Source organism: Gymnodraco acuticeps, unplaced genomic scaffold (genome assembly GCF_902827175.1).
Source record: "Gymnodraco acuticeps unplaced genomic scaffold, fGymAcu1.1, whole genome shotgun sequence".
Classification (NCBI taxonomy): Eukaryota; Metazoa; Chordata; class Actinopteri; order Perciformes; family Bathydraconidae; genus Gymnodraco; species Gymnodraco acuticeps.
Genome location: NW_022990674.1, coordinates 1 through 54,595, shown reverse-complemented (window position 1 = coordinate 54,595; position 54,595 = coordinate 1). Strand labels below are relative to the sequence as shown.

The 54,595-nt window shown below is 42.7% G+C and overlaps 1 protein-coding gene across 2 annotated transcripts; it reads left to right on the top strand.

The window, feature by feature from the left end:
• Positions 1-2,502: 2,502 nt before the first annotated feature.
• On the top strand, positions 2,503-20,841 carry tab1 (TGF-beta activated kinase 1/MAP3K7 binding protein 1; the record flags this gene model as incomplete). Of its 2 annotated transcripts, none has more annotated exon segments than XM_034230069.1 (6): positions 2,503-2,619; positions 5,130-5,241; positions 5,796-5,940; positions 7,644-7,857; positions 10,084-10,237; positions 18,806-20,841. In XM_034230069.1, coding segments are annotated over 6 exon segments (953 nt in total), but the record flags the coding sequence as incomplete, so codon positions are not given.
• Between the last annotated feature and the right edge of the window lie 33,754 nt (positions 20,842-54,595).

Sequence of the window (54,595 nt, the reverse complement as noted above, 5' to 3'; positions counted from 1 at the left end):
CTTCAGCAGCGTTTTCATCGTTTTAATGCCATTGAACACAACTTTTGATCAGAAGACAACAGATAAGGTAAAAAGCTTCCTCCGTGAAGCTACGTGTTGTGATGTCTGTTTTCGTTTCCCCTGTCGCGAGTTCGGATCGCTCAGTGATGATACTAATATTTCCCCGCCCGAGGGGGCATCGGGCTTAACAGGTTTTCATTAGGGATGCACCGAATATTCGGCCACCGAAAATTATCGGCCGAAAATGGTTAAAAAGGCCCTTTCGGCTTTCGGCCGAAAAAATATCACCGAATGTCAGAACAGGCTTACGTTGGTAACCTAACGTGTTGTTGTGATGACGTAATAAAGACGCGGCGACCATGCTCGCGGCTGGCTCACAGGGGGGGGGGGGGGCATTGACCTTTGTCATCGAGATTGCCCTGAGCCTTTAACAAATCGTATTAAATAATCTGATGACAGACTGTAAACAGAATAGCTGAAATTTTAACAAACTAAATAACTCAGTTACCTCTAATCATTAACCCATGTTTGTATCATGGAGTTAACTCCGTGTGTTGCTGCTAGCATACATAACACCTGACGTGGAAACGTTACTCGTGGATGGAGCTACAGAGCTGCTAGAAAGACGGTCGAACCCGGTACATTCCTCCGTCTGCATGCGGTGCACTTTTGCTAAATGTTTAGACAAATTGCTCGTGCGCCCTTACATGCTAAACTCTTATTGCACTTATGGTAACAAGTATTCTCCACATCGAGACGGGTAAAGTTTAACCACACCTCGGAGCGCGTTCTCTCCGCCATCTCCGCAGTGTGCTCCGCTGCATGTAGCAGCTGCGTGTGTGTAAACTGCCCCGCCCCCTCGCACACAGACGGGGGAGAGAGATCTGGTCTGATCGAAAATACATCATAGACGCATTTGTTGTCTTTGCATATTAGAAACGAGTTGGCGACACTAAGACTGCGATATAATGTTTTTTAGCAATAATACATGACATATATAAATGTACTGTATGCATTCAAAAGTGCTGAATAAATGTTTATGGACCCATAATAGTGATTATTATTTAAGTGAAGTTTTGCCATAATCATGTCTATTTCCATAATCAGGTAGCTGAACAACATTGGTAAAAAATGTATACATTATATATATATATTTCTATTAATCATTTTCGGCCTTTCGGCATTCGGTTTTCGGCCAACTGTTTCCTATTTTCGGTATCGGTTTCGGCCAAGAATTTCCCATTCGGTGCACCCCTAGTTTTCATGGGTCACACGCACATTATAAATAATACAAATCAATACAAGGAAGACACCACAAGTAGCAGTATTATACAAAACAAGTGGAACATGTAGAGATAGATAGCGGACAGATAACAGTATTCAAAGTGTATATATATACTGAGTTTTATTTTACAGATGTACAGTATGTTACAATATTAAATAGTGCCAATAAGAAGCAGCAGACAGTAATAATAATCGTAATGAAGAACATCTGCGCAACAGTGGTGTCATTCAAGGTTACGTGGTGTGTGGTGTGTGTGTGTGTGTGTGTGTGTGTGTGTGTGTGTGTGTGTGTGTGTGTGTGTGTGTGTGTGTGTGTGTGTGTGTGTGTGTGTGTGTGTGTGTGTGTGTGTGTGGTGTGTGTGTGTGTGTGTGTGTGTGTGTGTGTGTGTGTGTGTGTGTGTGTGTGTGTGTGTGTGTGTGTGTGTGTGTGTGTGTGTGTGTGTGTGTGTGTGTGTGTGTGTGTGTGTGTGTGTGTGTGTGTGTGTGTGTGGGCAGATAGACAAAGGTATATGGACATACAACAGGCATGGATAGCGAGCATATACATGTGTGTTGCATGGGCACATAAGAACATGACGATTATTGCATTATCTAAGAATCAGAATTCGTGCCACATAAGAGGGGAAATTAGCATTTATTACAGCAAGAAAAGAGCCAACGACAGCTCACTATTAACCTAAGAGAGTTTACACTCTGTCGTCTGCAACACACACTACTCCGGCTATTTAAAGATCCTAAAATGTGTGTAGAGTTCAGGTTTGCCTCATCAGACGTCTGCTCGGTGGCCCCAGCGTTTGTTATATTACAGTTAAATTACTTTTGAATGGCAACGATTAGCATATTTACAGAAAAATCATATTTATTTTTGATCATTTTTGAGGCAGAACATTTATTTTTCAGCTTCTTATGTCTGGAGATTGCACACTTTTTAAAACTTTTTATATCAATTTAAAGTGTAAATCTTTGGGTTTGTACTGATGAGTAAAGAATTTGAAGACATGACTATTTATAGACGTTCCTCCCCTTATCTTAAAGGCCCTGACACACCAACCCGATTTTGGGAGTCGGGCATTCGCGGCGCCCTACTCAGGTTGGTGTGTCCCGTCGTCTCCCGCGGCCGATCCAACTTGTAGGAGTGGATTTTGCACAATAGGTGACCTTTAAAAGTCCTCCTCCCTCCTGTTTTGTGACCGTCTGCATGTGTCCCCGTGTCTTCAGGAACCAACCGGGCTCTTCTGTGTAAGTCGAGCAGCGACGGGCAGAACCAGGTTCTTCAGATCGGACGCCCGCACAACACGGAGAACGAGGAGGAGCTGCAGAGACTCGCTGCTCTGGGTGAGACCTCAGGAGCTACAGATCATATTGAGGGTTAATCGTGACCTTATATAACACCATATAGCTTCAGCCTCCATGCTGCACACACACCTGATCTGTAGCTTCAGCCTCCATGCTGCACACACACCTGATCTGTAGCTTCAGCCTCCATGCTGCACACACACACCTGATCTAATGTAGCTTCAGCCTCCATGCTGCACACACACCTGATCTAATGTAGCTTCAGCCTCCATGCTGCACACACACCTGATCTGTAGCTTCAGCCTCCATGCTGCACACACCTGATCTGTAGCTTCAGCCTCCATGCTGCACACACCTGATCTGTAGCTTCAGCCTCCATGCTGCACACACCTGATCTGTAGCTTCAGCCTCCATGCTGCACACACCTGATCTGTAGCTTCAGCCTCCATGCTGCACACACCTGATCTGTAGCTTCAGCCTCCATGCTGCACACACCTGATCTGTAGCTTCAGCCTCCATGCTGCACACACACCTGATCTGTAGCTTCAGCCTCCATGCTGCACACACACCTGATCTGTAGCTTCAGCCTCCATGCTGCACACACACCTGATCTGTAGCTTCAGCCTCCATGCTGCACACACACACCTGATCTGTAGCTTCAGCCTCGATGCTGCACACACACCTGATCTGTAGCTTCAGCCTCCATGCTGCACACACACCTGATCTGTAGCTTCAGCCTCGATGCTGCACACACACCTGATCTGTAGCTTCAGCCTCCATGCTGCACACACACCTGATCTGTAGCTTCAGCCTCGATGCTGCACACACACCTGATCTGTAGCTCAGCCTCCATGCTGCACACACCACCTGATCTTAGCTTCAGCCTCCATGCTGCACACACACCTGATCTGTAGCTTCAGCCTCCATGCTGCACACACACCTGATCTGTAGCTTCAGCCTCCATGCTGCACACACCTGATCTGTAGCTTCAGCCTCCATGCTGCACACACACCTGATCTGTAGCTTCAGCCTCCATGCTGCACACACACCTGATCTGTAGCTTCAGCCTCGATGCTGCACACACACCTGATCTGTAGCTTCAGCCTCCATGCTGCACACACACCTGATCTGTAGCTTCAGCCTCCATGCTGCACACACACCTGATCTGTAGCTTCAGCCTCCATGCTGCACACACCTGATCTGTAGCTTCAGCCTCCATGCTGCACACACCTGATCTGTAGCTTCAGCCTCCATGCTGCACACACACCTGATCTGTAGCTTCAGCCTCCATGCTGCACACACACCTGATCTGTAGCTTTAGCCTCCATGCTGCACACACACCTGATCTGTAGCTTCAGCCTCCATGCTGCACACACCTGATCTGTAGCTTCAGCCTCCATGCTGCACACACACCTGATCTGTAGCTTCAGCCTCCATGCTGCACACACACCTGATCTGTAGCTTTAGCCTCCATGCTGCACACACACCTGATCTGTAGCTTCAGCCTCCATGCTGCACACACACCTGATCTGTAGCTTCAGCCTCCATGCTGCACACACACCTGATCTGTAGCTTCAGCCTCCATGCTGCACACACCTGATCTGTAGCTTTAGCCTCCATGCTGCACACACACCTGATCTGTAGCTTCAGCCTCCATGCTGCACACACACCTGATCTGTAGCTTCAGCCTCCATGCTGCACACACCTGATCTGTAGCTTCAGCCTCCATGCTGCACACACACCTGATCTGTAGCTTCAGCCTCCATGCTGCACACACCTGATCTGTAGCTTCAGCCTCCATGCTGCACACACACCTGATCTGTAGCTTCAGCCTCCATGCTGCACACACACCTGATCTAATGTAGCTTCAGCCTCCATGCTGCACACACACCTGATCTAATGTAGCTTTAGCCTCCATGCTGCACACACACCTGATCTGTAGCTTCAGCCTCCATGCTGCACACACACACCTGATCTGTAGCTTCAGCCTCCATGCTGCACACACCTGATCTGTAGCTTCAGCCTCCATGCTGCACACACACCTGATCTGTAGCTTCAGCCTCCATGCTGCACACACACCTGATCTGTAGCTTCAGCCTCCATGCTGCACACACACCTGATCTAAATGAAATGGCAGTGACTCCATTATCATCTGAAGGTGACCTCTCTGATATATTCACTCCCATTTCCTTCCACTTATTGCGTTATCCTCCTCTTCTTCTGCTGTCACCCTCTGTTTGTCCTCACCTCCTCCTCCTCCTCTCTTTAATCTCTCCTTACCTTCTCTTCCTCTCTTCCTCCTCCCAAGGTTCCCGCGGGGCCTTAAAAAGTATTTCTTCTTTCATAACAATTTTCCTTCATGCTTTCCTGCCGTGAAATAGGTCTTAAATTCTATTCAAAGTGGTCTTAAAAAGTCTTACATTTGAGTTGGTGAAACCTGCAGGAACCCTGCCTCCTCCTCTCTTTAATGCCTCCTCCTCACCTCCTCCTCCTCCTCCTCCTCCTCCTCCTCCTCCTCCTCCTCCTCCTCCTCCTCCTGTCTGTTCCAGGTGTGGATTCGGCCCGTGTGAGGCAGACAGGTCTGATCTCAGGTCAGAGCAGCACCCGAAGACTTGGAGATTATCGAGTTAAATTCAACTACAACGATATCGACCTGCTCAGGTAACATTGCAAAGCTCAAACTAATATACATGCAGCAAATACCTAATCATACAAATCTACTGTATACATACATACATACATACATACGTACATACATACATACATACATACATACATACACATACATACATACATACATACATACACACATACATACACACATACACACATACTTATATACATCTGCCGCAGAGAGGCGATACCAATAGCAGATCGTACCATAGTGTGGAATGCATTTAAAAAACGTTCTTGCTCTATTGTATGAGCTTCATTTGTTGTTTCGTGTCTTTGTGTAGCTCTCACGTTGGTGTTTTGAGTTTTCAATATATTAGAAATCATCAGTCAAGTGTACGACCATCTTCCGGAGGGATTTGCTACAGTTTATATCATAAAATATCGATACTTGGCGTCCGTGTATCGATACAATAGCGCCACGCAAAGTATCGCGATACTCTGCTGTATCGATTATTTCCCCCACCCCTAGTAGCTATGCACACATGAAAATAAAAGCCTTGAATCTTGAATAAAGTTGAATTATTGATTTGTATCTTCAGTGTGGCGAAGGGTAAGCCGGTGATCTCGGAGCCGGAGATCCACGGCGTTCAGAGTCTGGAGAACGTGACGGGCTTCCTGCTGCTGATGTCTGAAGGACTCATCAACGCTCTGGAGTCTGCACACGGCCCCGAACAGGCCAACCAGGTGAGGGAATCCAACGCACCCTGAACACTCTCCCTCACCTGCTGCCTTTACATTCCTGCATTGATGTGTCTCCACTAACTACTTCAGAAACATCTCCTCCTATTTTCTTCTTCACATTGACGTCATCAGTCATCGTCAACTTTATTGTCAATCTCAAAATATCTTTGTACACACAGAAAGATCGAAATACTGTTTCCCACAGTCCCGAGGTATAAAAAAACTCACACATTAAAATACAAGAACATTCAATAATTACAAAAAAACACAAAATAACCGTTTACTTCAAGTCATCATGACATCGAGACACTTCTTGTACTAACCCATTTTTTTGGATGTCTTTCCTGGTACAGTATTCAAGTTCTGTATTAGAGCAGGGTCCGACAGATTATTTTAATGCCTTAAATAAAATACGTTTTTAAGAGAGGGGGGAGAGAGGGGACTCATAAAGTGACTCTACTTAACCTACTCTTTTTTTGGTTAATTTGTTTTATTAATTTCCCTTTTGTACTAAATCATCTTGCTTTCTCTTCAGCTTTTTAACAGTTTCCCTCCTGTGGTTTAATTTCTTATCATCCACGTCGTCTTAAGTTCTTTAGAGGTGTTTGTTCTCATCAAACTAAGAGAAACAAATAGACATGTGACTACAAAGCAAAGCCATGTTTGGTTTTAAACAAGCTGACTTTTTTTCCAAATTGAAACCCTACTTTACCAACTTAAAGGTCCCGTGGCCATTTCCACTGATCATAGTTCCATTGTTGAGCTCTACTAGAATAGATTCACATTGTGCAATGTTCCAAACTCACGTTGATTTCTCAAACAGCATCTCTGTAAAGTATGTGTATTCACTCTCTGTCCTAAACGGCTTGTTGGAGCTCCTGCCCCCCCCCCTGTGAGCCCAGTGGCTGTCTGCGAGACACAGCGAAACCTAGCCCGAACACACACACCCGCAGCCTGGCTTGGAGTTTGTGTGTGTGCCCAGGCTGAGTTCCGCGGTGTCTCGCCGACCCCACACCAGTGAGCCAGCTCACCGTCTCCGCTCCTCGCAGCGAGCCTCGCAACGTCCCGCCGAGTGTGTGTGTGTGTGAGGAAGTCCGCAGATTGGTCCAAACGTAACGGCTCCGCAGATTGGTCCATTTGGCCGTTACGTCACTATACCCGAAATACGTCACTATGCCCAAGAAGTAAACAATGGAAAAAGATAAATGTCCAACGAGGCGTTCTGGGGCAGCACAGACAGGTCTTCTCTGTGTTAGAGGTTTACTCGCTGCAGGGTGCACTTTGAGGGTTTGTGACTCTGTAGACCGTTTACATGCAGAGAAACCTTCATAACACAAGGGGACGGGTGATAACCGGAGAAGCATGACATGGGAGCTTTGACATGGTGTTTTTTGTAACTTTTCCGTTTTGTTTTCTTCACCAATTTAGTTTTCTTTCCCCTACTTTTTGTATTTATTTTCTGTATATCCTCCTCGTCTCCTTTAGTTCTCCTAACATCAGTCTTTCTATCTCTCTGCGTCTCTTGTCGTACTTGACCTTCTCTTGTTACAAAAATTGTTTTTTTTGTAACTTTTCCATCTTGATTTCTTCACCATTTTCGTTTTCTTTCCCCTACATGTTGTATTCATTCCTCTATATCCTCCTCCTCATGTTCTCCTTTAGTTCTCCTAACACCTCTCTTCCTCTCGGCGTCTCTTCTCTCTCAGGAGATCGTGGCGATGGTGGCTGCAGAGCTGGCGTTGCAGAACAGTTTGGAGGCGGTGGCTCAGTCCGTGGTGGAGCGAATCAAACGTCTCCATCACGACGTCTACGTGTCCGGACGACAGAGAGCGACTTTCTGCAGCCGACACGAAGACATGACGCTGCTGATCCGAACGCTCGACTACCCGCTGGCCGAGGGAGGAACCCCCACTAATCCGAGTAGGAAAATATACTAATTTAGTTTATTTGTTTATAGTGTCGTGGACAGTCCCCGTTAATCAACTGTCACAAAAAACAGTAAATGGAAAGCTTTAGCCAACATTGCTAATTTCCAGCTGTTGTCCAGATGATAATACACACCTTTTTAAAATCACAATATATCAACAAGAATGTACAGAAGGAGCTGAAACTCTGCAAGTCAGATATAATCACTAGTCCATCTTAAAGGTCTCCTATTATGCTATTTTTAGGCATATATTATGGGTCTCAGATATGTAAAAATTAGGGCTGTCAGTCGATTAAAATAGTTAATCACGATTAATCGCAAAATAATCGCACATTTTTTATCTGTTCTAAATGTACCTTAGAGGAATATTTTTCAAGTTTTTAATACTCTTATCAACATATGAGTGGACAAATATGCTTTATGCAAATGTTTATTATCATTTGAACAATGAGAAATATTCTCATGAATATTAAACACAACAACCTGGAAGCTCTCTCATACAATACTGTGTGTGTGTGTGTGTGTGTGTGTGTGTGTGTGTGTGTGTGTGTGTGTGTGTGTGTGTGGTGTGTGTGTGTGTGTGTGTGTGTGTGTGTGTGTGTGTGTGTGTGTGTGTGTGTGTGTGTGTGTGTGTGTGTGTGTGTGTGTGTGTGTGTGTGTGTGTGTGTGTGTGTGTGTGTGTGTGTGTGTGTGTGTGTGTGTGTGTGTGTGTGTGTGTGTGTGTGTGTGTGTGTGTGTGTGTGTGTGTGTGTGTGTGTGTGTGTGTGTGTGTGTGTGTGTGTGTGTGTGTGTGTGTGTGTGTGTGTGTGTGTGTGTGTGTGTGTTGCATCGTTGGAGCTATGTGCAACTCAAGGCATATGCTCGAACGGGAGCTGCCTGGACGCTGCAATCATGTTGCGCACTATCCGAGCTGAGTGTGCTGACTTTTCGTACAATGGCTTCCTGCATAAAGTCAAGGCGCAGTTGTGGCAAAATGTCGCTCCTCTGTTTTCATTTAAACAGCTCCTTATATCCGTTAGCGCAGCTAGCTAGCACCAGATGCTAACAACAACAATGCACGTAAGGTCTCTCTCTCACTCGCTCGCTCGGGCCACACATACACACACCCTCCCGGTCCTCCCAACAGCCAGTCGGTGCCTGCCGGTGAGCGTGGAAGTGTGGTCTGCCACAAGCGGGCGGCAGGAGCGGGGCTGTCAGCATCAGCTTGTAGATGGTATTATAAACTCGATGCGCTCTGAAACTACGAGGCGGCAGAGGAAAAAAAATACACATGCGTTAATCGTGTTAAAATAATTAGTGGCGTTAATTTTTTTTAACGCATTAACGAACACATTAACGATTTCCTGCTTTTTCACACATACTCTCTCCAGCAGTGTTTCCGCCAGACCAGGGCTGAGAGGGCGTCCACCCCGAGAGCGGGGGGGAGGGTCACGTCACGTCCTGTCACGTGACTTGAATTTTTAATTGCACCGTCCCTTATACTATCTCTTAACGTCTCCCTGCCGACAGGGACACCCCTCCTGGCATGGTCCTTGGAAGATGCAGCGGTGCTTTTTCTTTTTCGTCACAGGAACACGCTTTGCAGGCGGCGAAAAGAATCCCACCAGACTCCTTTGCCCCTCCAACAGAGGGATGTCCTTGTCCTTTTTCCTTTTCGTCATTTCAAGCGATAAAAACTCTCGATCTTCTCTCAGATTATAAAAAAATGTGGACGCCCTCGGCTCGAGTTCAGGGCGTTCCGAGCTGAATAAGAGCGTAAAATGACGGCAAGACTCCCCCCTGGCGGAAACGCTGCTCTCCAGTACAGGTTAGCTCTTAGTGTTAGCGATGCTAATGTAAACAAAGACCATATTATGTCCAAAACACGTCGCGCATTGTTTCTGATAGCAACGTTTCTGATAGGGTCCGATATTACTTCATATGGGACGCAAATCTGGATCAGCTCCGTTGTAGCCCCATTTTTAGAGATGTGGGTACGGAGGAAAAGAGAGAGGGTTGTATTTCTGACACTTTGTGAGTCTCCTGACACACCGGGGGGACACCGGGGAGACACCGGGGAGACAGCGGGGACACACCGGGGAGACAGCGGGGACACACCGGGGACACACCGGGGACACACCGGGGAGACAGCGGGGACACATGGTGATGTATAAAAGACATCACAAAGTGCATTTTGCATGATAGGAGACCTTTAATGATTCCACGTGTCCTCCTCTCAGGTGGCCGTATCTACCCGGTGTCGGTGCCGTACTCCAACAGTCTGAGCACCAGTAAGACCAGCGTCATGCTCTCACTCGTCATGCCATCCCAGAATACTCTCACCAACGGCACCAACACCGCCTCCACGCTGGAGGAGGGCACCCCCACCCCTGGGTAAGCTTGTTTTTCACTCCTGGTCCCATTTGTGCTGTTAAATAGCTTGATTTGTACTCCATTGCATGCTCTAGATCAGACACATTTTCACAGTCTTTTTTTCACTTGAACATAAGAACTTGATGTGTATCCCTGCCCTTGAATGCACCATTTTAGCATTTGTGTATACAAAATAGCAATAATAACGACACCTAATCTCCCCTAAGATACAGTAAATAACACAAACTGATCCAACTATGAATCTGCATTTTGCTCGTACTAGAATTTTACACAAAATACTCAATTAGCAGTAAAGGTTTTATCAATGCTAGCACCAGTGTTAGCCACAAACAGCTAATCAACTTCTGTGCACGCATGGGTCCCTAGTTTTAAACAGAAGCTAGTTTATAGAGAAGCACTAAATGATTACTGCAAAATAGTCTAAAGTCTAAAGAAGATTTTTCAATATCTTGGTCAAATTTGATCAGATCAAAAAGAATGACATCATCAAGGCATTGTCTATTTTATATTTCTTAAGCTATCTCAAATAACACGTCCCGTCAATAGACTGCTGCAAAACTGTAAAAATAAATGCAATTATTGATCAACGCTACATGGTGATTCTGACCACAAGAACTTCTCTCAGCTTGAAGCCACTGTACTTTACATTTGAAATACAAAAGGGTGTAGGGGGCGGTTTGGAATTGTTCCGACGACTCAAAAAGCTATTAAATCTACACAGATCTTTGTCTCCTTTTTGACCCTTTAGGCTCCTGTAGTTTAACTTTAAATCTTCCCTCCCTCTTCTCTGCTGTTGTGAGTTTAGTTCTTCCCCGTCTGTAGAGTTTATTCTGGCTCTATTTATGTTAGGTGAGTGTGTATTTATGCCTAGGCAGCGTTTTCACTCTCCCGTTGTGTTTCCTGCCGATCTACAGCTGATAGAATATTCTAACATCGTACTCCACACACTGTAATGTTAACATATGGCTTCAATTAAATCTGTATACCCCCCGGGGGCCATTTAACTCTGATTTGGGACCGGATCGTATCAGAAGCTGCTCACCGTGGCAATCATTAATGCTTATTCTTTCCGAACAGCAACATAATTCCCTTTTTATTGCGTCTAAAAAAGAATAATTTCCGAGTCAAAAGGACGAGGTTTTCTTACACACAATGTGAAGTGCAGTTTAAAGGGGCTCTGGATGTTTTTTGGAGGGTTTTTCTCCTCCCTGTAGTGTCTTTTTATAGGTGTTAGTGCATGTAAATGGTAACATCTCTCCAGAAAGGCATTTTTTTAAAGTGTTCATATTAAAATGTTGTTAGAACATGGGAAGAAGGATTTCATTCCTACATTTTTCTGACTTTGGTTTTTCGTGTAAATCTCAAAATATCAGTTTTAAGGCGAGACACGGCCGGCAATAACATGGTTTTTCATGAACTGTGAAATGTTGTGCTATTTTGATTCCATAACATGTTTTCTTTCAGGCCTTTGGAAGGAAAAATACACATTTAGGTGTTTATTTTACTATAGTTTGTCTATTTGCGTTCTAACGTAACATAAAGTACCGCGACCACTGTTTGCCCCATGTCATCAGAGGTATCGTTGGAAAGCTCAATGAGCTGCACAATCTCATCGGATCCAAATATGGTCATTTCCTTTGTATCAGCAACCAATCGTGAAAGTACAAAGGGGTCTTAAACCAAAAAACGCAAGCTGTCATCCAAAGAACAGGAGGGTTTAGGTAGCGCCACACAGCATTCTTTAAAGGTCCCATGTCATGCTTTTCCGGTTATTACCCGTCCCCTTGTGTTATGAAGGTTGTTCTGCATGTAAACGGTCTGCAGAGTCACAAACCCTCAAAGTGCACCCTGTAGCGAGTAAACCTCTAACACAGAGAAGACATTACATTACATTACATTACATTACATTGCATTTAGCTGACGCTTTTGTCCAAAGCGACTTACAATAAGTACATTCGACCAGGAAGACACAACCTTGAAGAAAACAGAATCATATAAGTATATCAGGTTTCATAGAGCCAAATATTTCAAGTGCTACTCAACTGGCTTTAGGTAATTCAGTCCTTTATTAGTATAAAAGTGCTTCGTTAATCGTTCTAACGCTCGAAGTGGAGTCGAAAGAGATGAGTTTTCAGTTTGCGCCGGAAGATGTGCAAGCTATCTGCCGTCCTGATGTCAATGGGGAGCTCATTCCACCATCTTGGAGCCAGGATAGCAAACCCACGTGTTTTCGCCGATGGGAACTTGGGTCCCCCTCGCAGCGAGGGCGCAACGAGTCGTTTGGCTGATGCAGAGCGTAGTGCACGCGCTGGGGTGTACGGTTTAACCATGTCCTGGATGTAGGAAGGGCCAGATCCATTCGCAGCATGGTACGCAAGTACCAGTGTCTTGAAGTGGATTCTAGCAGTTACCGGAAGCCAGTGAAGGGAGCGGAGAAGCGGAGTGGTGTGGGAGAATTTAGGAAGGTTGAAAACCAGACGAGCCGCTGCATTCTGGATGAGCTGCAGAGGTCGGATGGCACATGCAGGTAGACCAGCCAGGAGGGAGTTGCAGTAGTCTAGGCGTGAGATGACGAGAGCCTGGACCAGAACCTGAGTCGCTTTCTGAGTCAGCTGGGGACGTATCTTCCTGATGTTGTAAAGCGTGTATCTGCAGCAGCGGGTTGTAGCAGCGATGTTTGCAGTGAAGGACAGGTTGTTATCTAGGGTCACACCCAGATTCCTTGCAGTCTGAGTCGGGGAAACAACTGAGGTGCCGATGTTGATTGTTAGGTCAAGAGTGGGACAATCTTTTCCCGGGAGGAAGAGCAGCTCAGTCTTGTCAAGGTTGAGCTTGAGGTGGTGAGCAGACATCCACTGAGAGATGTCAGCCAGACAAGCAGAGATGCGCGCGACGACCTGGGTCTCTGAGCGGGGAAAGGACAGAATTAATTGGGTGTCGTCAGCGTAGCAGTGGTAAGAAAAACCATGCGGGCTAATGACTGATCCGAGCGAGTTTGTGTACAAGGAGAAGAGGAGGGGACCAAGAACAGAGCCCTGAGGGACCCCCGTAGTTAATTGACAAGGGTCGGACTCAGACCCTCTCCAAGTCACCCTGTAGGTACGGTCTTTCAGGTATGAGGTGAGGAGGGAAAGTGCAGAGCCAGAAACTCCAAGTTTTTGGAGAGTGCGAAGGAGGATCTGATGATTCACCGTGTCGAATGCAGCAGACAGGTCCAACAGGATGATGACAGAGGAGAGGGATGCAGTTTTGGCAGTGTGCAGTTCCTCCGTGACAGCAATGAGAGCAGTTTCTGTGGAGTGACCTGCCTTGAAACCAGACTGGTGCGGATCCAGAAGGTTGTTCTGATTGAGATAACAGGAGAGTTGTTTAAAGACAGCGCGTTCAAGTGATTTAGACAGGAACGGGAGGAGAGAGACAGGCCTGTAGTTTATAACATCATGACGGGTTGAGAGTGGGTTTCTTTAGGAGAGGGTTTACTCTTGCCTCCTTGAGACTGTTTGGAAAGTGACCAGAAGTTAGAGAAGTGTTGATGAAATGGGTGAGAAACGGTAGAATATCAGGAGCGATAGTCTGAAGGAGGTTTGAAGGGATAGGGTCCAGAGGACAGGTGGTAGGGCGGGCAGAGGTAATGAGGGTAAGAACCTCACTTGGAGAGAGAGGGGAAAAGGAGGTTAGTGTGTTGGTGGAAGGAGGGTCTGGTGACCCAGCGGTGAGTAGAGGTGAGTCAGAAAAAGAAGAGCGAATATCATTAACCTTTTTTCAAAGTGGGGTAACAAAGTCGCTTGACAGAAGTGAGGAGGGGGGAGGAGCTTTTGGAGGGTCCAAGAGGGTGGAGAAGATGGAAAATAGTTTTTTAGGATTGGAATAGGAAGATTGGATCTTATCTTGAAAGAAAGTGCTTTTTGCCTGAGAGATCTGAAGCAGAGAAAGAGGAGAGGAGAGCTTGATAGGTTAGGAGGTCGTCACGGTGTTTGGATTTCCACCATTTCCGCTCTGCTGCCCTAAGGACGGTTCTATTAGCACGCAGTGCATCATTTAGCCAGGGAGCCGGAGGGGACTGACGAGCCTGCCGAGATGTCAGAGGACAGAGCGAGTCCAGAGTGGATGAGAGAGTAGAGAGGAGAGTTTCTGCAGCAGAGTTTGGAGGCAGTAGTTGGAACGAATCAGAGGAAGGGAGGGCTGAGAGCACCGACGAGGCAAAGGTAGAGGGAGAGAGGGAGCGAAGGTTACGACGGACAAGTGTAGGATGGGAAGAGATTAGTTTGTTATATTTGGAAAGGGATAGAGAGAATGAAATGAAGAAGTGATCGGATGTGTGGAGCGGGTTTACAGAGAGGTTAGAAGTAGCGCAGTTCCTTGAGAATATGAGATCAAGGACATTGCCAGCTTTATGAGTCGGTGGGGACGGAGAGAGTGAGAAAGCAAAGGCGGTTAACAGAGATGTTAGTTCGTCTATCTTCCCCATCTGGAGGTTGAAGTCTCCGAGAAGTACAGCGGGAGGGCCGGTTTCAGGGATGTGTGAGAGGAGATTATCTAACTCCTCCAAGAAGACCCCCAAGGCGCCTGGTGGACGGTAGAGAACAACAATGGTTAACTGTATAGGATGGGTTACTGTGACGGCATGGAACTCAAAGGTGGAAGGAGTAAAGTTAGGTAGCTTGAAGAGGGAAAAGCTCCATTTGGGAGAGAGCAGGAGACCAGTGCCACCTCCTCTACCAGTGGGTCTGGGTGTATGGGAGAAGGAATATGCAGTGGAGAGAGCTGCTGGGGTGGATGTGTTGAATGGAGTAATCCAGGTCTCAGTGAGAGCAAGGAAATCCAGAGACTGCAGGGAGGTGTAGCCAGAGATGAAGTCAGCCTTAGGAACAGCTGACTGGCAGTTCCACAGGCCACCTGAAACTAGATGTTGGATCTCAGTGGAGCATGTGGGATAGACGAGAGCAGGCCGGTTATATCGATTACAAGATACACGGGGCCAGTGATAATTGCGAGAAGACACATGAACAGGAATGGAGAAAATACACATGATTATAGCATTAAGTGCTAAACAACTAAATTAAAAAATAAAAACACCAACGATACTTAGCTCAATCAAAGTAGGATTTGCCTCCTCTTTGCCTCCCTCGTGACTCCTGTAGGACTCTAATGTCTTTGTCAGTCTTACTCCTGTAGGACTCTAATGTCTTTGTCAGTCTTAGCCTGTCTGCCGCTGAAGCTGACGCTCCAGGAAAGAGCTACCCGAAATGGACGCCTGATTGCTCAGTTCTCACAGCTGAAGTTAATTAGTTAACTATCTACAGCTGATGGGCGACAATAGACTGGCCCTGCCTATGTTAATAATGCAGGCTTGAGTGCTGAGAGCTGTAAAGCAGGTTTCGCCTGAGCAGATCTGAGATTTAAAATCTCTCAAAAGCGATTTAGCCGTTTAAGCTACAGTAACAATTATACAGAGTCGAATAAATGAAACCGAGAAGTCTAATTAAACAAGAATATAACTTACAGTGGTTGCTGCGTCAATAGGTAATGTTGTCACCGGGTCCAGATGCACACTGACCTGTCTGTGCTGCCCCAGAACGCCTCGTTGGAGATTTCCCTTTTTCCATTGATTACTTCTTGGGTATAGTGACGTATTTCGGGTATAGTAACGTAACGGCTCCGCAGATTGGTCCAAATTGACCAATCCGGAGGGCCGTTACGTCCGGGGAGCCGTTACGTCCGCGGAGCCATTACGTTCGGACCAATTCGCGGACTTCCTCACACACACACACTCGGCGGGACGTTGCAAGGCTCTCTGCTGCGAGGAGCAGGACACTCTGAGCTGGTTCACCGGTGTGGGGTCGGCGAGATAGCGAGACACCGCAGAACTCAGCCTGGGCACACACACAAACTCCCAGCCAGGCTGCGGGTGTGTGTGTGTGTGTGTGTTTCGGGCTGGGTTTCGCTGTCTTGCAGACGGCCACTGGGCTCACAGGGAGGGGTAGGCAGGAGCTCCAACAAGCCGTGTAGGACAGAGAGTGAATACACTAAACAGAGATGCTGTTTGAGAAACCAATGAGAGTTTGGAAAATTGCACAATTGAAATATATTCTAGGAGACCTCAACAATGGAACTATGATCAGTAGAAATGGGCATGGGACCTTTTTAAGGGTCGTTTTCTCAAAATGAGTTTTTTCTCCTACCCTACTGGTATTTTTTCCGGGTTCGGCTCTGGGTAAAACAAAGATGATGCGGGTCGGGTCGCGGGTGTTGCATAATAAATATATTAAAAATAATAATAATTTAGTTTAATGTTTAAATCCTCAGACCTCTCCCCCGCGGGGCCGCGCATAATCATAACCTCTGCAGCGCATCAATCTGCTGCTGAGCGCCACATTCTAAATGGCTGAGGTGAAGCTCTCTAGCGGAGAATACAGCATTTTCAATAACACTTCCTCAAGAGCGAAATCCAACGTCTGGAGGCTTCTGGTTCCTAGATGGAGAAAATAACCAACATCCCACGCTTTTTGAGACAAATATGCAACTGCGTGTGTTAATAATTGCACGTTTTCACTGCTCATATATGGTTGCGGATCCTGTGCCGACGGGTCGGGTTGCAGAACTAATTGGCAATATGTGCGGGTAGCGGGGCGGGTTCGGTATTGCACGTCGCGGGAGCGGGTCTTGAAAATCAGACCCGTGCAGGACTCTGCTCTAAGCCCGAAATGTCCACCTCAGTAGCCCTTACATACACCAAACCTTCCAGTTATATTCCTATCCATATTCTGAAGGATATCTGAAAGATATCCAAAATCCCTTCTGTAAAAACTTTAGATTATAATATGACTACAAAATGAAACAAGAATGTTGATCCTAGCTTTATCCAATGTTCAGATATGTGTTCCTGAAATGTGTTAAAATATGATAGATTATGGCTAATTTGCATATTTAAACATGCTATTTCATTAAAGTTGTAATACAAAAAACAATTGTCTTAATGTAAGTAACTAACTGGAGAAATGTCTAGCTGATATCTTTAAGTTTAAAAAGTACCCTATTCACCTGGAGTGTCTCGCCTTAAACAGTGATTTACAGAATGACCCGCAAATCGCATAATTAACAGAATTACAAATCTAAACTAAATGAACAATAAGTGCACATGGCTCTCCGTCCACGATTAGCCGTCTGAAACAGGCGATGTGTATTCGTGCTTTTTTGGCAGGGTAATTAATGTGTTGTCTTTTGGTTTCTTTTGATTTTAAAACGTTTGTCTTTTGTTCCGAGTGGCATTCAAAGACCTTCATCAAGCTGCGGGAGCACCCTTTTGTTTTGCATTTTGCTCTTCGTCTGCACAGATCACTTCTCTTTCTCTCCGTCGTGTTTCTGTCCGACTCACATCGGTTTCTCTTGTTCCCGTTTTTCAATCCTCCGCGTCCTCTCCTCTCCGTTAACCTCTACCTCTTTGTTATTCTCTCCGGCGTCTTTTCTATTGTTCCTGTTTTCCTTTCCTTTCTCCTCTACCTTTTCCTTTCCTTTCTCCTCTACCTTTTCCTTTCCTTTCTCCTCTACCTTTTCCTTTCCTTTCTCCCCTACCTTTTCCTTTCCTTTCTACTCTACCTTTTCCTTTCCTTTCTCCTCTACCTTTTCCTTTCCTTTGTCCTCTACCTTTTCCTTTCCTTTCTACTCTACCTTTTCCTTTCCTTTCTCCTCTACCTTTTCCTTTCCTTTGTCCTCTACCTTTTCCTTTCCTTTCTACTCTACCTTTTCCTTTCCTTTCTCCTCTACCTTTTCCTTTCCTTTCTCCTCTACCTTTTCCTTTCCTTTCTCCTCTACCTTTTCCTTTCCTTTATCCTCTACCTTTTCCTTTCCTTTATCCTCTACCTTTTCCTTTCCTTTCTCCTCTACCTTTTCCTTTCCTTTCTACTCTACCTTTTCCTTTCCTTTATCCTCTACCTTTTCCTTTCCTTTATCCTCTATCTTTTCCTATGTTTTCCTTCTTGTTTTACTTTCTGTAATTCCCTTTTCCTCCACCGTTTCACCGTTTTCCTCTCTTTTGTTCTACTGTTTCTTTCCTGTTTCTCTCCTTACCATTTCCCAATTTCCACGACGTCTCCCTCCGTTGTTCTCTTGGTTTTATATCTTCTCCTCTGTACTTCCGTCCTCCTCTCTGTTTCCCCCTTTGACCTAACCATTTCCTCTCTGTTTATTTTTCTGTTTTCTTCTACATTTTCTGTTTTTACATGTTCTTGTTTTACTCTCTGTAATTCCCCTTTTCTTTCCTGTTTCTCTCACTTATTCCCTTCTCCTTACCGTTTCCCGTTGGCCACGACTTTCTCTCCCTTCGTTATTCTCCTGGTTTTCCTCCGTCTTCATGTCTTCTCCTCTTCCTCTCCGTCCTTCCTCCTCCAGCTCGTTTCCCCCCCCCACCCTTCACTCCTCTGTTGACATCCTGCAGCCTATAATTGAACTCCCTTTCTCCCCTGTCTTCTCTCCTCTCCCCATCTCCACCTCCATGTTCTCCTTCCCCACCTCCCCCCCTCCTCCTCTCCCTCTCCCCTCCTCTTCCTCCCTCCTCTTCCTCCCCAGCAGTCAGAGTCCCACAGCCACCCTCCAGTCCACCAACACTCAGACCCAGAGCTCCAGCTCCAGCTCGGGGGACGGCAGCCTCTTCCGGCAGAGAGGCAGTCAGGCGGCTCAGCCCGATGAGACGGGGAGGGTCCCTCCGTACGTCGACTTCACCCAGTTCTACCGGCTGTGGGGGAGCGACCACAGCGAGGGGGGGGGACTGGGACCCCAGTGAGGAGGAGGAGGAAGAGGAAGAAGAAGAGGGGAGATACAGACTGTTCTCTGGGACACGGATTGAAAAAAAAGACTAATATTTTAAACGGGGGTTGGGATCAGCGATTTTAAACGGGGGTTGGGATGACCGATGAATATGCTTTTAATGTTTTTCTTTTTATGTACGACATACGGAGGAACTCTCCCCGTCTCACAAATAAGTGTCCTGAGGAGGAAGGGGATGAAGATGAAGAGTAAGAGGTGGAAGAAGAGGGGAGATACAAAGAGACAGACTTCAGAGTTCTTGGGACACGGATTGAAAAAAATGACTAATATTTTAAAACGGGGGTTGGGATGAGCGATGAGACGCTTTTAATGTGTAACAAATAAGTGTCCTAACAGGGAGGAGGAGGAGGAGGAAGGGGAGATACAAAGAGACAGACTTCAGAGTTCTCGGGACACGGTTTGAAAAAAAGACTTTAAAACGGGGGTTGGGATGAGCGATGAGACGCTTTTAATGTGGAAAATAACTGTCGTAACGGGAAGGAGATGCAACAGAACATTTTTCATTCTCACTTCAGATTTTGTATTCATCACACTTAATAGAGAGGTGCAGGATGTGGTATTTCTTCGTCGTCTCATTTAGACACTCAGTTTTTTAAGACATTATTTGAGGCTTCTAACCAAAAACACATCCAGAAACCCATTGACTTTGTGATAAGCGAACCAAAATGCAAAGAAACTGACTAATTCCGAGGTTTTAGGAATCATTCCTGCACCTCTCTATCAGTCACCATGCATGGAAGAAACTCAAAGCAATTCAAGCCATTTCACTTGTACCGTTGAATAATATGTAAAATATCTCGGTTCGTGGAGCGTTAATTAGTTTCACCGTGAGGAGGACTCCAGAAGCAAAGAGACAGACTGTTCTCAGGGACACGGTTTGAAAAAAGACTTTAAAACGGGGGTTGGGATGAGCGACGAAACGCTTTTAATGTGTAAAAAATTACTTTCCTCTCGGGAAGGAGATGCAACAGAACATTTTTCATTCTCACTTCAGATTTTGTATTCATCACCCTTAATAGAGAGGTGCAGGGATGTGGTATTTCTTCGTCGTCCCGTTTTTAAGACATTATTTGAGGCTTTTAACCAAAAACACATCCAGAAACCCATTGACTTTGTGATAAGCGAACCAAAATGCAGACAAAATGACTAATTCCGAGGTTTTAGGACTCATTCCTGCACCTCTCTGTCAGTCACCATGCATGGAAGAAACTCAAAGCAATTTAAGCCATTTCCCCCTTTTTTTTAACCGTTTTAAAACATATTACGTTGAATATCGCGTGTGCGTGGAGCGTTAATTTGGTTTTACCGTGAGGAGGACTCGGAGGAAACAAGATGCAAAGAAACGGCTTCCTGGCACGTGGATTATAAAGGACTAAAGTGCACGAGGACACATGGAACCAGTGGGCCAATAACCACCATGAGACTGGGAGGAACTGGTGAATAAATATGTTTCTGTTTTAGATGCCGGTTATTAGTGATTGTGAAAACTCGAGATTGTAAACATGTATCTGCAAAAAGTAATCCGATGACACAATGTACTGCAAGGCCTTATAAGGACTCTATGGATGTGTTTCAAAAGTACTTTTTTATTTGTAATGAAAGTTTAACCCAAAAAGACTCGATAGCCTCGTTGTTACGATGAATCTGAGAACTTGTGAAAAATGCCAGTTTTATGTCTTGATTTTCACCAAATTGTCACATTTCTGTTTTAATAATAGTTTAGAGAAGTGTCTCTTTCATTGCACCGCATTAAAGAAGAGTCATGCCTGGAGCTTTTTTAATGAGCTTGTCTTATTTATAACAAGATATATGTATATAAACAATGCTCCGGAGTCATTTTCCAACACCAGTCTGATCCTCTTTCCAAAAATACATGTGCTTGACTTAAAACATTCCCTTTCTAATCTGATGGTAAAGAGGTGTTGAAGTGCAGATACCAGACAGTGACATGCATCCTCTTCACCTCCTTTGAAGCTTTAAAACGGTTTTCTTCTGGTCCGTTAGAGTTTAGGTTTTAATAGAGCTGTGGACGAAGCAACGAAGCATTAACGCTTCCAAATATTATGGAAACCCGAGAGAAATATGAATGCAAATTAATCACATTGCCACGTTTGCTTCCATAATACAAGCACAGTTATCACCAGACGAATGAAGCACAACTGCACTTAGTTTATAGAAAAGGCTCTGTGCATGAATACTACACACAAAAAGTAGAAGTACTCAGATCTTGTACTTGAGTAAAGTAGAAGTACTCAGGTCTTGTACTTGAGTAAAAGTAGAAGTACTCAGATCTTGCACTTGAGTAAAAGTAGAAGTACTCAGGGTCTTGTACTTGAGTAAAAGTAGAAGTACTCAGATCTTGCACTTGAGTTAAAGTAGAAGTACTCAGATCTTGCACTTGAGTTAAAGTAGAAGTACTCAGATCTTGTTCTTGAGTAAAAGTAGAAGTACTCAGGTCTTGTTCTTGAGTAAAGTAGAAGTACTCAGGTCTTGTTCTTGAGTAAAAGTAGAAGTACTCAGGTCTTGTACTTGAGTAAAAGTAGAAGTACTCAGGTCTTGTTCTTGAGTAAAAGTAGAAGTACTCAGATATTGTACTTGAGTAAAAGTAGAAGTACTCAGATCTTGTACTTGAGTAAAAGTAGAAGTACTCAGATTTTGTACTTGAGTAAAAGTAGAAGTACTCAGATATTGTACTTGAGTAAAAGTAGAAGTACTCAGATCTTGTACTTGAGTAAACCTACAGACTTACTTTACACCACTGTTTGTCATGCATTTCTTCATCACAGCACGGTGAGGTATTCCCTTTATCTCCAACGAAATATAAGTAAATACTAGCATTTTAAACTTGTGATGAAACATTATTCCTCTTTCTGAGACAGAGGAACCCGGCCCACGTGTTCTCTCCTCTGCCTTGTGTTGTTGTGTGTTTCAGTCCATCAGAGGGCAATGTGGAGCTATAGGAATCCATCAAAGAATATATCTTCCAACACCAACCGGTCTATTCATGTTCTCGCTCTATTTGACTTTTAGCAGCACAAACGGCTGATCCTGTAACCTGATGCGTGCAGGATTATTCACCATGACGACATGTTGTGCAACGCCATGCAAATCCTATCCTATCTCCTCCTGCAGAGTAATCACTTTCATATCAAAACAAGAAGGAAGCAAACTGTCGCTGGGTAAAATCGGACATCTTCCTTTATTATGATTCATTGGATCAGAGTTAAAGAGTAATCCTTGTTACCTCATTGAAAGCTTTCAAACTGATTTATATCCGTCTGTTAGACTTAAGGTTTTTAATATTTAGTATTAGAGTTCAACATGTAAGAAGTAGAAAGTACAGGTATTTGTGTTCAACATGTAAGAAGTAGAAAGTACAGGTATTTGGGTTCAACATGTAAGAAGTAGAAAGTACAGGTATTTGGGTTCAACATGTAAGAAGTAGAAAGTACAGGTATTTGGGTTCAACATGTAAGAAGTAGAAAGTACAGGTATTTGGGTTCAACATGTGAGAAGTAGAAAGTACAGGTATTTGTGTTCAACATGTGAGAAGTAGAAAGTACAGGTATTTGTGTTCAACATGTAAGAAGTAGAAAGTACAGGTATTTGTGTTCAACATGTAAGAGTAGAAAGTACAGGTATTTGTGTTCAACATGTAAGAAGTAGAAAGTACAGGTATTTGGGTTCAACATGTAGAAGTAGAAAGTACAGGTATTTGGGTTCAACATGTGAAGAAGTAGAAAGTACAGGTATTTGTGTTCAACATGTAAGAAGTAGAAAGTACAGGTATTTGTGTTCAACATGTAAGAAGTAGAAAGTACAGGTATTTGTGTTCAACATGTAAGAAGTAGAAAGTACAGGTATTTGAGTTCAACATGTAAGAAGTAGAAAGTACAGGTATTTGGGTTCAACATGTAAGAAGTAGAAAGTACAGGTATTTGGGTTCAACATGTAAGAAGTAGAAAGTACAGGTATTTGGGTTCAACAGGTAAGAAGTAGAAAGTACAGGTATTTGTGTTCAACATGTAAGAAGTAGAAAGTACAGGTATTTGTGTTCAACATGTAAGAAGTAGAAAGTACAGGTATTTGAGTTCAACATGTAAGAAGTAGAAAGTACAGGTATTTGGTTCAACATGTAAGAAGTCGAAGTACAGGTATTTGGGTTCCAAATGTACGAAGTAGAAAGTACAGGTATTTGGGTTCAACATGTGAGAAGTAGAAAGTACAGGTATTTGGGTTCAACATGTAAGAAGTAGAAAGTACAGGTATTTGTGTTCAAACATGTAAGAAGTAGAAAGTACAGGATTTGTGTTCAACATGTAAGAGTAGAAAGTACAGGTATTTGTGTTCAACATGTAAGAAGTAGAAAGTACAGGTATTTTGGGTTCAACATGTACGAAGTAGAAAGTACAGGTATTTGGGTTCAACATGTGAGAAGTAGAAAGAAAGTACAGGTATTTGTGTTCAACATGTAAGAAGTAGAACGTACAGGTATTGTGTTCAACATGTAAGAAGTAGAAAGTTAAAGGTAGTTGTGTTCCAACATGTGAAGAAGTAGAAAAGTACAGGTATTTGTGTTCAACATGTAAGAAGTAGAAAGTACAGGTATTTGATGTTCAACATGTAAGAAGTAGAAAGACAGGTATTTGGGTTCAACATGTAAGAAGTAGAAAGTGACAGGTTATTTGTGTTCAACATGTGAGAAGTAGAAAGTACAGGTATTTGGTTCAACATGTAAGAAGTAGAAAGTACAGGTATTTGTGTTCAACATGTAGAAGTAGAAAGTACAGGTATTTGGTTCAACATGTAAGAAGTAGAAAGTACAGGTATTTGTGTTCAACATGTAAGAAGTAGAAAGTACAGGTATTTGTGTTCAACATGTAAGAAGTAGAAAGTACAGGTATTTGTGTTCAACATGTAAGAAGTAGAAAGTACAGGTATTTGTGTTAAAAATGTAAGAAGTAGAAAGTACAGGTATTTGTGTTCAACATGTAAGAAGTAGAAAGTACAGGTATTTGTGTTCAACATGTAAGAAGTAGAAAGTACAGGTATTTGGGTTCAACATGTAAGAAGTAGAAAGTACAGGTATTTGTGTTCAACATGTAAGAAGTAGAAAGTACAGGTATTTGTGTTAAACATGTAAGAAGTAGAAAGTACAGGTATTTGTGTTAAAAATGTAGAGAAGTAGAAAGTACAGGTATTTGTGTTCAACATGTAAGAAGTAGAAAAGTACAGGTATTTGTAGTTTCAACATGTAAGAAGTAGAAAGTACAGGTATTTGGGTTCAAACATGTAAGAAGTAGAAAGTACAGGTATTTGTGTTCAACATGTAAGAAGTAGAAAGTACAGGTATTTGAGTTCAACATGTAAGAAGTAGAAAGTACAGGTATTTGTGTTCAACATGTAAGAAGTAGAAGTACAGGTATTTGTGTTCAACATGTAGACGAGAAAGTACAGGTATTTGTGTTCAACATGTAAGAAGTAGAAAGTACAGGTATTTGAGTTCAACATGTAAGAAGTAGAAAGTACAGGTATTTGGGTTCAACATGTGAGAAGTAGAAAGTACAGGTATTTGTGTTCAACATGTAAGAAGTAGAAAGTACAGGTATTTGTGTTAAAAATGTAAGAAGTAGAAAGTACAGGTATTTGTGTTAAAAATGTAAGAAGTAGAAAGTACAGGTATTTGAGTTCAACATGTAAGAAGTAGAAAGTACAGGTATTTGTGTTCAACATGTGAGAAGTAGAAAGTACAGGTATTTGAGTTCAACATGTAAGAAGTAGAAAGTACAGGTATTTGGGTTCAACATGTAAGAAGTAGAAAGTACAGGTATTTGGGTTCAACATGTAAGAAGTAGAAAGTACAGGTATTTGTGTTCAACATGTAAGAAGTAGAAAGTACAGGTATTTGTGTTCAACATGTAAGAAGTAGAAAGTACAGGTATTTGGGTTCAACATGTAAGAAGTAGAAAGTACAGGTATTTGTGTTCAACATGTGAGAAGTAGAAAGTACAGGTATTTGGGTTCAACATGTAAGAAGTAGAAAGTACAGGTATTTGTGTTCAACATGTAAGAAGTAGAAAGTACAGGTATTTGTGTTAAAAATGTAAGAAGTAGAAAGTACAGGTATTTGTGTTAAAAATGTAAGAAGTAGAAAGTACAGGTATTTGAGTTCAACATGTAAGAAGTAGAAAGTACAGGTATTTGTGTTCAACATGTAAGAAGTAGAAAGTACAGGTATTTGTGTTCAACATGTAAGAAGTAGAAAGTACAGGTATTTGTGTTCAACATGTAAGAAGTAGAAAGTACAGGTATTTGGGTTCAACATGTAAGAAGTAGAAAGTAAAGGTATTTGGGTTCAACATGTGAGAAGTAGAAAGTACAGGTATTTGTGTTCAACATGTAAGAAGTAGAAAGTACAGGTATTTGTGTTAAAAATGTAAGAAGTAGAAAGTACAGGTATTTGTGTTCAACATGTAAGAAGTAGAAAGTACAGGTATTTGTGTTCAACATGTAAGAAGTAGAAAGTACAGGTATTTGTGTTCAACATGTAAGAAGTAGAAAAGTACAGGTATTTGGGTTCAACATGTAAGAAGTAGAAAGTACAGGTATTTGAGTTCAACATGTAAGAAGTAGAAAGTACAGGTATTTGTGTTCAACATGTGAGAAGTAGAAAGTACAGGTATTTGTGTTCAACATGTAAGAAGTAGAAAGTACAGGTATTTGTGTTCAACATGTAAGAAGTAGAAAGTACAGGTATTTGTGTTCAACATGTAAGAAGTAGAAAGTACAGGTATTTGTGTTCAACATGTAAGAAGTAGAAAGTACAGGTATTTGAGTTCAACATGTAAGAAGTAGAAAGTACAGGTATTTGAGTTCAACATGTGAGAAGTAGAAAGTACAGGTATTTGGGTTCAACATGTAAGAAGTAGAAAGTACAGGTATTTGTGTTCAACATGTAAGAAGTAGAAAGTACAGGTATTTGTGTTCAACATGTAAGAAGTAGAAAGTACAGGTATTTGTGTTCAACATGTAAGAAGTAGAAAGTACAGGTATTTGTGTTAAAAATGTAAGAAGTAGAAAGTACAGGTATTTGTGTTCAACATGTAAGAAGTAGAAAGTACAGGTATTTGTGTTTAACATGTAAGAAGTAGAAAGTACAGGTATTTGAGTTCAACATGTAAGAAGTAGAAAGTACAGGTATTAGTGTTCAACATGTAAGAAGTAGAAAGTACAGGTATTTGTGTTCAACATGTAAGAAGTAGAAAGTACAGGTATTTGTGTTCAACATGTAAGAAGTAGAAAGTACAGGTATTTGTGTTTAACATGTAAGAAGTAGAAAGTACAGGTATTTGGGTTCAACATGTAAGAAGTAGAAAGTACAGGTATTTGTGTTCAACATGTAAGAAGTAGAAAGTACAGGTATTTGTGTTCAACATGTAAGAAGTAGAAAGTACAGGTATTTGTGTTAATGTGAGAAGTAGAAAGTACAGGTATTTGTGTTCAACATGTAAGAAGTAGAAAGTACAGGTATTTGTGTTCAACATGTAAGAAGTAGAAAGTACAGGTATTTGTGTTAAACATGGAAGAAGTCAAAGTAAAAAGTAGTGGAGTAAAGTACTGATACCTGAAAAATGAACTTAAGTATAGTATTTGTACTCCACTACTTCCCACCTCTGCTAATGATTAATTGGATCAGAGTTAAAGAGTAACCAATCTCAGCAAAAAAATATTCAGCCATGTACCCTCTGATCAGCACAAACACAATTTGTTAGGGAAAAAATGCCTATATAAAGAGGTACAGTACAGCGCTGCACCATCGGTGTCTGATTTATTAAAACAACAACCTTGTAACTGAGAAACACTTAAATGCTACACTTCAAATGTTTACAATCCATCACTAAATTCATGGCAAACCAATTTTAACATCATGCAATAACACTAAGACGACATTAGTTGCATTGAACTGATCTTTTTAATAAGTTGTACTTACAATGTAGTGAGACACATGGGCTTGTGCTTCACTGAGGATCTTTGTTATTCTCAGTGACAGGAAGGCCACTGCAGTTATTACACTTCGCGTTTTGAAATATGTGAAACTCTGTTAATATAAAACCCACACTGCTCAAACTTCGTTACATTTCCTAAAATTGGTATTTTTTTTTCTTTTCATTAACATAAAAATAAATCTCACGTACCCCCTGCAGTACTCCAACGTACCCCTAGGGGTCCGCGTACCCCCATTTGAGAACCACTGCTATAAAGGAACTACAGCACGGTCACATGACTTAATGTCCCCACCGCTAAGCTAAAGGTGGCTAATGTAGGGCTATAAAGGAACTACAGCACGGTCACATGACTTCACGTCACCACCGCTAAGCTAATGTTGAGCTCGCTGGCGTTTAGTCCAGGGCAGTGCTTCTCAAAGTGTGGTCCACGGAGCACTGGTGGCCAGTGAGCGCCCCCTAGTGGTCCGTGAGTATATTGGTAACATTTCACATTTGAAATAAATAAATACATTTAAGTTTTCCGCACTCTCGCGGGAATATTTCCGCAATGGAGCTAGGTTAAGTTTCACTTTCGATTGCATGATATAGACCAGCGCAACACCTTCATCACACATGTTGCCACTTGTTTGTACCATTTTCAGGCGATTTGTAATCTCCTGCAGCAGGAGGGTGTGTTCAGGTTCACACAGGTGAGTTTATGTTGTTTCAGCCCACACTCACCTGCTGCTTCTCACCTGGGAGGATCAGGGGAGAACATGAGACAGATTTAAAGGTAAGTTCACAAGTTATTATCACTTATGCTTGCGGAAAGAAATGTATGTGTCTGTGTCTGAGATTAAACTGGAAAGATTTGTTTGTTTAAGGAGCTGTAATGAGTAATTTCTCTTACGAAGAAGTCATTGTTTGTTTTTTTGTCCAGACATTTGTTCACCTGCAGCGTCCTTTTAACTTGAGCTAGCCGTTTTGTGGCGGTATTTATTGATAGCGTAATATTGGTCTTCTTATCTAACTGCAACTCAATCAAATGACCGCATTGGTCAGATGTTGGTTCAGGAGGATAATCTCCATTAACATCACTTTATGTTTTCTGAAGTAAAACGCTAACGTTAGGCTATAAAGGAACTACAGCACGGTCACATGACTTCACGTCACCACCGCTACGCTAAAGGCGGCTAATGTTGGGCTATAAAGGAACTACAGCACGCTCACATGACTTCACGTCACCACCGCTAAGCTAAAGGAGGCTAATGTTGGGCTATAAAGGAACTACAGCACGGTCACATGACTTCACGTCACTACCGCTAAGCTAAAGGCGGCTAATGTTGGGCTATAAAGGAACTACAACACGGTCACATGACTTCACGTCACCACCGCTAAGCTATAGGAGGCTAATGTTTGGGCTATAAAGGAACTACAGCACGGTCACATGACTTCACGTCACCACTGCTAAGCTAAAGGAGGCTAATGTTGGGCTATAAAGGAACTACAGCACGGTCACATGACTTCATGTCACCACCGCTAAGCTAAAGGCGGCTAATGTTGGGCTATAAAGGAGCTACAACACGGTCACATGACTTCACGTCACCACCGCTAAGCTAAAGGAGGCTAATGTTGGGCTATAAAGGAACTACAGCACGGTCACATGACTTCACGTCACCACCGCTAAGCTAAAGGAGGCTAATGTTGGGCTATAAAGGAACTACAGCACGGTCACATGACTTCACGTCACCACCGCTAAGCTAAAGGAGGCTAATGTTGGGCTATAAAGGAACTACAACACGGTCACATGACTTCACGTCACCACCGCTAAGCTAAAGGAGGCTAATGTTGGGCTATAAAGCAGTGATTCTCAAACTTTTTTCAATAATATAGGGTTAGGGTTATAATGTGATCAATAATAATTTAAAACAAACTACGTATAACTACCACATTATAACTGAGTGAATGTAAAATGTAAGTATACAGTCATGAAGACATATCTGACATTTCCACTGGGTGACTAATTTCAATTGATGTTCACACCATCTCACAACACTCCTAAAATAACATTACTTTCTGAAGCACAATTTAAAATGTATGCTGTTTAAAATCTCAAATTAGATCTATTGTCCATCTATATTTTGATTATTATTTAATGGAAACCTTCCATAATCACAGAGTCATTCGAAAGTCAATAAAATACTTATTTCACTTCAATAAAATACTTATTTCACATCCTTCTGTTTTTGTACAAGAATAAATAAAAAACTGTCAAATTATCAAAGACTTATTTCACTTCAGGGTGATAGCAGGAGACCCCATCTAGTGACTCGGAGAGAATCAGGACAATCTGATGTACAGTTTCAAAATAAAAGACCTTTGAAGTCTCATATATGAGCTATCGTCCTTCTGTTTGTATCCAACAGTTCAAATGTTCGAATTACATTAAACCAGAATTGTCCCCCTTTTTTCTTTAACAGTGAAGAAAATTGGATATGTTAATGATATATTGACCGCAACACTCAAAATGTCCCCGGTTTTAATTTTGAAAATCTGGTCACCTTAGTTTAGTCGTCTCATTTAGACTCTTGTTAGCAACCTAACTGAATAAGAAGTAATTTCTGACATTGTTGAAAGAAACACTAATGTGCTTACTTACTCTATGGTGTCATATATTCAGAATGTACAGGTCATTTCTTACCTGGAAGTCAAGCTTTTTAGGCTTCAAGCACTGAGCAACCTTCATAGTTAGGGGTTAGGGTAATGTTGTGAATCGAGTGGCCCATGGTGGTGGTGGGGTTATGGTATGGGCAGGCGTATGTTATGGACGACGAACACAGGCCACTCGATTCACAACATTACCCTAACCCTACCCCTCACACCAGATACTGACTGGTTTTCGGACCCCCCCAGACCCCCCCAATAAAGCAAAACTGCACGTTTCAGAGTGGCCTTTTATTGTGGCCAGCCTAAGGCACACCTGTGCAATAATCATGCTGTCTAATCAGCATCTTGATATGCCACACCTGTGAGGTGGGATGGATTATCTCGGCAAAGGAGAAGTGCTCACGATCACAATTTTTTTCAGATTTGTGAACAATATTTGAGAGAAATGGTTATTTTGTGTTTATAGAAAATGTTTTAGATCTTTGAGTTCATCTCGTGAAAAATGGGAGCAAAAACAAAAGTGTTGCGTTTATATTTTTGTTCAGTGTAATAATCGGGGCCCCGCCTCCAACGCTGTATCCAGTTCTCTTTTTGATCCATGGTTTGGTTTTGTCTCATATCCTCACAGCATCTCTTTAACCTTGCCTTGAGTCTGTCTCCACGTTTCTCTCCCGTCACTCTGGAATTTTATCTGAGGGAAGCTCGGTGGTCGTTGAGTTGAAATCTGACTCCGACAGCACCGGTTCAGATGGTCTGGACTCGGATAAAAGTCCTTCTTATCTCCAGTGTGATCAGAGAAGGCTCTTTAGCTGAATATTTTACATTCTCTGTGTGTGTGTGTGTGTGTGTATGTGTGTGTGTGTGTGTGTGTGTGTGGTGCACACTTCCTGGAAAATGAGATTCATGTTGAAAACTGGACGAATTTTCCATTTTCTTGTAGGCTTTTGAGGAGTTAGGGTTTCATACGTGGAGACAGAAGCTGGCGGTCTTCGATAATCGTTTAAAATTTGACCTTTTTTGTAGCATACAGGTTTCTCCCGTTGGTATTTACTCTTGCTTTGATGGGGGGGGGGGGGGGGGGGGGGGTTGTATTCAGGCTAAGAGATGATGATAATAATAGCTGATATAATGAAGTGAATACAACCTTAATTTGTCACTGAAACAGGTTTGGTTTATGAACTGCAGCTCTAAATGACCAACTTGAAGGGGACTCCAATTAGACATTTTGGACCCATTTTCAAAATGTTCTGACATAATTGAAAATGTGGTGTTACAGATCGCACATTGGGACACTACATACTGATATACACCTGAACATCAGCAGGAGAGGACTCTTTAAAGTAGAGACACTACATACTGATATACACCTGAACATCAGCAGGAGAGGACTCTTTAAAGTAGAGACACTACATACTGATATACACCTGAACATCAGCAGGAGAGGACTCTTTAAAGTAGAGACACTACATACTGATATACACCTGAACATCAGCAGGAGAGGACTCTTTAAAGTAGAGACACTACATACTGATATACACCTGAACATCAGCAGGAGAGGACTCTTTAAAGTAGAGACACTACATACTGATATACACCTGAACATCAGCAGGAGAGGACTCTTTAAAGTAGAGACACTACATACTGATATACACCTGAACATCAGCAGGAGAGGACTCTTTAAAGTAGAGACACTACATACTGATATACACCTGAACATCAGCAGGAGAGGACTCTTTAAAGTAGAGACACTTCATACTGATATACACCTGAACATCAGCAGGAGAGGACTCTTTAAAGTAGAGACACTACATACTGATATACACCTGAACATCAGCAGGAGAGGACTCTTTAAAGTAGAGACACTACATACTGATATACACCTGAACATCAGCAGGAGAGGACTCTTTAAAGTAGAGACACTACATACTGATATACACCTGAACATCAGCAGGAGAGGACTCTTTAAAGTAGAGACACTACATACTGATATACACCTGAACATCAGCAGGAGAGGACTCTTTAAAGTAGAGACACTACATACTGATATACACCTGAAAATCAGCAGGAGAGGACTCTTTAAAGTAGAGACACTACATACTGATATACACCTGAACATCAGCAGGAGAGGACTCTTTAAAGTAGAGACACTACATACTGATATACACCTGAACATCAGCAGGAGAGGACTCTTTAAAGTAGAGACACTACATACTGATATACACCTGAACATCAGCAGGAGAGGACTCTTTAAAGTAGAGACACTACATACTGATATACACCTGAACATCAGCAGGAGAGGACTCTTTAAAGTAGAGACACAACACACTGATATACACCTGAACATCAGCAGGAGAGGACTCTTTAAAGTAGAGACACTACATACTGCTATACACCTGAACATCAGCAGGAGAGGACTCTTTAAGTAGAGACACTACATACTGATATACACCTGAACACAGCAGGAGAGGACTCTTTAAAGTAGAGGACACTACATACTGATATACACCTGAACATCAGCAGGAGAGGACTCTTTAAAGTAGAGACACTACATACTGATATACACCTGAACCCTCAGTCAGGAGAGGACTCTTTAAAAGTAGAGACACTAATACTGATATACACCTGAACATCAGCAGGAGAGGACTCTTTAAAGTAGAGACACTACACTACTGATATACACCTGAACATCAGCAGGAGAGGACTCTTTAAAGTAGAGACACTACACACTGGATATACACCTGAACATCAGCAGGAGAGGACTCTTTAAAGTCATGAGAATACATACTGATATACACCTGAACATCAGCAGGAGAGGACTCTTTAAAGTAGAGACACTACACACTTGATATACACCTGAACATCAGCAGGAGAGGACTCTTTAAAGTAGAGACACTAAATACTGATATACACCTGAACATCAGCAGGAGAGGACTCTTTAAAGTAGAGACACTACACACTGATATACACCTGAACATCAGCAGGAGAGGACTCTTTAAAGTAGAGACACTACATACTGATATACACCTGGACATCAGCAGGAGAGGACTCTTTAAAGTAGAGACACTACATACTGATATACACCTGAACATCAGCAGGAGAGGACTCTTTAAAGTAGAGACACTACATACTGATATACACCTGAACATCAGCAGGAGAGGACTCTTTAAAGTAGAGACACTACACACTGATATACACCTGCACATCAGCAGGAGAGGACTCTTTAAAGTAGAGACACTACATACTGATATACACCTGAACATCAGCAGGAGAGGACTCTTTAAAGTAGATACACTACACACTGATATACACCTGATCATCAGCAGGAGAGGACTCTTTAAAGTAGAGACACTACATACTGATATACACCTGAACATCAGCAGGAGAGGACTCTTTAAAGTAGAGACACTACATACTGATATACACCTGAACATCAGCAGGAGAGGACTCTTTAAAGTAGAGACACTACATACTGATATACACCTGAACATCAGCAGGAGAGGACTCTTTAAAGTAGAGACACTACACACTGATATACACCTGAACATCAGCAGGAGAGGACCCTTTAAAGTAGAGACACTACACACTTACTAAAGTAAAATATGATTTGACCAGCGGATGGCTTTCAGTACATCATAGTTCTCGACATGGAGCAGAAACTATAATTGTTATTGTATTTATAATAAAGTACACAGTCATTGAAATCTGACAGGAATCAGTTGCCCTGGTGTCCGCCTTCAAATATCAAGTATGAAGATTTACATGAATGAAAACCCTGTGCCAACATTAAGGCTTACACACGTGTGTGTGTGTGTGTGTGTGTGTGTGTGTGTGTGTGTGTGTGTGTGCGTGTGTGTGTGTGTGTTTACATACCTGCAGCTCATGTAACACAAACATGTATTACACGTGTTTCTCTGGATATACAGTAACAAAGGGAAGGAGTGTGTGAGTGCTTTGAGCTCTGAAACAGGAACACTTTAGTTTCCTAACAATACAAACGTACAGTAAGTGCAGTGATGGAGTTGATTCTGCATAATTCATCAGATCTGTTTTTATTAACCCAACGTTACTGGTAATATCCCAGTAGACACACCAGTGTAATGAGTGGCTTGATGAAGTATTGATTTTTAAAGTGATGCATCAATGACCTCAACTGGAAGGAGATCACGGGTTTACTTCACATTGCAGTCACTGCTTTTCAAATGTAGGACCTTTACCGACTTTACGTAACGTCGGACCATTTAAATAACGTCATATTGTGTGTTATATTAGCTCATTGATTAAACCAATAAGGAAGAGTGTAGGTGATATATTCATTTTGATTGACATGCCTCTGATTATTGGATGTATTATCATCACATTTGGTATTTGTTGAGGTCTTCTTTCAAATGGTGTTTCAACATCATCAAAACCGTCCTCTCAAAGCTTCCTTCCTCCTCTGAAGATACACGTACACTCTAAAGGCTCAGATATTAGAGTTTCAACTGACAGCTGATTTTGAATGAAACAACCTATAAAACTTCTTAGTTCGTCAAAATACTATGTTATAAGAAAGGGGAAAATGCTCCCTCCCTAAAATACAACTACTTTCTGGGGCTTTCATTTTGAAATAAGGTAGTAAGCACCTTGAGATGACGTTGTTTTTAAAGTGTGCTATATAAATGAAATGTATTATTATTATTAAACGTATTCTGATTCTTAGATAATGCAATAATCGTCATGTTCATATGCTCATATGTACACACACACACACACACACACACACACACACACACACACACACACACACACACACACACACACACACACACACACACACACAGTCATAATACGCTGTTGTACATAAAACAAGAAAATATAATTTAAATATGTATAATGATTAATTTAGGAACATATAACAACACATAGTACAATACATACAATAGTGTATAGATATTATAAATGAGGATATCAATGATGAAAACCAGATTCTTTGGCGCCCCCCTCAGGCTACACTTCCCAATGTGTACCCCCCCCTTTATCTCAAAATAGCACTTTTGGCTCTATATTTCAAGCATGCAACACTAAATACAGACATGCAGTACTGTGCAGCATCTCAAACTGGGTTAGTGCATGTATGGATATTATATTATAACAAGTTTTATAAAGACCCCCCACCCTCGTCCGCTCTCATATTTCCTCCCTCTATCTCCCCTCTATCTCCTCTGATAAGCAGCATAACGGGGAGGAGTTGGCGAGGCTCCTCCCCTCTCTCTCACACACACACACACACACACACACGCACACACACACACACACACACACACACACACACACACACACACACACACACATACACACACGCTTGCTCGCTGTGTCTGATCAAAAGGGAGAGAGGGGAGGATGATGAGGAAGAAGCAGTGAAGGAGAGATCAGGGAATAAAGGGGGGGGTCTTATTTTTGCTGGGAGCGGAAAAGGCGTCACAGAGGAAGAGAAAGAGGGGGGGCATCACGCAGAGAGAGAGAGAGCGAGATAGAGAGGGAGAGAGCGAGAGGGAGGCGACAGGCTGCAGCTCGTAAACACGACCGAAAAACGGGAGAAAAGCACCGATCGAACCGAGCCCCTCCATCTCTACCGTCTCCATCCCTTTGACGCACGACGCGTTTCCGCTTTCTGTCGCGGTCGGATTGAAGGGAGGAGGAGGAGGAGGAGGGAGAGAGAGGAGGAGAGAGAGGAGGAGAGACATCCCACTGCAGGTCCCGATCCTGGGGGTGAAACAGCACCGTGCAGACCCACTGCTGGTCCTCAAAACACACCGCGAGGACACCGAAGAGACACCGAAGAGACCCCGAAAAGACCCCCGGCATCACCAGCATTATGGCTTAGCGGCAGAAACACGAGCAGAAACACGAGCAGCTCCACCCGGATCCTCCACCATGAACCTCTGAAAGACATCCGACTCAGGCACAGATGGGTAAGATGTGTGTGTGTGTGTGTGTGTGTGTGTGTTTCATTTTATTATCATAATGGGATATATATGGAGGCTGTGCAGGGGGGAGGGAGGGGAGGCTTGTGACGTGAAGAACCCATCGCACAGTTGAAGACTGCAATGTAGAGGAGGTGGTGTTTGTGTGTGTGTGTGTGTGTGTGTGTGTGTGTGTGTGTGTGTGAAGTTGCTATTCATGTAGATGGCTGGAAAGAGACTGTGTCATCTCTCTGTGCTGATCGGATGTTTTCGTGGTCCCCGATATGTGAGATCTGCATTATGTTTACTGAATATGTTCGGGTAGAGGATGGGTAATTGGATTTCTGGAGGCCTCAGGGGTCAGGTGGTCAGATGCAGCTGGACGAGTCACAAAAAGACCACAACACAGAATCACAGAATGAACAACCAGCGTGTAGACAGGGAGATGGAGTCTAGAGGTCAGCTGGGATCGAGGGGTCTAAAAACACCTGACTCCTACTCAAGAAACGGCTGTTTGTGTCCCGTGTGAAACCTGATTTTAATGTGTCGTCTTCTGTATTTCAGTAACGCCACATTGGTGGTTATTGAAACCCAAACCACAGTCTTCTGCTAAAGCTAACCAAGTTCTTCTTTCCTGTGAAGAGGACGTTTATATTGAAAGGACTGTAAGCATGCAGAGAGTGCTCGTGTTGGTGGACATTTGTTGGAAAATGCTCCAAAAATGTGGAAGTACTTTTCTATTTGAGGGTATTTTTGGAAAATAGATTCATAACAACAACAAAGACACACAACGCCATTGTCGTAGCGCTTTAGTTTAGTGTAAATCCCACAAAATGAATCCGTATGTATTCCACTTTATAGTGAATCAGTGAGTATATAGAGACTTGAAGCCTAGAGGTCAGGTGGGATCGATGGATCTACAAACACCTGACTCTTATTTAAGAGTTTGGATCCAGTGTGAAACCTGATTTGTATTTATTTGTCATGTATTTGAGTAACGCAACATTCGTAGTTATTTAAACCCAAACTGCAGCTCACCAAGTTCTTATTTTCCTGTGAAGAGGACGTTTATTTTGAAAGGACTGTAAGCAGTAGTTGGCACGTGTTCATTTGTTGGAAAACGCTCAACAAATTTGGAATAACTTTGGAAATGATTTGAGGCTATGTTTGGATACGGGATTCAAAACAACTACCAAGACAGATAAAAAGAGACACACAACGCCATTGGTTTGTGTACATCCCACAAACCAATCCCTATGTATTCCACCTTATTGTGAACCAGCGAGTATACAGAGAGATGAAGTCTGGAGGTCAGGTCGGATCGACGGGTCTACAAACACCTGACTTGTTTCCTGTAAGGAGGACTTTTATTTTGAAAGGACTGTAATCATGTTAAAGGTCACCTATCATGCTATCTTTAGGCAATAGCATAGGTCTCAGATATATACAAATATATAAAAAACTATGAAGTGTTTTGTTCAAAATACCAAACGGATCACCCATTTCTAAAGTGCTGATTCGGGTATAAAGCTTTAAAGAGGAGGGGTCTGAGGCAGCTACTGTCTAAACTAAATGCTGCGTGATGAAACGCCATATCATGGATTATCAAGGATTCTCTCTGAAACAGTCTGGAGCTCAAAGGCTTTCTCTCTTGCCGGTTATACCACACGGTGAGTTCCTTTTTACTTCCTGCTTCTTCACACACATGCTCTATTTATTGACCTTTCCAAAGCGTTTGATTCCGTCGATCATCGCATCTTAAAGCAGAGGCTAGCCAGTATCGGCATATCCAGCCATGCAGTGGGTGGTTTGTGAACTACCTCTCTGAAAGGTCCCAATGTGTTCACTCTGATGGACTGTCTTCTGAGTGGTTGAACATTGCTAATGGTGTTCCTCAAGGTTCTGTTTTAGGTCCACTTTTATTCTCTATATTCAACAGTTTAGGTGAAAATGTGGATGAAGCTACTTTACATTGGTATGCTGATGATACCGTGATGTTCTGTGCAGGTCCCTCCATTCAGGAGGCTGCTGTTGAATTACAGGCTGTTTTTAACATTATTCAGACTCAGCTCTCTGAACTAAAGCTTCTTTTAAATGTTGATAAAACCAAGGTAATGCTGTTTTCTAAAGCTAAAAAGACTACAGACACTGCTTTGGATATTGTTACTATGCAAGGACAAGTACTTGAAGTGGTTACCAGTTATAAATACCTTGGTATCTGGCTTGATGATTGTCTTACTTTTAAACTTCAGGTCAATAACCTGCTTAAAAAGCTGAGGGTTAGACTTGGTTTCTTTTTCAGGAACAAGTCCTGTTTCTCGCTTGAGGCCAGGAAAAGGCTCTGTGACCTTTTGACCTGTGCTGGACTCTGGTGATTTGTTGTATATGAATGCACCTGCCTATTGCCTGAACAAGTTAGATGCCGCCTATCACAGCGCACTGAGATTTGTCACAAATTGTAAAGCACTTACTCATCACTGTACCCTGTATGCCATCACTTACTGTAAAGAGGCTCAGTCATTGGTACACGTTTATTTATAAAGCTTTGTTGGGTAAACTCCCGTATTGTATCTGCTCTCTGATAACAGAGAGTTGCAAGCAGCTATTGTCTGAGATCGCATGATGTAGTATTGTTAGATGTGCCAAGAGCAAGGACTGTCTCAGGTAAGACAGCTTTTATGTGCGCAGCTCCACTTGCTTGGAACAATCTACAGCAAGAATTGAAACTGAGCAATCTCATTCCTCTGCATGTCTTTAAAGCTAGGCTAAATGAAATGCTCGTTGATACTATGGGCACTTGTAAATGTCTATAACTATGTAAATGTATCCTGTAAATATAATGTATGATGTCCTTTATTGTTTTATGTTTCATGTGGAACCTATATGCTGCAGGTCTCCCTTGAAAAAGAGATCTATGATCTCAATAGGACCAATCTGATTAAATAAAGGTTTGAAATTAAATGAAAAATGCTCTCCAGTACAGGTTAGCTCTGAGTGTTAGCGATGCTAATGTAAACACCGACCATATTACGTCCAAAACAGTCGGGCATTGTTTCTGATAGCAACGTTTCTGATTGGGCCGTGGGTCCACATTTCAGATATTACGTCATATCGGACGCAAATCTGGATCAGCTCCGTTGTTCCCCGTTTTTAGAGATTTGGGTACGGAGGAAAAGAGAGAGGGTTTTATTTCCTGACGCTGCGTGAGTTCCCTGACACACCGGGGACACACCGGGGACACATCTTGATGTATAAAAGACATCAACAAGTGCATTTTGCACGATAGGTCCCCTTTAAAGCAATGATTGGCACGTTTTGTTGGACATTTGTTGGACAATTTGGAAGTACTTCATGATTTGAGGCTTTTAATTTTGAACTACAGAGAGACTCAAAGGGGCCGATCATCATCTCATAACGCTTATGCTAAGCTAACCATACCATTTAAAATCAGTTTGGCACTAACGCTGCCGGACACTGGGTTTTCTCCAAGCTATTATGTTTTTTATTTATTTTGTAATTTGAATTTTGTATTTTTGTGTGCTTTGTTCTTTCATAGAGTATACATAGAGAATTGAAGAAACAGGCCTGATTGCATGTCATACATGTGAAGCAGTTTTCTTTTATACAAATTTACAAAAATAAATACAGAAATAATAATAAAAATCGGCCCAAAAAAAGAATATCATACAAAATCTGAAACACATTACAATTATTTAACAAATTCTAAAACAAAAAATAAATAATAATAATAATAATAATACTTATAAAAAATATATATTAAAAAAACAACGCAAAAATACTTGAAACTGAAAATAAATTAAAACTCTTAAAATTACTTAATGAATCTGAAAATAATGTATTTTTTACTTGAATAAAAATAAATAATTATAAAAAAGATATTTAGCAAAAACATCCCAAATATATATGACAAACAGAACATTAATTAAAATGATCTGACCTGAACTTGTCTCTCTAACAGTAAAAAGCCTCGCTGTCTCCAACGCTGACATTGCAAACAAAGCGAACACCGACCTGCTCAATCCATTCTAATAATAATAATACATTTCCCCCGAGAGCTGCTGAGAGGTCAGGGATTGATCCGGACTCCCAGATGGTCCCAGTGTTGTAAACTGATCCCAGATCTCTTTGGATAAGAACTGAAGGGAGGTTGAGTCTGTAGAAAGAAGCAGGTGAGGAGGCGACCCTGAACACATCTGGATCTTTGTCCCCCCTCTTCCTCTGGTCTTGAGTTAGCTTTATTCCAGTAGAGAGGCTTTGTGGTGCAGCAACACATTGATTTAAAAAGGTGGGTTTCAGGTACAGGTGAGATCTGAGAGTCTGAGGAGATCAGTCCACATCTGTCTGTGTGGAAGACATCGTGGTTTAAGAGCTGCAAGGATTAAGCCTTGCAGCTCGATTAATGGGTTTGAGTCGATTTGTAAAGGGTCCAAATTCTCTTATTTTAGCTTCGTGTTGAATCCGGTTACCTCCTTATGTGCCTATTTTCTGGTTTCTAATCTTTGATCTGACGCTTGAATGAACATATTGACGTCATCCTGGGCTTTTTTGAAAACACTCATTGACATATTTTAGCCTTTTTTGGGACATTTCAAAGAGCGAACAACCGATCGAAGCTGCTCTTTGATGGAAATGGCAAACAGGGAGAAAACATTAAAAAAACCTCAGGGTGTTTTGATGAGTAACACTTAGGGTCAAGAAAGAGAAGACATTTTTAATATTGGTCTTTAACTTCTGGTGTCCTGCCCATCCATCCTTACTGCTAAACAACACACTCCCTCCTGTACACGGACAGCTGGTATTTGACATAAACCCGGTGAGGTTGTCCGATGTAAATGTAAATTGCGAAGGCAAACTAAAGTATTTTACATGAATTTGAACACGTTGAAGTCAAGAGAAGCTTCTCTCTCTGTGGCGGTTCAGGTGGAGAACGATGATCTGAGATCCACACGTTAATACAGAAACATCAACAAAGGCCTTTTCACTCCACAGTGATGCTGATGCTGAGAGACAGGGACGTCAGCTGGTGTGTGTGTGCGGGTGAGTGTGTGTGCGTGTGTGACTGAACGCATGTTGTGAGCAGGGCTGCAAATATCAGTCAATACATTTTTACAAAAAGGGCCTAGATAAACGGGGTATAGTAGTAATAAGTACTACTTAATAAACACTTAATAGCATCTAAGATCGAAGTATTTGCTGCTTTTTTCTCTCGTACAGTATATCATGTTTTGATGGTCAATTCATCGTTGAAAGTCATTTTCTGTACCAACAAATGTTCCAAAAAGCAGTTTGTAGCCCCTCAAATGTAAATATTTGCTGATTTTCTCCATTTGATATCATATAAACGTGAATATACTTTGATTTTAGACTTACAAAACAAGACATTTAAAGATATTTGAGTGACTCGGACGGAATTATGATATTTAAATACCAAACTATTAATTAAATCAATGGCATTGTTGATTGAATGCGATTGAATGCGTGGAAATGATGGTTAGCTGCAGCGCTGGTTGTGAGCATCAGATTAAGGTCATTGGGAAGATAGAAGCAGTGGAAATGAACGGATGGATGTGTGTGTGTGTGTGTGTGTGTGTGTGTGTGTGTGTGTGTGTGTGTGTGTGTGATCCACCTGAGCCCCACAGCTGAAGCTCTTTGGTCAGATTTGATTAAAAACGCTCTCCTGTGATTCCTCCCTCTCAGTCTCTCAAATTCACTTTCAATTAGCTTTATTGGCTTGACGTGTAAAAGCGTCCGTGTTGCAAAAACCATGTTGAAGAGAACACCGGTGAAAAGAGGAAGAGATGGAGTAACACAAGAGAAAAACAACATGAAATGATCATTTATAACTCTGTAAATGTCCTGCTGAAACGTAGCGCCTTAAAGCTTGATATTTGCTTTCTTGTAAAGAGATCAGTATCTCTCTCTTGTGTTTGCACGGTAAATATGAAACTAGAGAAGCAGCCTAAGGGGCACATGCTAACAGCGTGTTAGCTTGTGTTAGCTTTGTGTTAGCTTGTGTTAGGTGTGTTTGTTGCATTCATATTGCCAATACACAGACATAAAGTGTATTGGCTCTCACACAAAGACGTCAGTACCACTCTCTTGTGTTTGTACAGTAAATATGAAACTAGAGAAGCTGCTTGTTAGCTTAGCATAAAGACTGTAAATAAGGGGGACAGGCTAACGGTGTGTTAGCTTGTGTTAGCTTTGTGTTAGCTTGTGTTAGGTGTGTTTGTTGCATTCATATTGCCAATACACAGACATAGAGTGTATTGGCTCTCACACAAAGACGTCAGTACCACTCTCTTGTGTTTGTACAGTAAATATGAAACTAGAGAAGCTGCTTGTTAGCTTAGCATAAAGACTGTAAATAAGGGGGACAGGCTAACGGTGTGTTAGCTTGTGTTAGCTTTGTGTTAGCTTGTGTTAGGTGTGTTTGTTGCATTCATATTGCCAATACACAGACATAAAGTGTATTGGCTCTCACACAAAGACGTCAGTACCACTCTCTTGTGTTTGTGCAGTAAATATGAAACTAGAGAAGCTGCTTGTTTGGATTCAAAAGATTGGTAATAAGGGGGACAGGCTAACGATGTGTTAAAAGGAAAAATAGAGGCTAGATTATCTACCTCTTTGTTCAGACCGTAATCTTCCTAGAATTGTGGAAGATAAATGTCCGGTAATCCCCTATAATAACACAGGTTTCTGTTGACAGTGCTCATGTGATGCCGGTATCATCTTCTCCTGAGCTCTCGGAGAGAAAGCAAAACAAAAATGCTTCCCAGAAATGTCCAAATCCTCCTTTAAGGCCTCGTGACGGCTGATGACAAACTGAGCTTGTCTTCCCCAAAACCCTTAACGAATACCAGGGAAACGTTGAGACCTTTCTTACAAAACTTTGATTATTAACTTTGATAAGTCGCCGTGGTAAAAGTGAATTCGTCTCATCTTTTCACGAGCAATTCAAAGACCTCACGTGGAAACAAAAGCATCTCATCTCATTACTGAAATGTCCTCTTCACAACTGTTCTACTTGTTTGAGGATCTGGATATTCATTTGTGTGCAAGAAACATTAAAAGATGCCGTTTTAAGCCCCCAAAATCTAGATATCTGCAGCTTTTCTGTGTTGTATTTCATATTTTGATAGACATTCATCAGAAATGTTACTCAATGCAGTGTTTAGCTTCTCAAAGTAGAATTGTTGGTACTTCTCTCACTTTGATATCGTATTATGAAGGTCAATTTATCGTTAAAAGTCATATTCCACGTTGCTAATTGCCGTGGGAGAAGTTGCTTTCGTCTTGTCTTTTCCCGTGCACAAGTCTGCAGAATCCCTATGCACCAAATGTCTTCATGTGGAAGCACAAGCAGGATCTGGAAGTTCATTTTTGTGCAAAACATGTTTCTCCGTTAAATATCATATTCCTTTTATCGTTTAAAGTCATTTTATGTGCAAATAATCGAACAAAATGCAGTTTCTCTTTTGATTTTCTTCATTTTACATTACATTACATTACATCACATTTAGCTGACGCTTTTATCCAAAGCGACTTACAATAAGTACATTCGACTAGGAAGACACAACCTTGAAGAAAACAGAATCATAAAGTACATCAGGTTTCATAGAGCCAAAACATTTCAAGTGCTACTCAACTGGCTTTAGGTAAGCCAGCCCTTCATTTCATACCATATAAAAGAGTAAGAGTCTCGAGTCTGCAGAAACATTATGCACCAAATGCATCTAATTAAAAAAAGACCTCACGTTGAAACAAAGCATCTAATTCCTTCTGTTTCACCTCGACTCCTCCACTCTCTCCACTCTCTCCTCTCCTCTCCTCTCACGCTGTTGAAACACTCGTCTTACAGTCGGTTCACACGAGGTGATCTCAGTTATCCGCTTCCTCTTCCTCGGCTTCCTGTTTTGCTCTCCCTCGTACAGACTCTCTTCGTTTATGTCCAGGACATCAGATAACCTCTCTGCCTGATTGCTGAGCTGCCATCAGATAACGAGCGCTTGTAACTCTTAAAAAAAAAATTTTTTTAGTCAATTTATTGAATATGTCAGAAACAGAAACATACAACAATAATATATATATATTTTCTTTTTTTCTTCTCACTCAAATGAATAATTATAACGAAGTACAAAAAAAAAAAAAAAGTGTTAGGGTTAGTTAGGGTTAGGTTAACCGGGTTAGGGTTACTTCACTTCCTGTTACTTCACTTCCTGTCTCGGCTGCACATACATGGAGAAAGACAATAACTCTAGAAACAGCTACTGGTGCAACACCTTTTGATGAGATGCAATGAAGTAACTCGGGTTGATTCCTTTCGTTGGGGAAGGAGCAGTTTAAAATACAAATGGAGGTCTTTGTCCAAGTCGAACGTATTGCATCTTGTAAGGAGTGAGATTAAGAGTGCAGGAAGTGAGTGTGTTGTTGTTAGCAGATCATCCTGCAGCGTGTGAACACCAGAGAGACGGTACATGTCTCTGTCTTTTTCTAATGGAGGGATCTGTGCAGCACAGAGGTCACTTCACGAAGCTCGCTCTGATGCAAAGCTGGCAGAGAGGAGGCAAATAAGCCACGTGCAAATATCCTAAAATAAACAAATAAACCCTTGATTCAGGTGTGTTTCACGTGCGAGTTAAGGAGTTTTGCACAAGGACGTTTGGAGCCTGCTTTTACCTAAATGTGTTGCCCGGTTTGACACTAGGACGAATGTTCACCAACATCTCAGTGTGTGTGTGTTTGGGAGAGTTCTCAGTCGTCACGGTGCTATGGCAGAATGTGAAACCTCACAGACGGCAGGAAGCGTCTCGTTCAGCGGTTTGAGAACTTTTCAAGCAATCTTTCAACAAACATTTAGCATCTAACCTTTCCTGCAGCCTCTGAGTTTAACAATCACATTCAGAATATTAGATTCATCCCCGGGGGAAATGGGGTTGTTTCGGTTGCTCACTTTTAGGATGAAAAGATGGATACGTTTCCCAGAATATGTATACAAAACATTTGTGGTGTTTATCGCGCAGAACAAACGGACCCTTGTTGTGTTCACTTGTTTTGAACGTTAGCCGTCGAACAGGCGTTAACACGGAGCATCTTCCCTGCAGCGACTTAAAGAATCACAATCAGAATATCTGATCTATCCCCGGGGGAAATCTGTTTAGTTGCACGAGAAAAAGATAATAACTATTTCAATGTGTAATTAAAGTAATATATTAAAATTGCTTTTCTTCTCAACGTCTCTTCCAACGAATCCTGAAACACAAACGGATCCTTGTTGTGTTGGTTTGAAACTTTAGCCGTCGAACAATCTTAAACTTCAAGTAAAGGACTGATGGCTATTAGTTGGTGTTATTTTACATGACCTCTGAATCTGAGGAATCTGAGTCCAGCAGGAGGCCGTGTTTTTCCCAGCAGCCTCAGCTACTTCCTGTCCTGTTTCTCTGGCTTTAATATGCTCTTTATTCCACGGACAGTCAGCGGGACAAAGGGATGTTTTCAACCGGAGAAACAGAAAGGAACCCTGTGGAGAGCTGCAGTAATTACAAGACATAGCTCAGTGTGTGTGTGTGTGTGTGTGTGTGTGTGTGTGTGAGAGAGAGTGTGTGTGTGTGAGAGAGAGAGTGTGTATGTGTGTGAGAGAGAGTGTGTGTGTGTGTGTGAGAGAGTGTGTGTGTGTGAGAGAGAGAGTGTGTATGTGTGTGAGAGAGAGAGTGTGTGTGTGTGTGTGAGAGAGAGTGTGTGTGTGAGTGAGAGAGAGTGTGTGTGTGTGAGAGAGAGAGTGTGTGTGTGTGTGTGCGTGTGTGAGAGAGAGAGAGAGTGTGTGAGGGATTTCTCTGCGAGTGTTTTTTCTAGCGCCTGTTGTTTCACTGCTGACCTGGATCATACAGTAGAACAAATCCCAGCATGCACCATCACCGCTGTGTCAGTGTGTGTGTGTGAGTGATCTCTGCGGGTAATGTGGGGTCGTCCCAGGCTGCAGGATGTCCAACCAGCGGCATGCTAACCCCGCTAACAGGCTACGTACGGCTGCTGCTGCTGGGGATGGGGAATTAAGCTGTTTCAACACACACACACACACACACACACACACACACACACACACACACACACACACACACACACACACACACACACACACACACACTGGAGGGAGAATCAGACACCTTTTTGTGACATCTCTCTCTCATGCAAAGGCTAGATATGTGTTGGAATAAACAAATACCATTGAGGCTGAGAAGATTTCTAAATGACTTCATTTCTACTGAAGTTCTGACCTTTATTTGCTGGCTTCACAGCGTTTGTCTCGTCCTGACCTTCAGAGCCTCTCCTCCTATAAGGATCTCTATCAGAGCCACAGCAGGACTCTTTAACACGGACCCTGTAAAACAGAGACGCTGCAGAGATCTCATCCCGTCAGCTGACCGGCTCATTCAGGAGCGTCTTTGGTTAAAATGCTTTAGAAACACACCATTGATTGCATCAGCAGATATCGGCCATATTATAAACACAGATTCAAGCCCCTTCTTTACTGCAGGAACCTTTTTGAGGAAGTCATTGCGTGTGGACCACAGGGACCAGGGTCTGATTGGCTTTCACGACAATATTTCAACCACAAAAGTCACAGGTTTTACTGTCAGAAAGCTCGAGCACTTTGCGTCAGATTTGATAGCGTTCAACCTTTCTGATTGGTGGAGAACTTGTCCAGAATCCCATTAACAAACATTTCTCAATAATCTGCATCTGAGATGTTGAACCAGGCTAAAAGCTGTTAATGTGTGACATGTTTTAATATGTTTTCAGGCCAGGAAACTATACATTTACTTATTACATGACATGTCACTTGTTAGACGCTTTTCTCCAAAGCGACTTACATACTCAATACTGTGGACCCCACAGGAGCACTTTGGGGTGAAGTGTCTCAGGGACACAACGACATGCTGACTGCAGTGGGGTTTGAACCTGTTCCGAACACCAACGCACAACCCACTGCGCCACACACCTCCACATATGTAGAAGATGTTGTTGTTGGATATATTTTCCGGATAGAGGAAGGAATCACTTGAGACCGGACGAACCAATCAGACACAACATTAGTACAAATACTTCGTTACTGTACCAGTACATGTTTCTGGTATCAGTACTTTACTCCACTACTTATTTTTGTGACGACTTTTTACTTTTCCTTCTTACATGTTGAACACAAATACCTGTACTTTCTACTTCCCACATGTTGAACTCAAATACCTGTACTTTCTACTTCTTACATGTTGAACTCAAATACCTGTACTTTCTACTTCTTACATGTTGAACTCAAATACCTGTACTTTCTACTTCTTACATGTTGAACTCAAATACCTGTACTTTCTACTTCTTACATGTTGAACCCACATACCTGTACTTTCTACTTCTTACATGTTGAACACAAATACCTGTACTTTCTACTTCTTACATGTTGAACCCAAATACCTGTACTTTCTACTTCTTACATGTTGAACCCACATACCTGTACTTTCTACTTCTTACATGTTGAACACAAATACCTGTACTTTCTACTTCTTACATGTTGAACACAAATACCTGTACTTTCTACTACTTACATGTTGAACTCAAATACCTGTACTTTCTACTTCTTACATGTTGAACCCAAATACCTGTACTTTCTACTTCTTACATGTTGAACTCAAATACCTGTACTTTCTACTTCTCACATGTTGAACCCAAATACCTGTACTTTCTACTTCTTACATGTTGAACTCAAATACCTGTACTTTCTACTTCTTACATGTTGAACCCAAATACCTGTACTTTCTACTTCTTACATGTTGAACTCAAATACCTGTACTTTCTACTTCTTACATGTTGAACTCAAATACCTGTACTTTCTACTTCTCTCATTTTCCAAACAGCTGGTTCCTTTAGTCTGAATGTGTGTTTGATGCGTGATCATTATTCTTTAGAGTCATTGCGTGCCTATTGATTTGAACACGATCCGTGTATCCATCATTTCCTGGTCTTCTCTAAAGAAGAGGGACCAATGGAAACGTTGTCATGTTGCCGTTGTTCAGCATGGAAACATTCATTAGCTAACAATGACATTATTGTTCTATTGATATAAAGGGAGGTCAGGTACTCTTTAAAACAGCTGCTAGTTATGGGTACTTTTTACTGAAGTACATTTCAAAGCCTCTTTACTTTGACTTGAGTAAAGAAGTTTAGTCAGTACTTCTACTTTCACCAGAGTATTTTTAAACACGAGTATCTGTACTTCTACTTGAGTAAAGGACGTGTGTACTTTTTTTTCTCTCTGGATATTTGCCTTGTCATGGTTGTATAAAAACAACTGGATACAGCGTTGGAGGAGTCATTCCTAAGTTACTCAGTACAAAAACACCCAGATCTTTTTCCTCAAACTCCGCCTCCCAATAATAGTCTCTACCTCTCAGCCTTTAATTCCCACCTCCACGTCTGAAGTCACTTCCTGTTACTTAACTTCCTGTTACTTCACTTCCTGTCTCGGCTGCACATACATGGAGAAAGAAAATCACTCTAGAAACAGCTACTGGTGCATTTTCCAACTGTAATCACCTTCTGATCCGATCGAAGTGTTCGTAGTTGGTTTAGCTGAATAAAAACTATACCCTGATTTGCAGACATCTGTCTCCCAATGGAAGTCAATGGGGAAAAGTGTTTTTGGGCCCGTTAACCTCTGAGTTGTTATATCACCATTTGGCAAGTACGAAGATTTTGAATTAGACTTTCTCAGGGCTTTAGGACTCCAGGTGGAAAAGCAGATGTGTGTGAGTGTTTAGTGTGTGTGAGTGAGTGTGAGTGTTTAGTGTGTGTGAGTGAGTGCGTGTGTGTGTGTTTTTCTTTATTCCTCGAAACGTTTTTCCTGGGATTCAATCTGTGTGTTTCTCAGCCGTGGTGATGATGGAGTGAGGCTTTCTGTTGCAGGTCAAACTGAGTGTAACCATGCTTTATTTTGGTGTGTGTGTGTGTTAGAGTGTGTTAGTGTGTGTGTGTTAGTGTGTGTTGCCCCACATGCTGCTGCTGTTTGTCAAGGACAGGACAGAATCCCCTTCTCTCTCTCTCTCTCTCTCTCTCTCTGTTCACAGGGTGCTCCCCTCTTCTAAATAAGGCCGTCTGTCTCTCCCTCCATGACCTCAAACACCCCCCCTCACACACACACACACCCACACACACACACACACACACACACATACACACACACACACACACACACACACACACACACACACACACACACACACACACACACACACACACACACACAGGGTGTCGTGCTCTTGTCAGTCAGCCAGGGTTAGTTTACCACCGGGCCAAAATAGACGATGTCTGTCCTTCAGGATTCCTCTTCCTCTCTCTCTCTCTCTCTCTCTCTCTCTCTCTCTCTCTCTCTCTCTCTCTCTCCCTCTCTCTCTCTCTCTCTCTCTCTCTGCTGAGCACATGATGATAAAGCCTTGAATCTTGAACTGCCTCACAGGTTTTAGCGGGTGTCGTTCGAGCGCCAGATGGAAATAGAGCTCGAGTCATTCCTCGGTCAGAGTTGAATATGTAGATATGTCTCTTTGTGTGTTTAGTCTGCGTGGAGCAGCAGATGGTTTGCGTTTTGTAGGATGAAACGTTTCAGAATAGAGAACAGTTTTGCAGACGTCAGAAAATGCTAAATCTAGATGGCCTCTTGATATGTAAAAAGGTTTCAATGTGTGTTATTTAAAAGAGTTCCTATTCTGCTTTCTGTAGTGTTCCATGCTCCAACACACTGTATGTCATCAGCAGGAGAGGACTCTTTAAAGTAGAGACACTACATACTGATATACACCTGAACATCAGCAGGAGAGGACTCTTTAAAGTAGAGACACTACATACTGATATACACCTGAACATCAGCAGGAGAGGACTCTTTAAAGTAGAGACACTACATACTGATATACACCTGAACATCAGCAAGATAGGACTCTTTAAAGTAGAGACACTACATACTGATATACACCTGAACATCAGCAGGAGAGGACTCTTTAAAGTAGAGACACTACATACTGATATACACCTGAACATCAGCAGGAGAGGACTCTTTAAAGTAGAGACAGTACATACTGATATACACCTGAACATCAACAGGAGAGGACTCTTTAAAGTAGAGACACTACATACTGATATACACCTGAACATCAGCATGAGAGGACTCTTTAAAGTAGAGACATTATATACTGATATACACCTGAACATCAGCAGGAGAGGACTCTTTAAAGTAGAGACACTACATACTGATATACACCTGAACATCAGCATGAGAGGACTCTTTAAAGTAGAGACACTACATACTGATATACACCTGAACATCAGCAGGAGAGGACTCTTTAAAGTAGAGACACTACATACTGATATACACCTGAACATCAGCATGAGAGGACTCTTTAAAGTAGAGACACTATATACTGATATACACCTGAACATCAGCAGGAGAGGACTCTTTAAAGTAGAGACACTACATACTGATATACACCTGAACATCAGCAGGAGAGAACTCTTTAAAGTAGAGACACTACATACTGATATACACCTGAACATCACCAGGAGAGGACTCTTTAAAGTAGAGACACTACATACTGATATACACCTGAACATCACCAGGAGAGGACTCTTTAAAGTAGAGACACTATATACTGATATACACCTGAACATCACCAGGAGAGGACTCTTTAAAGTAGAGACACTACATACTGATATACACCTGAACATCACCAGGAGAGGACTCTTTAAAGTAGAGACACTACATACTGATATACACCTGAACATCAGCAGGAGAGGACTCTTTAAAGTAGAGACACTACATACTGATATACACCTGAACATCAGCAGGAGAGGACTCTTTAAAGTAGAGACACTGCATACTGATATTCACCTGAACATCAGCAGGAGAGGACTCTTTAAAGTAGAGACACTAAATACTGATATACACCTGAACATCAGCAGGAGAGGACTCTTTAAAGTAGAGACACTATATACTGATATACACCTGAACATCACCAGGAGAGGACTCTTTAAAGTAGAGACACTACATACTGATATACACCTGAACATCTGCAGGAGAGGACTCTTTAAAGTAGAGACACTACATACTGATATACACCTGAACATCAGCAGGAGAGCACTCTTTAAAGTAGAGACACTACATACTGATATACACCTGATCATGAGGAGAGTAGGTTGATCTTGATTTCTTTTGACGCGCATGCCGACAAGATGTTTTAATAACCTTGGTAACACGATCTCTCCTCCTGCAGCAAATCCACTACTTTAGTATCTGATAATTATTATAATAAATGACTCTTCAGAAGCTTTTAAGTGAAATGACAGAGTGAACTGGAACAGCGATGTCAGCAGGAGGTCATTGTGACTTTATTTCTCTTTGGGTTTTTCTTCTGTGCAGCGCTGACGGTCACGTGTGTTTCACTGTCTCCTGCAGCGCCTCCTAAAAGCACTCCTGAAATAGCACACAACATATCACACTTCAGTTTTCCCTCCGCACAAACAAGCTGTTTTCAAAGCCAGCTAAACATTGTGGAGAGCAGCAGCATACGGTTTTGAAGGTTTACAAATGCAATGCATTAGCTTTGCATAATGGTGCGTGCATAAACACAGGAAGAGGAATTAGGTGGTAAAAAAGGATCACATTTGATAAAAACCCTCAGAAATTAGAGGATTTTTCACATGATTTGTAACTTGTATCTGTTTTTTTAAAGGTATTTTGGGTGCATTTTCTCTTTTTAAGACAGTGTACATCTGGACCCTCCTTTAGGGAACTCTGGACCCTCCTTTAGGGAACACTGGACCCTCCTTTAGGGAACTCTGGACCCTCCTTTAGGGAACTCTGGACCTCCTTTAGGGAACTCTGGACCTCCTTTAGGGAACACTGGACCCTCGTTTAGGGAACACTAGACCTCCTTTAGGGAACACTGGACCCTCCTTTAGGGAACACTGGACCCTCCTGTAGGGAACACTGGACCCTCGTTTAGGGAACACTGGACCCTCCTGTAGGGAACACTGGACCCTCCTTTAGGGAACACTGGACCTCCTTTAGGGAACACTGGACCCTCCTTTAGAGAACAATGGGCCCTCCTGTAGGGAACACTGGACCCTCCTTTAGGGAACACTGGACCCTCCTTTAGGGAACTCTGGACCCTCCTTTAGGGAACACTGGACCCTCCTTTAGGGAACTCTGGACCCTCCTTTAGGGAACTCTGGACCTCCTTTAGGGAACTCTGGACCTCCTTTAGGGAACACTGGACCCTCGTTTAGGGAACACTAGACCTCCTTTAGGGAACACTGGACCCTCCTTTAGGGAACACTGGACCCTCCTGTAGGGAACACTGGACCCTCGTTTAGGGAACACTGGACCCTCCTGTAGGGAACACTGGACCCTCCTTTAGGGAACACTGGACCTCCTTTAGGGAACACTGGACCCTCCTTTAGAGAACAATGGGCCCTCCTGTAGGGAACACTGGACCCTCCTTTAGGGAATACTGGACCTTTAGGGAACCCTGGACCCTCCTTTAGGGAACACTGGACCCTCCTGTAGGGAACACTTGACCCTCCTTTAGGGAACACTGGACCTCCTTTAGAGAACACTGGACCCTCCTTTAGGGAACACTGGACCTCCTTTAGGGAACACTGGACCTCGTTTAGGGAACACTAGACCCTCGTTTAGGGAACACTAGACCTCCTTTAGTGAACACTAGACCTCCTTTAGGGAACACTGGACCCTCCTTTAGGGAAATCTGGACCCTCCTTTAGGGAAATCTGGACCCTCCTTTAGGGAACACTAGACCTCCTTTAGTGAACACTAGACCTCCTTTAGGGAACACTGGACCCTCCTTTAGGGAACTCTGGACCCTCCTTTAGGGAACACTAGACCTCCTTTAGTGAACACTAGACCTCCTTTAGGGAACACTGGACCCTCCTTTAGGGAACTCTGGACCCTCCTGTAGGGAACACTGGACCCTCCTTTAGGGAACACTGGACCCTCCTGTAGGAAACACTGGACCCTCCTTTAGAGAACTCTGGACCCTCCTTTAGGGAACACTGGACCCTCCTTTAGGGAACACTGGACCTCCTTTAGGGAACACTGGACCTCCTTTAGGGAACACTGGACCCTCCTTTAGAGAACAATGGGCCCTCCTGTAGGGAACACTGGACCCTCCTTTAGGGAATACTGGACCTTTAGGGAACCCTGGACCCTCCTTTAGGGAACACTGGACCCACCTCCTTTAGGGAACCCTGGACCCTCCTTTAGGGAACACTTGACCCTCCTTTAGGGAACACTGGACCCTCCTTTAGGGAACACTGGACCCTCCTTTAGGGAACAATTGACCCTCCTTTAGGGAACACTGGACCCTCCTGTAGGGAACACTTGACCCTCCTTTAGGGAACACTGGACCCTCCTGTAGGGAATACTGGACCCTCCTTTAGGGAACACTGGACCCTCCTTTAGGGAACACTGGACCCTCCGTTAGGGAACTCTGGACCTCCTTTAGGGAACCCTGGACCCTCCTTTAGGGAACCCTGGACCCTCCTTTAGGGAACACTTGACCCTCCTTTAGGGAACACTGGACCCTCCTGTAGGGAACACTGGACCCTCGTTTAGGGAACACTGGACCCTCCTGTAGGGAACACTGGACCCTCCTTTAGGGAACACTGGACCTCCTTTAGGGAACACTGGACCCTCCTTTAGAGAACAATGGGCCCTCCTGTAGGGAACACTGGACCCTCCTTTAGGGAATACTGGACCTTTAGGGAACCCTGGACCCTCCTTTAGGGAACACTGGACCCTCCTGTAGGGAACACTTGACCCTCCTTTAGGGAACACTGGACCTCCTTTAGAGAACACTGGACCCTCCTTTAGGGAACACTGGACCTCCTTTAGGGAACACTGGACCTCGTTTAGGGAACACTAGACCCTCGTTTAGGGAACACTAGACCTCCTTTAGTGAACACTAGACCTCCTTTAGGGAACACTGGACCCTCCTTTAGGGAAATCTGGACCCTCCTTTAGGGAAATCTGGACCCTCCTTTAGGGAACACTAGACCTCCTTTAGTGAACACTAGACCTCCTTTAGGGAACACTGGACCCTCCTTTAGGGAACTCTGGACCCTCCTTTAGGGAACACTGGACCTCCTTTAGGGAACACTAGACCTCCTTTAGGGAACACTGGACCCTCCTTTAGGGAACACTGGACCCTCCTGTAGGGAACACTGGACCCTCCTTTAGGGAACACTGGACCCTCCTGTAGGAAACACTGGACCCTCCTTAGAGAACTCTGGACCCTCCTTTAGAGAACACTGGACCCTCCTTTAGGGAACACTGGACCCTCCTTTAGGGAACACTGGACCTCCTTTAGGGAACACTGGACCTCCTTTAGGGAACACTGGACCCTCCTTTAGAGAACAATGGGCCCTCCTGTAGGGGAACACGCTGACCCTCCTTAGGGGAATACTGGACCTTTAGGGAACCCTGGACCCTCCTTTAGGGAACACTGGACCCACCTCCTTAGGAACCCTGGACCTCCTTTAGGGGAACACTTGACCCTCCTTTAGGGAACACTGACCCTCCTTTAGGGAACACTGGACCCTCCTTTAGGGACATTGACCCTCCTTTAGGGAACACTGAACCTCCTGTAGGGAACACTTGACCCTCCTTTAGGGAACACTGGACCCTCCTGTAGGGAATACTGGACCCTCCTTTAGGGAACCGGACCCTCCTTTAGGGAACACTGGACCCTCCGTTAGGGAACTCTGGACCTCCTTTAGGGAACCTGGGACCCTCCTTTAGGAACCCTGGACCCTCCTTTAGGGAACACGTGACCCTCCTTTAGGGGAACACTGGACCCTCCTGT